Raw genomic sequence first — 72,089 nt, forward strand, 5'->3', positions numbered from 1 at the left:
TGGTGAGGAGTATTTCTCCTATATCAGAGTTTTTGGGAGTAAGGCTAGGCCGCATGTCCTCCCTTTATATATCCCAGACAAGCTGTTAGCCCGGGAAATCTGTTACCAGATTATGGCCGAGAGTGTCACACAAACTCTCAAAGAAGAGAAGAAGAAAGGTTGGCCCTCTTTTCCTTTAAGAATTGGGGTTTTTACTCTGCTTAATTACAAGCACGCAGAAAAAGAAGCGACAAAAATCCAAGCTTTATCCCTGGCCACTCTCCCAAGCAGACTCTATGATCCAAAGAAAACTGCCTACATTGCCCTAGAACAAGCAAAATTAACAAAAGTTGATCATCAAGAGGATATGTTTGATGACTTGTTCGTAGGTGCCGAGACAATAAGCCAAGCCAAACAGCTTGCCATAATGAAATACAATGATGAGGCGTTGACAGAGTTTAATAAACTTAGGGAGCAGAGGTTGCAAACTCTGCCCCTAGAGTTATTATCCACAACCCCAGCGTCTTCCTCAAGCGAGCCTGGTCAGCAACAGATACATTCACCTCCTGTTACAACTAAAGAACAGGATAAACAACAGGAGGAAAGACAGAAGAAGCTGCAGGCTGAGAGGCAGAAAAAGGAGCAGATAGAAAGACAGCAAAAGGCACAGAGGGAAGAAGAGCAGAGGAAGAAGAAGGAAGAAGAGAGATTAAAGAAAGAACTAGCAGATAGGCAGAAAAAGGAATTGGAGGAGCAGCAGCGAAAAACGCAGGAGGAGCAGCAGCGAAAAGCACTTGAAGAACAGCAGAAGTTAGAACAAGAGAAAGAACGGAGCAAAGCCCATACAGAGCAACATAAGCAAACTTCCATTGATCCTGAATTGATTAAACAATGGAATCAATTTGATTCCATTATCAGTGGTAAGGAAGGCTCCAAAGACACAGGCTCCTCTAAAACAAGTGATGCGCCCGATACCACTTCTTCTCAGGTTCTAGGAGGAACCAGCGGCCCACCCATTTCACAGGATGTTGAGATCATCAATAAGGACCCTTCCGATCAAATTGTTCTCCAGGTGGAAGAAATTCCTCCCCTGGATATTTTCTACAGCCCAAAGCATAGAGCCGTTATTAAGCGCTCTAAGAAAAGACGAAGGCTTGATCAACCTTCTATCTTGCCTGAGCAAACAGTCACGGGCAATATGGTCTGGAAGGAGGATTTAGATCCCTCCGATGATCTAACTAAACTGTCTCAATTCGCAGGAGCTTATTCTGCAGCAACCATCGACAAAGCATCAGAGGTAAGTCTTCTGTTGAAGACTAAAGATCATGAAATATATGCATTACAGGCAGAGGTGATTGAAGCGAAAAATAAAGCAGCACAGGTGGAAGAGCAGTTGCTGGCTCAACAGCAGGAAAACAATTTGTTAACCCAGCAACTGCAAATTGAGAGGCAAAGGATAAACCAAAGTGAAGCGCAGAAGGCAAAAGAATTGTCGGAGGCATTGTCACAGTTAAAAACATCAAATGAGCTGATGATGCAATCGAAAGATGAGCGAATAGCTCAACTATTAGCACAGCTCGAAGGCATCAAGAGCACACAGAACATAAAAAATTTCAGAGCAGAGGCAACTCAAATAAATAGCGCATTACTGTCTCAGATTAGACTTCTATGTCAACAACTTGCTAAGGCTGAGTCATTATGCGAAATATCGACAACAGTGTGTGAGCAAATAGAGGGGGCCAGAAATGAGCTAGATCAGGCCGAAGATGCCATATCTGAATATGTTGAGTGGCAAGACACTCCAGAAGGGAAAGCGGCGAATTTGTCCCGAATCCATGAAACGTATAAGGACATACTCTTCACGGAATGGAATACTCAGGTAATGAAAGCAGAAAGGGCGGCTTCCAGGTGTAAAATAATTGCCAGCAACATGACCGACCTAGTCAATGATACACTTTATCTGGCAAATATGATCTCTAAGTGCACACCTGGAAGTATAACAACAGCAGATATGCTTGAACAAGCAAGTTATCCTGGCTTAGAGGAACAGAGGAAGTTAATTACCGGAGTAAATACTTTAACCTCTGAAGCATATTGGCTCTTTCTAGTCAAGCCACATACTCAAAGGTCTGCTCTCAAGTGTTTAACGGATGCCCTCGGATGCCTGATCCCCGACATTCAGGATGCTACATATGATGCTCAGCTGACTTCGCGTCTCAACACTCCACCAGAAGTAGAGCCAATGCTGGCGATATGTCAGCTAAGGAGTAAAGGAAAAGAACCCACCGAATGAAGCATTGCCGCCAACTGCCAGATCACCAGGAAAGATGGAAAAAACATTTATTGATGCCAATTTAATAGCTTTTCAGTTGTTTAGATATTTAGATTAGTATAGTATTTATAGACCCTTTCATTGTTTTGGAAAGGGTCGTAAAATTTTGTAATAAGACTTAAAGGCTGAAGTTTGCACTATTGTGCTTCAGTCTATATTCTTTTTGTGAAACTCGACCAACGGTCCTTAATTTTGATTTGAAGGCTGTTTTATACAATTGCGCACGACTGTCTGTTGTTTGGAATGCTTTCCGATTTGAAGGAAGGACTGCGACATAGTGATTGATGTACTGGATTGATCGATCAGCTTACATGGTACTATTATCTGTATCTGTGTTCTTTCTTATTATATGAATTGCTGTGTTATTATCTTTGCTATTGTTGAATGCATGTATGCGATATAACAGCGAATCGTCATTTCGCTTCACTATTGAATGCTTGTGTTGATTTTTTATCCCTTTCACTCATGCGTGTATCAATGATATGAATGATTAAGCGTAGTAATTCGCTCTAATCGCTCTGCATAACTAATTATGCAGAGCAATGTTTAAATGGTTTAAACGTCTATGCTTAAAGTGTTAGAGTCATCTATATGCCTGCCTTAAAGCACAGATCATCAAACGCTACGCTTTGCGAAGTGATAAGTCCCGGGATCCGATTATAGTTATTACATTTTGTTTATGGTTTAGCTGTCCGCTCATTACCATCTTATCTCATAAGTCATTCATCCATCCCATTCACTTATACTTCTTGGGAAACTGGTCCCATTATCCCCAGTCGGAACCACTATTCCAAACGGAAAAGGAGCTGCATTAAGGTCCGGACCAGGTGGTATCCCCTTTGTTGTGGCAGCGATTTTCGAGGCCTCAACAAAATTGGCGCTAGAAGGAGGGCCTAACTGTGAATGGCAAGCCGACCCAAATCGGCAAGTCATTCTAAGAGTAATTCTCCCTCCAAATCTCCTCGTTCTTCTCAATTACATACTGGTTCGCCAGCCCATAACCAAGAAGAAGAGGAATCTATCACCACTGCTCAATCCCATCATATTCCAGAACAACTAAGTCTTGAATCTCCTGAAGTTCAGTCTCTAATCCACAAACTTCAGAGCTTCTCGATCTCACCACAGAAATCTGAGATATCAGAAAGCAGTGCGACTTCGCAGTTCAACCTCACTCATCCTCTTACCAGACTTCAGAGCGAAAAACTTGGTATTGAACCCACCGAGTTTCCTTTACCCAAAAGGAAAAAGCCAAAGAAAAACACTGAAGGATCTGACAGTGGGGATTTTTCTTCCACATCATCCATTTCATCTCCTCATCTGCAAAGTCAACCACCCACCCCTCCATTACAAGTTGTTGTTTATCAGGGAACAGGAGCCTCAATATCCCAACCTATCCACTCTTCAAAACCTCACCAAACATCTGGAACCCCGACAGTAGTGACAAACACTGTCGCTAGCATAATGGCAGATCCATGGACTAGACCAGGTGCTGTCAACATGCCTGGACCATTACATGATCTACCAGATGCTCCCGAAAAATGGCTGCCTAAATTTAATCCAGATAATGGAACCCAAGCCGAAGAACACATCAACAACTTCATGTTAGCAGTTAATCTAAAAGGAGTGACAGAGCAAGATGTCGTAGTAAGACTGTTCCCTTATACTTTACAAGGATCAGCAGGATCATGGTATTTTTCCTTACCCTCTGGTTCGATTACCAGTTGGAACACATGCCAAGAGCAGTTTCTCACCAAATATGGAGACGATAGGTCCCTAGCAACTTTAATAAATGACCTCTCCAATTTGAGAATAGAGCACAGGGAACCAATAAAAGAGTTTAATGCCAGATTTAATAAACTGCTGAATAAAATCCCTACCGCTTCTAAACCAGGTGAGCAAATCCGAAGCGAATGGTACATCACTGCCCTACCCGCCAACATAGCTATCTTTGTAGATAGGGCTGGCAAACCTACCTTAGCTGAAAATATGAGAGAAGCACTTGTCGTTGAAAAGCGCATCAATGCTCTTGAAAAGAAAGCTGCTCTAGAAGATAGAAAAGCTAAAAAAGTCTCGTTTAAAGAAGATTCCAAGAAGAAAACCCCCAAGGACCCATATGACATGGAAGGTTTACAAAAGGTCCTTAAAACATTGTCTAATGAAATGGTTGAGATTAAAAAGCAAGTGGCCGAAACTTCAAGCAAAAGACCATTTAGGACTTTTAAGAAATCCGAATCAAAGCCACCTAATGTTATATCTAGCGCCGATTCAGACCAAGAAGAAGAGGAAGAGGAAACACCTTCACAGACCGATGATGATGAAGAAGTGGCTGAATGTCACGGAATGTGGGATTTTATACTCCCAAACTCTGATACTGAGAATGAAGAAGAAGCCTTCCCGGTTACTACTAGAAGTAAAATTGCTTCTGAACTTCCCCAGGCAACTTCAAAGAAGAGGAGTGCAGGTGCTACTACAGCAAAGGAAAATGTTTCCCCAAAGAAGTCACCTGTGGTAGTTCCTTCAAACCAGCCTTCAACTTCTAGTTCTCCTTCAACATCCAAGACTCTAGTGGTATCCGATTCCATGGAATATAACATTGTTGATGATATGAAGAAAACCAAGGCAAATATAACCATGTTTGAACTCAGTAAACTGAAGCATCAGCAAAAGCTACTTCTTAAAGAGTTAAATGCTGTTCCCTCTATTCCCCTTCCCAGTGCAAGAGATGCCAACGATTCAGGCCAGCCTCCTGCAGGTATGGTTGAAATTACCGACTCAGTCTTAATCGGAGATAAATCAAATTCTCACACTCCACCCTTCCTGCTCACTTATGAGATTTATAATAGAAACCTACACAACTGTTTAATAGATTCAGGGGCCTCATCTAATATAATGCCAGCTTCAGTTTGCTCTAAGCTGAACATTGAACCCCAGAAATCTGCAATTCATATTGTACAGTTGGATAGAACTAAAGTGCAGGTTGTGGGAGAAATTAATTCTGTAACCATCAGGTTGTCAGCCGACCCCAGAATTGTCCAGAGAATTGACATCTTAATCGCTGACATACCCGAATTTTATGGTTTAATATTGAGCAGAGATTGCTCCGAAAAATTGCATGGGTATATTTCTACAGATTGGTCACACATGTGGCTTCCCTACAAGGGAAAGCCAAATCAGATAAGGATCGATCGTGAGAAACATATGACCCACACAGTTACTGAATTCGAGCAAGAAAACCAACCCGTGGCATTCAACAACAACATTTTGGGGAATTATTCGGCAGAATTATTCTTTGGCAACTTTGTTTCCCAACCATCTCCTTTTTCAGTCAATCATTTTACATCTCAAATAGAAAATTTTTCACAAACTGATAGGTCCAGATGTTTTAATGATGCTGAGGAAAATGTAGATACTTTTGTTAATATTCCTTTATTTTGGTCTCTGTATTTTGATGGCTCTAAGTCCCCTGAAGGTTCAGGAGCTGGATGTATATTGGTTAGTCCGCAAGGAGAAAAGACAATGTTGTCTTGTAGGTTAGAGTTTGAGTGCACTAATAATACACCCGAATATGAGGCTTTAATCCAAGGATTATATAAAGCAATCGGCCTGGAGGTACAATATCTAAAGGTATTCGGCGATTCGGAAATCATTGTCAAACAGGTTAGAAATGCAATTCATTGCCTTTCGACTCACCTTAAACATTACCAATCGCTCGTTCAGGAACTTACCTCACACTTTCTTGCATTCAACATTTCTTCTATACCTCGATCTCAAAATGCAGCCGCAAATTTACTAGCCAATGTAGCTTCAAAGCTTCTACCTTCTGAAGACTACAGCCTTGATAGATTTTCCGTAGAATTACTTTTCAGACCTTCAATTCCCGACAATGTCACTAATTGGAGAGTATTTAATCATAACGATGATATTTTGCAGTTTTTAACTTCTGAGAATTCTTATGATAAGCAAGTTATTGAGGAAGATGATCATGATTCCCAGATGAAAGGAGTGCCCAAAGAAAATTCGATCCCCAAACCAGTGGTAAAATTAGAAGATCTTTACGATATCAAAGACAGGTTTAAACCTGTAATCAACACAAAGCTTCAAAGTTCTACCCTTAGGTTTGAATTGATAAATCTAGGAACCAACGAGTCTCCTCAAAACATCAATTTAGGAACAGGACTATCTCAGAACGAAAAGGAAGCATTTATTAAATTGTTGAGAAAGAACAAACAGGTTTTTGCTTGGAAATATGATGACTTAAAGACATACGATACATCTATTATCCAGCATACCATTCCTATGCTTCCTGATAAAAAACCAATTCAGCAAAAATTAAGAAAAATACACCCAAATTTGGAGAGCCAGATTAAGTCGGAGCTTAATAAGCTTTTGAAAGCCAAAATTATTTTTCCAGTCCGACATTCAAACTGGGTCTCTAACATGGTGCCAGTCAGGAAGAAAAATGGCGACATTCGAATTTGTATTGATTTCAGGAATTTAAACAAAGCGAGCTTAAAAGACAACTTCCCATTGCCCACTATGGAGCAAATTCTCCAATCGGTGGCAGGTTCTGAATTGATGTCTTTTCTAGATGGTTTTTCAGGGTACAATCAAGTTCTGGTACATCCCGATGACCAGCTCAAAACTACATTCAGGACAAAATGGGGAACCTACGCGTATCAGAAAATGCCTTTTGGTCTTATAAATGCTGGAGCGACATTTCAGAGAGCTATGGATATGGCCTTCAGAGGGTTAATTAATCGATCAATAGTCGTCTATCTAGACGATATTACTGTATACTCTAAAAAGAGAGATAACCATTTGCACGACTTAAATCAGATCTTTCGGCGATGCAAAAGATATGGTATTTCTCTAAACCCAAAAAAGTCCTTCTTTGCTCTAGATCAAGGAAAACTCTTAGGGTTTATAGTATCCAAAGATGGTATTTATATTGATCCTAATCGGATTAATGAAATTTCTGAAATCCCTTTCCCACATAACAAAAAATCAATGCAGTCATTTTTAGGTCAGATTAATTTTGTCAAACGATTTGTTCCAGATTTTTCACAGATAGTATTACCACTTCAGACAATGATCAAGAAGAATTCAGTCTTCAAATGGGGATCAGAAGAAAAGCAAGCTTTTGATGTTATCAAGCAGTCAATAATCAATGCCCCAGCTTTGAATACTCCGAATTTTTCTAATCATTTTACACTATATACTATTGCATCCAACACTTCATATGCCGCAGTACTCACACAACTGAAGGATAACAATTTAGAAGCACCCATATCATTTTTCAGTTCAAATCTTCAAGGTGCCGAATTGAATTATTCGGATGTGGAAAAACAAGCCTTTGCTGTGTTCAAAGCAGTCAAACATGAAAGAAGTAGACATTCCAAAGACTTCTTTCTGAACTCATGAAGGCCATTATGAATTCCTCGTCATGCCATTTGGTCTTTGTAATGCCCCATCCACTTTTCATAGATTCATGAACCACCTGCTCAAACCATATCTCAAAAAATTTGTCCTTGTTTTCTTTGATGACATCCTCATCTACAGCCTCACCTGAGCAACACATCTCCAGCATGTAGATCTGCTCTTGCAACTGCTCTGGAAGCATAAATTATTTGTCAAGATGTCTAAGTGCTATTTTGGCATGGAAAAAGTTGAGTATTTGGGCCACATTGTGGTGCGTGAAGGTGTCAGGGTGGACCCCAAAAATATCCAGGCAATGCAGGAGTGGCCTCAACCAAAGGCCTTGAAGAGCTTGAGAGGATTTTTGGGTCTCACAGGCTACTATCACAAATTTGTCCACAATTATGGTCGCATTGCTAGACCCCTCACTCACCTTCTCAATAAAAATTCATTTCTCTGGAATGATGAAGTGTAACAGGCATTTATAGCTCCCAAACATGCCATGTGTTCCACTCCTGTATTAGCACTACCTGACTTCACCAAATCTTTTGTGATTGAATGTGATGCTTTAAGTACGGGTATTGGGGCGGTCTTAATGTAGGAAGGTCGACCCTTGGCCTTCACTAACCAACAACTAAGTGGGACAAATTTGGGACAATCTACCTATGAGAAGGAGATGATGGCCATCTTACATGCAGTGGATACTTGGCGACCATACTTATTGGAGCGACGTTTCCAAATCTGCACAGACCATCAAAGCCTTAAATATTTTTTGGAGCAACCTCGCCACAACAAAATAAATGGCTCGCCAAAATGTTGGGATATGATTATGAGATAATTTACAAGAAATTGCGTGAAAATGTTGTAGCAGATGCTTTATCACGCAAATTTGAGGAGGAAAGCACCCTGCTCGCAATCTCCCTTCCCATTCCAGAATGGATTGAAGAGGCTCGCAAGGAATGGTTTTCACATCCCTTGCTCTCCCAACTCATTAATAAATTGTAGGCGGATCCAAATTCCACAGCGGGCTACTCTTGGCAGGATGAGCTTCTTTGCTACAAGGACAAAGTAGTGATATCACCAACATCCACCCTCAAAAGTCGCATTTTGGCGGAGTTGCACTCATCTCCCACTACAGGCCATTCAGGCTTTCAGAAGATTTATGCTCGCACTCGACGTTCATTCTTTTGGATAGGCATGAAAAAGGAAATTCTTACTTTTGTAGTTGAGTGTGACGTGTGTCAGTGCCAAAAAGGAGAAACAGTCAAATCCCCAGGCACATTACAGCCATTGGCCATCCCGGCCTCAATCTGGACGGAGGTTTCTATGGACTTCGTTACGGGTCTTCCAAAGTCAGGAAACAAGTCAGTCATCATGGTGGTTGTGGACAGACTTTCTAAGTATGCTCATTTTTGCGCCCTACCCCACCCTTTTACACCAGCTTTGGTGGCTCAATCTTTCATGGACCAGATCTTCAAATTTCATGGCATGCCCACTTCCATTGTGTCTGATCGTGACCCGATCTTCACCAGTAACTTTTGGCAGGAACTCTTCAGGCTACAAGGTACCCAACTACAACTCAGTACTTCCTATCATCCCCAAACCGATGGTCAAACTGAAGCAGTCAAGAAATGTCTAGAGACCTACCTTAGGTGTTTCACTTCAGAAGAGAAACATCTATGGGTACAGTGGTTACCTCTAGCCGAATGGTGGTATAACACTAACTATCATGCCATCACCAAGATGACTCCATATGAAGTAGTATATGGTCAACTCCCTCCTTCACCTACTTCTTATATCCAGGGCTGCTCGAAGGTACAAGCAGTGGATCAAATCCTACAGAATCGCACAACCATGTTGGCCCACCTCAGAGAGAATCTCCATCAAGCTAAAAAACCGCATGAAGCAACAGGAAGATCAACATCGTTCAGAACGCAAATTTCAAGACGGGGATAAGGTATTCTTGAGGCTGCAACCATATAAGCAAACAACCCTCAAAGACAAGGGTTGTCAGAAATTATATCCAAAATTCTACGGACCATATCAAGTACTTCATCGCATCGGAGAAGTAGCCTACAAGCTAGCTTTGCCACCCACTGCAAAAATCCATCCAGTCTTCCGTGTCTCATGCCTCAAGAAAGCCGAATTCAAACCAGTCTACCGGAATTGGATGAAGAAGGTTCAATCTGGCTCCAACCTGAAGAGGTTCTTAACACGCGAGAATGGCACCTGTGCGATTGCATGATCAAGGAAGTCCTCGTCAAGTGGAAAGACACCTCTCCAGAAGATGCGACCTAGGAACCAGCCACTGCCCTTCATCAGTTTCCACAGCTTCAGCCTTGAGGACAAGGCTATTTTTATGGGGGATGGCATGTTAGGGTCCGACCCTAAACCCCTTATTTATGTAATAGGGTCGAGTCATAGTTATAGTTAAGTAAAGAGTCAATAAAGCCCATATTAATAATTGTAAGTGGTTGACCCGCATTTAAGAAGGGACCACAGTTAGTTGCAAATGGACCATGGTATTAGATAGATGGTATTAATAAGAGCCATGGTACTGACCCATGGTATTGCATGTATGAATCCTATATAAAGGATAAAAACTCCCCTCAAGGAGTGTCGTGTCTTATTTTGTAATTAAGCCCAGCTCTATTGGAGGTTGCCCGCTCGAAGAGGCAAGTGAACATTGCTTTCCTTTTTGAATAATAAAATACATGCTGTTATTTCTTATTGTTATGTGTTCTGGGTATATTTCTTCGCATATTTGGTATTCTGGTATCTTCTCGTAGGTCAAGAGCATAACATATCGCATGTCTTATCCTGTGTTACATTAATTCCTATAAACAACGAAAAATATTGAAATCTGTGTTAATTGAATTATATGTAAATGAAGAATGTCGAGAAGAACTGTTGACAGATTGAGAGGGGGTGGTGTGGAAAATGATTAGGAAGTTCCTTATGAATGAAACCCAACTTCTTTGGGCGCATGCTAAAATACCTCTCCCGTGAAAGTTTCAGAATGGATCTCAAAGGTGGTTTCATGTAGTGAAGATGAAATATGTAGGCGGTTTTAGGCAAGGGCATAGTTTGGTTGTGGACACACCACCCTCAATTAAAATGTGATAGGATAGAGTGCCCCCGTGGTGAACTAGGCTCGTGGATGGACGAGCCATTTGGATTGTGTTGCATCCTTGTCGTCCAATGTGAACGCACTTTAAAGCAAACCCCTTTGTTAATTCTTGTCAAGCTAGAGGGGTCCTGCAATGATGGTGGACTATTAGATTGGATCGCCTTGCATTCATGTCATTGGAAACAAATCTACAATTAACGTAGGCAAAGTTGCCCAAAGGGTCATGTCCTGTGGAATTTGTATAGGATTGTGGATCACCTAGTAAGTGCTAAGGCGCCACAAGGAGAGAAAAAGGTTTCGCTGCATCAGTTACTCAATTATGGGAGAGGAGATTATTTCCCAACTCATATTATAATATGCACCAAAATTTGTAGTTATCTTATGGAGTGACTTAATAAGTGGACAAAATCAATTTCAAGGTGAATATTTTTTTTAGTTGAGGAAAAAAAGTAATTAACAAGCTTCAATTTAATAAATATATTACTCATGGATGAGAGAGGAGATTATCACTTAATCCACATTCTAATATGCACCCAAATTTATAATTATCTTATGGAGTGACTTAAAAGGTGGACAAAATCAACCTTTAAGATACGTGTTTTTTTTAGTAGAGGTGAAGTTTTAATTAACAAAATTCAACTTAGAAATATATTACTCGTTAATGGGAGAGGAGACTATAACTCAATTCATATTCTAATATGCACCTAAATTTATAATTATCTTATGGAGTGACTTAATAAGTGGACAAACTCAACCTTTAAGGTGAACTATTTTTTTTAATGAGAGCAAAGTTTTAGTTAACATACTTCAACTTGGAAATATGTTTATGGGATAGGAGATTATCCCTCAATTCACATTCTAATATGTACCTAAATCTATAATTATCTTTTGGAGTGATTTAATAAGTGGACAAAGTCAACCTTTAAGGTGAAATGTTTTTTTAATAGAGGAAATGTTTTGATTAATGAACTTACTCCACTTTTAAGACGAAAGCCTTTTTTTAATGGAGAAAATGTTTTGATTAACAAACTTATCAATTTTTAACAAATTTAATTTAATTATCAAGTAGTTATTAGGTGGATGGTATAAATTAATATCCATGAAATATGTTAGAATATTTTTAGTAATAATCACTAATAAAAAGATAAGATTTCTCTCAAATTTAGTCATATGTATATATTGGGCATGTGGTATTGACAACCCATAGTATTAGCGCATGGTATTGTAGCAAAGACTATTTACAAGTTACGAATTTCTCTCATAAAGAGGAGGTGAATCTCCATGGTTAATAATATTGTTACATATTTTTTGAAATGTATATATTAATTATTTTATGATTTGATATCTCTCAGCATTTACTGACCATTTAATTTATATGATTGTATTGATTACCTTATGGAGTGACTTAACAAGTGAATAAAATCAGATTTTAAAATGAATGTTTCTTTTTTTTTTAACAGAGACAATTTTAATTAGCAAAATTCAACTTAAAAATGTATTACTCATTTATAAAAAGGATATTATCACTCAATCCACATTCTAATACACATCTAGATTTAAAATTATCCTATGTAGTGACTTACTAAGTAGACAAAGTCAATCCTTAATGAACCAAAACCCAAAGGAAAAGCTCCAAAGTCAAAAGTAATCATAAAAAATGAGAAACTATAACCGTAAGACCTATTTGAAAGAGAATCTTACGTAAAATGTAGTTGAATTTGTCCACTGATTAACCAACTTTTATATTTAAATTCATTTAGGGCAAAAATAGTTAAAGTGGACCACCTGAACCTACCTATAATTTTATTTTAGAAAATTTAAAAATTTTAAATTATTTAAAAATTTCAAGTCAATTTTTATATTTAAAATAAAAAATATATTTTAAAAAAATTAATGAAATATCTATATATATATATATATATATATTTAATTAATATTTAAAAAAAATAAAATTATCTATTTATTTAAAATAATTTTTAATATTTGATTTTTTTTAAATAATTTAAATAAAAACTATCAACCTTCCCAGATAATTTAGGCGGGGATACTAGACTCCAAGAAATACATATCCTTACTATTATAGGGCATAACACCCAATTAATTGAATGTCGGTGGGACTACTCAAATGTGGGCATTTCCTTATGAGAAGATTGTATATATATATATATATATCTAAAGGGTTTGTGGTTCTTGGAGTTCACTGGTTTATTGTGGTGGAAGAAAACTTCCTTTCTTGAGGTTCACTGGTTTGTTGCGGCGGAAGGAGAATTTTCTTTCTCAGAGTTCACTAGTTTGTTGCTGCCTCGGGACAATTTTCTTGAGGTTCAGTCGTTTGTTGCTGCCGAATTAGGAGAGCAGAAGCACTTGTTGCCGTTAACCCGAGGCTAGCTCTTTTCAAGGGGTAGAAGATGAATATGTGGAACTACGTTGTAAGTGTCCATAAGCCCACTGCTGTGACTCATTGTTGCGTGGGCAACTTTACTGGTCCTCGCGACATTAATCTCATCATTGCAAAAAGCACCTGGATTGAGATCCATTCTCTCTCCTCTCAGGGTTTACAAAAAGTTCTACAAGTACCAATCTATGGCCGAATCGCAGTGCTTGAACTGTTCCGACCTGCTGGGGAGCAGCAGGATTCTCTTGTTATTTCCACAGAAGAATACAAGTTGAGTGTTGTTCAGTGGAATAATAACGGGGGCCGTGAGCTTATTACCAGGGCTGTCGCAGATGTCTGGGATTTTGTCGCAAATGTCTGGGATTTTGTCGCGATCCCTGTCAAGAATGGATATGAGATTGGTATGGTTGATCCGGATTGTCGAGTCATTGGACTCCACCTCTATCATGGCGTATTTACAATTTTAGCATATGATGGTGTTGCAGGAGTTACACACGCTTTCGATATCACGCTGGACAGAACTGTTGAAGTTGTGGATATCAAGTTCTTGTATGGTTGTTCAAAGCCCACAATTGCTGTGCTATACCAACAACTTCAACAGTATGGAGATGAACTGCAAGTAAGAACATAGGAGGTAGATGTAAAAGGCAGGGATTTTAAGGAGATGCCCTGGTCTGTGCCCAATTTAGACCATGGTGCCCGTATGTTAATACCTGTTCCCATGCCTTTTGGAGGTGTTATTATTATTGGTGAGAAGACCATTGCTTATTTCAGTCCCTCTCCCTCTGTAGTATTCAAAGCTGTTCCCACACCCAACTCAATGACTATCATTCAGGCTTATGCCAAAGTCCATGATTCTCAATATCTGCTCGGTGACCACATGGGTCACCTTCACTTGCTTTCTCTCATTCATGAAAAGGGAACGGTTAGTGGTCTCAATATAGATCTGCTAGGTGACACATCTGTTGCTTCAACAATCTGTTATTTAGAGAATGGATTTGTGTACATTGGGTCTGATGAAGGAGATTCACAACTTGTCAAACTGCATCTTCCCCCGGATTCTATATATGGATCAGTGGGATTTTCAGTTGTGGAAACATATGTTAACCTTGGTCCAATCGTGGACTTTTGTGTTGTTGATCATGGTGGACAAGAACACGTCGTGACTTGTTCTGGAGGATTCAACCATGGCTGCCTTCGCATTCTCAGGAGTGGCATACGAATCAACGAGCATGCAGCTGCAGAGTTTGCAGATGTAAAGGGAATGTGGCCATTACGAGCTTCTTCGACTCGTGACGATTTCGACACTTATTTGGTGCTGAGCTTTCTTGGTGAGACTCGTGTACTTGCCATTAACTCAAATGATGAGCTAGAAGAAACACATGAAATACAAGGATTTGTCCTTCATGCTCCTTCCTTATTCTGTCAAGATGCTATTCATGACCAGCTTGTTCAGGTAACAGCAAGTTCTGTGAGATTAATGAGTGCGTCTTCTGGACAGCTATTGTCTGAATGGAGAGCCCCCACCGCCACAGGATTGTCTATAACAGTAGCCACAGGTAGTGCTACCCAGGTTTTGTTGGCCACTCGAGGGTGTAATATTGTCTACTTGGAAATTGGAGAGGGATCCCTAACACTGAAGGGACATAAAAAGATTGAGTATGATGTATCTTGCATGGACATAACTCCTATTGGTCAGGATAGTAAACGGAGTGAATTGGCAGCTGTTGGACTATGGAAAGACCAAAGTATCAGAATTTATTCTCTTCCTGATCTGAAACTCATTCAAAGTCTCCAATTTGCCGAGAATGTTGTTACCCGGTCTGTTTTATTTTGTAACTTTGAAGGGATTTCATACTTGCTGTGTGGGCTTGGGGATGGGCACTTATATAACCTAACATTGAATGTGAGCAGTGGGGAGCTTTCTGACGGGGAAACGAAAAAGATTTCCTTGGGTACCAAAGGAATAAATCTGAGGACTTTTCGTCATGAGAATGCAACGCATGTGTTAGCGTTAGGTGACAGGGCCACAGTTATTTGCAGTAGTAACCTGAGGTTGGCGTATAGTAATGTGAGTGTGGGAGAAGTTAATCATATGTGTTCTTTCCATTCAAAATCTTTCCCTAACAGCATTGTGGTTGTAAAGGAAGACATGCTTTCTTTTTGTTCAATCGATAATATTCAGAATATTTACATCTCATCAGTTCATCTCGAGGAACACCCATATCGTATTTGCTATCAAGACAAGTCTGGAACATTTGCCATCTGCAGCATGAAGTATGGTTATGATGAAATGCAAAAACACTTCATTCGTCTCTTAGATGAAAAGACATTTGAAAATATTTCATCATATCCACTGGATATGTATGAAGAAGGTTGTTCAATCCTCAGTTGCTCATTTACAGATGATCATAACACTGTCTATTGTTGTGTTGGGACAGCTTATCGGTATCCTGATCAGGAAACTATATTTATTAAGAAGGGCCGAATTTTGGTCTTTTCGGTTGGAAACAGACAACTGCGTCTGGTTACAGAGAAGGAGACAAAGGGAGCTGTATACAATCTCAATGCTTTTAATGGAAAATTAGTTGCAGGAATCAACGAAAAGATTGACTTGTACAAATGGATGATCCGTGATGATGTTTCCAGGGAGCTGGAGTTTGAATGTGGACATCCCGGGCATGTGCTTGCACTCTGTGTAAAAACTCGTGGGGATTTTATCTAACATCTAACCCTGATGATGTAATTATTTGTTTTGAGTTATCATTTGTTAATATAAGAATATGTTTTTCGGGTTACAGTTTAATTATCTTTATTTGTATTTTTAGATCATTTATGGACATGTTAAGTAATAGTTTATGGAAAATTTTCACAAAAATAATTGAAATATAGAATTGTGTTAGGAGAATTGGATTTGAGTTACCATTTATTGAATATGTTTTTTGGGTTACATTTCAATTATTTTTATTTGTTGCAGTTATTTGTTTTTGAATATGTTTTTTTGCGTTACATTTCAATTATTTTTATCTGTGTTGCTATTATTTGTTGTGTCATCATTTGTCAAAATAGGTTTACATTTCAATTATTTTTATTTTTATTTTGAAATCATCTATATTTATGGATGGGTTAAGTAATGGTTTATGGAATTTTTTCACAAAAATAATTGAAATATAGAATTATGTTAGGAGAACTGGATTTGAGTTACCATTTATTGAATATGTTTTTTGGGTTATATTTCGATTATTTTGATTTGTTGTTTGTTTGTTGTAGTTGTTTGTTTTGAGTTACCATTTGTCAATATAAGAATATGTTTTCTGGAGTTACATTTCAATTATTTTTATATGTAATTTTAGATCATCTATATTTATGGGCTGGTTAAGTAATGGTTTATGGAAAGCTTTCACAAAAATAATTGAAATATAGAATTATGTTAGGAGAAATCTTTTCGAGTTACCATTTATTGAATATGTTTTTTTGGTTACATTTCAATTATTTTTATCTTCGGTTGTTTGTTTCTTGTAGTTATTTTGTTTTTAGTTGCCATTTGTCGATATAGGAATATGTTTTTGAAGGGTTACATTTCAATTATTTTTATATGTATTTTTAGATCATCTATATTTATGGACAGGTTAAGTAATGGTTTATGGACAACTTTCACAAAAATATTTAGGAGAAATGATTTTGAGTTACCATATATTGAATATGTTTTTTGGGTTACCTTTCAATTATTTTATTTGTTGTTGTTTGTTTATCGTAGTTATTTGTTTTGAGTTACCAATTGTGAATATAGGAATCTATTTTTCTGGGGTTACATTTTAATTATTTTCCTGTATTTTCAGATAATCTATATTTATGGACTGGTTAAGTAATGGTTTATGGATATTTTATACAAAAATAATTGAAATATAAAATTGTTAGGAGAATTAGTTGTGAGTTACCATATATTGAATATGTTTTTCGGATACATTTTAATTATTTTTATATGCTATTGTTTATTTGTTGTAGTCAGTTGTTTTGAGTTACCATTTGTCAATATAGGAATATGTTTTTGTGGAGTTGCATTTCAATTATTTTCATCTATATTTTCAGATCATCTATATTTATAGACAGGTTAAGTAATGCTTTATGGAAAGCTTTACAAAAATAATTGAAACATAGAATGATGTTAGGAGAACGGGTTTTGAGTTACCATATATTGAATATGTATTTTGGGCTACATTTAATTATTTTTATTTGTTGTTGTAGTTATTTGTATGGAGTTAGCATTTATCAATATAGGAATATGTTTTCTTTGGGGTTACATTTCAATTATTTTTATCTATATTTTCACATCATCTATATATATATATATATATATATGAAACTTGTAGTATTTTCATTATATTGACTAGAAATGGGCTAGGTCCCTTACAAAATTCGGATTTGTACTTTTTGCAACTTCCATCAAATTATATTGGATAGGGACCTTCTTGCTACCACTATTATTTACATATGTTCTTATGACAAAATTATAACTATATATTCTCCAAAAAAACACCACTATATTCTATACATCAATATTGCATATATGTAAATTAAGACGAATTCAATCAGCTGCTACCAGGCTCAACTTCTTCACCTGTAAGAACGTCCACATAAGTGGTTAGTTCTTTCGCATCATTCTCTTCTTCTTCCAAAACCCGCGCAACAACAACAACCTCAACATTAGCAACAATGATGGCCGTTGAATCCCCAACTTCGAAGAATTTCTTTAAGACCCCCACCGTTGTTGTTTCCACCTTAATGTCGATGTTTTCAACCTTCTATTGAACACTCAATACATCTATGCACATGCATTTTGCATTAATTCCAAGTCATTGCCCAAACCAGATAATTGGGCGTAAATTACAACCATATTTTCATTCAACAATATCCTTTACTACTTGTTTATAGGAGCTATCCACCAAATTATTAACACTTCCATGTCCTGTGCCATGACCAAACCTCGAGTTGCCAAGCCCTGAACCTCCCCCACTGCCATTTCATGCATAGGACATCTTTGCATCCATTCAAAGGATGTGACATGAAGAATTATGTTGGTTTATGCAAATTCAACCTTGTTCTAATAACACCCCCACGTTGGCCTAACCATTTTCTAGATGGTTATTGGCACGCAACACGTGGAATAGATGAACTTTTTCAATTTTTATTATAAAAAATATGTAATCCTTACCACGATTGAGGAGGTTTCATCTTCTAGGAGAGTGACATTCTTGAGAAGATTAATACATTTTTGGATGATCATCATGGAATCGCCAACTATATACAAAGTTTTGATAGCAATATCCAAAATTATTTTGAATCATTTCCAGAGTGAAAGGGATTCTGCCTGATTATTGGTCGTAATGCTTGATTATGAAGGGTAATCTTTCCCCTGTCTCCTTATCTTCCAAAAGAGCCATTATCCAAGATTTTGTCTTAATTTCATAAACGAGAGTAAAATTCTTGTTCAACCAAATTATGCCTAGTCCTCCTAAGGCTCCTCTTAAGGAATGCTATCTCTCCAGAATTTCCTAGCTTCTTTCATAATTTCCACTTCTTCTAACTTTGTTTCTTGAAGAAATACTATTGATTGGCATTCTTGTTTTATTATGTCTCTGACTGCTAGGATTTTAGCAGGGTTTCCTAGCCCCCTTATGTTCCAAGATATTAGTTTCATAATTTGTGGGTGGAGGGGGAACGACCATTGTCCTTTCCTTCTTTATTCAATTTTTTTCCTTTCAAATTTCTGAAATGACTATTTGATTCCCCAACTTTTTGTTTAGTTCTTCTTCCCTTTCTCTCTATGTCCTTTTATTTGGTCTTCCAGCTTTCTTGTTGGAATTAGTTTCCTGGCTGCTGCACTCTTCAACCCAGGATAGAGTTTGGGATAAATTCCAAGTGAAAACACAATCCATACCTTTTTGCAGGCTACTTGGAGGTGCTTCAGTGACAAGTGCAAACTTTGGTGGGGTAACTTCATCCCCATCCCCCTTCAGACTATTTTCTGCTACTAGTTCTCCTTCTTCTCTTTCTTGTGTCTCCTCCATGATTGTCTGAGGTGGTGCCTCCATCTCCATATCTCCATCACTCAGCACTTTGAACGGGTTCGAAGAGGACGAAACCATATTGGTGACCGACATGCTACGAGGTTTTAACATCGAGCCTTTACCTTTCGGGGCTTTCTTAGGTTTTTGCCACTGCTCCTCCTGTGCAATTGGAACATCCAGACTTTTATCATTCCCAATTTTGGTGCAGTCTCTAGCAAAGTGGCCATAGTCATGACAATGTCTGCATTTGAATGGAATTTCTTCATAGTATAAGACTTTTTTGTGCTTCCATTCTCCCAAGTTTAGATTGATTTCAGATGGAAGTCCCTTTCCAAGTCAACTTCCACAAATTTTAGCACAGGAAAATTAGGATCCTTTTGGCTCATACTTATCCAAGTATTTCCCTACTCCATTACCAATAACCCGAAGGCAATCGTCGCTCCAATAGAATATAGGGAGATGAAGGAGCTTGACCCAGACTCGAATGGGAGTAGCGATGTCCTCATCAGGATTAAAATCCAGGGTCCAAATATTTAAATACATCCCTCTGGAGCCAAATAAATATGGTCCATTACGAAAAATGACCTCCTTATCTTCTTTGTTTTCAAATAAAAAGATGAAGAAGCCATTACCAACAACAAAAAGTGCAATTTCACCTTTCATCGTGGGAGTCAAAGTTTTCTTAATCCAGGCATCCATAGATCTAGGTGAGGGCCACATTCCTATAAATTTCCTAATTAATGCTATCTTCGAATATGCCAGGGAGATGCGACGGGCTCCGTCCAGCAGGGAGATGTCCTTAAACTCTATATTTCTCTTGATGAACTTGGAAGTTGCAGCCACAACTGGATGTAGACACTTCGGAAGGGAGGCCACCATTAAGTGGAAATAATATTCGACATCCAGAGGGGGAGGCGGAGACCCCCTCCATAGTAGCCATTTGGAGAGTTTACAGGGATTCGAACCAGGTTCCCTCCAGAAACACTAGAGTTCGTACTCTCCTAGATCCCTCCAATTTAACCATATTTTTTTCTAGATCATCTATATTTATAGACTGGTTAGGTAATGGTTTATGAAAAGCTTTCACAAAAATGATTGAAAGATAGAATTATGTTAGGTGAACCGATTTTGAGTTACCGTATATTGAATATGTTTTTTGGGCTACATTTCAGCTATTTTATGTTATTTGTTTGTTGTAGTTATTTGTGTTTTTTTTTGTAAGCTTGGTAGGACTACATCTTCATCATGTCCAACTTCTCACCCCAATCAGATGGGGGGATAGCACAATTTGAACCCAAGACTTTGGGTTCAACAAGAGTTCATTTTCACAACCATTACCAATTGAGCTACCCCAAGTGGACTTGTTTTGAGTTACCATTTGTCAACATAGGAATATGTTTTTCTCGGGTTGCATTTCAATTATTTTTATATGTATTTTCAGATCATCTATATTTGTGTATTGGTTAAGTAATGGTTTATGGCAATTTGTCCCAAAAATAATTGAAATATGAATTATGTTAGGAGAACTAGTTTTGAATTACCATATATTGAATATGTTTTTTGGGATACATTTCAATTATTTTCATCCATTTTTTTGTTTGTTGTAGTTATCTATTTTGAGTTTCCATTTACCAATATAGAAATATGTTTTTTCTAAAGTTACATTTTATTTATTTTTATCTGCATTTTCAGATTATCTATCTTTATGAACCGGTAAAATAATTATTTATAGAAAGCTTTCACAAAAATAATTAGAATATAGAATTATTATGATTTTATTATTAATTTTTTCATGTTAAGTGAAATATTTATTTTAATGATAAATTTTATTTATTACTTATTTATTTATTTTTCCCATGGAAAAATCATAATTTTCATTAAATTAGAAAACTACATGCTAAAGATGCTTGATAACATATGAAGTATCAGTGGTCTGGCCACTATCTGATTGTCTAAAAAAATGTGTCAATCCCATCGAAGGGAGACAACTATAAATATTTACATATGACAAGTTCAGTAATATATAGACATAAGTTCTTTTATTGGGTGTTGCCTTTGTACTCTGCCTCCAGATTCAGAAAAGTGTTGGACGATTTCTATGGGACTTCGGGTAGCAAACTAAATGAAGGAAAATGCCATTTTTATGGCTGGAATATCTGCAACAACGAGCTCTCCTCAATTTCCAGATATATGGGTTTCGCTGGCTTTTCTTCTTGGAACTCCTTCATCTATTTGGGCCTTCCTATCATCCAAAGGAGGCACTCTAGTAAAGATTGGCTCCCAATGGTCGAGAAATTTAAGAAAAAAATTCAGTCTTGGGGCTTCTCATGGTTTAACCTTGCAGGGAAAACAATGCTTATTAAGTCTGTCCTATCTAGCCTGCCCATCTTCCAATTCTCAGCCATGTTGGCTCCCTCCAACATCCTCAAGAAGATGGAGGAATGGATTCAAAGGTTCTTTTGGAAAGGAGGCAAAAAAATTACAGGAAGATCCCCCTTGTTAGTTGGGACAAAGTTTCCAAACCTTTTCTAGAAGGAGGTCTGAATTTCAATGATCCGAGGACTCAAAATATTGCTATGGGGGCTAAGATTTTGTGGAGACAAATAGCTCTGAAACTAGACTAGGCCCAAAAGGTGTTATGGAAGAAATATTTCAGGGGTCAGAGGCTACGAAGCTTGGATAACCTCACCCACACCAGCAAAGGCTCTCAAATCCACAGGCTTTGCATGCATGTCTTACGTCTGATACAAAAGCATTCCTATTGGATCATGGGTAATGGCAAGCTCATTAATATTTGGACTGATAAAATCATGAGCGAAAAACCATTGAGTGAACTCTAAGATCTCTCTGAGCTTCGAAGCTGGATGTTAAATAGTGGCGTCAAAACTTTGTGGGATATTTCTAGCTGGAAGGATAATTCGTGGGTAGGTTAGAAGAAGCCTCAAATGTCGGATGCTCTAGATCAGGCGTGGTCATTCCTGCTGACTAAGCTGAAGGGAATGAACCCGATGAGGATCAGGAAACAAGACAAGAGAGGTTGGGGCTCTCTATCTAGTTCTTACACTATTGCACAAGGCTATGCACAACTCAAAAAAATTTCCCACATCCCTTGCTGCCCAACGACTTGGCGAGGACTCTGGAGGCAGAAATGTGTGCCAAAAATTGATTTTTTTCAGTTGGATGTTGTGCCACAACAGCATTTTAACTGAGGATAGACTGAAAAAGAAAGGCTTCCTAGGCCCTTCCAGATGTAATCTTTGTCTGGAAAATGAGGAAAATGCCACTCATTTATTGATTGAATGCAGGTTCACCAAGAGCATTTGGGCTGATGTGTTTTTCTCATGGGGATCCTCTATTCATCTGCTAAACTTGATTGCTGGATACTTTGATGATTAGGCTGATCTCTATCTCGGAAAACTCCCCAATAACAACTGGTTCAAGGCAGCTTGGATGGTTTATCCAAAATTCATTTTCTGGAAGATATGGATTGAGCGCAACCATAGAAATTTTCAAGAAAAAGCATAGAAGGGAAACCTTGTTTTGTTAAAAGCCAACAACCTGCTAAAGGAATTTCTTGGTGAGAAATTTGAGAAGCTGGGAAAAAATAATTTAAATCCTCAAGAACTGGCATGGGGGGGAAAGCTTGGCCTTCAGTTTTATGAGGATGAGAGACAGTTCCAAACTATGAAAAATTGGCAGATTAGGCTTGCTGAGTGCGATTTCTGCATTTGGCTCAATAATTGTGACAACTCTTCCTTGTTTTTTGATGGGGTTGCCAAAGGCAATCCAGGAATTGCTAGGGCTGGGGGTGTCATCAGGAATGCGAATCGCTGCATAGAGAATAGGTATGCCTGGGGCCTGGGCCACAGTACAAAAATGCAAGCTGAGGCCATGGATTTATTGCAAGGCCTTAAGCATTTACAGGTTCTTGGTATTGAGAAAGCCAATATTCTTGGTGACTCCCAATCCTTGATTCAAATTCTTGTGGATAACACATCCCCGAGGGACTTTCGGCTAGCAAGAGTCGTTGCCCGAATAAGGAAGCTAGTTGGTTCCTTTCTTCAAGTGAATCTTTTCCACATTCTTCTATAGAATAATAAGGAAGCGGATGCGGAAGCCAACAAAGTAGTCCTCCTTCCTGCAGGCATCTAGATTAGAGACAAGGTCGAAGATTGGGATCCAATCCCTTAATTATAGATGTATATATATATATATATATATATCTATATATGCTTGTTGTACTACGAAACAACCCCCCGATTTATAACAAACAATAGCTAGGCTTAGAATTTTAAATAGGGACCCTTTTAAATTTTTAGGCTTAGGATAATAAAACCCTAACTTTAAGAAAATTCCTAGTGAAACCTGCAAAACTAAATAAGGATGAAATCCATATCATAGATCGCAAATCACACTTTTCCACATGACCATGTTAAAAAACCTTTATAAAAGTGCGGTATGTGATTAGGTCTCCCGTTGCGATAACATCACCTTGTCATTTCGTAATCGCATTTCACACTTCACATAGTTCGTGAGAAACTTGACCAAGCCGTTAGAAAAACCACAAACGATTTGTAAAATGCGATATTTTGATCTTCACAACCGCATTTCGCTTAATACATCCAATAACGCTATACTATATCCCTTTTAAGACTGTGATGTGCGATTAAGTCCGGTAAAATGTGTGAAAAAATTATACTTTAAATGCTAAAACAAATGAGTTGACAGGTTATTAAATATTTAGCGGCCCGAGGAAGGATAATCATTTTCTTGGTTATGGGTAGTTATAATCAAGTATCTCATTCAGACCTTTCTCACGATCCAAAGTCATTTCATAGAAGCTTTCAATCTTAATTACTAGATATCGTTTGCACTCATATATCTTGTCTATCTTAGGAAAGAGACAAAAGACATGTCCCTAAGAAAGGTGATGCAGAAACAGAGAAAACAGACCATTTTTGAAGCTGAGTTTACTGAGATGGCTCCTATCTTTGTCGATATAGTTTGTGATGTTGCCGGAGGTGCAACAAATTGGGAAGTAATTTGAAATAGGTTGGAGGATGAGCGTCCTAAAATCACTGTTACGAGAGCAACACTTGATTCAAAACGACCTTCAAAATTCAATGTAGAGATGCTTCCTGTCATTCCTTCATAGGATAAGAGCAAGGGCTAAAATCCTACCCCATATAGGCATGATCAGGTGGGTGATTGAAAACATTATCATTGAAGATAGGCAGTTCAAGAATTCAAAGATGGGTCTGTTGTGCCCTACAACAACCCCCCATTTCATATCATCTGTATTTACAAATAATCAACATATGAAATGGGTCCCTTTTAAAAAATTAATTGGTATTAATGAATTAGTTCGAAAAAGGTATGATAATCAAATGAGTATGTAAATTAAAGCCTTTTTCGAAAAACAATGTTTCCAAAATAAAACAATCTTTTGTTATTGCGATAAAGCGATCGCAAGATCGCATATCGCAATGACAAGAGAGATGCAATTAAATGGCACTTCGGTCTTTGCCGATGCGATATCGCTATCGGCGATCGGCGTATTCAATGTATACACGAAAAGAGCACATATCTTATACTCCGACGCGACGCTATATCGGCGATCGGCTATCGGCACTGTCTCATGTGGGAAAATGCTTTAAGTTATAAACCCCGACCCGATGCGATATCGCTATCGGCCGTCGGCGGTATCCCATGCATTTTTATAAGGCGCCCAGCTCTTTCCCCGATGCGATGCGAATTCGCTATCGGAGTTCGGCAAATCACTTAAATTGCATCTGGTAATGGGTTCATATGCTAGTCCGATGCAATATCGCAATCGGCGTTCGCCAGGGCTACTTTCAAACGATAATGTAACACTCTCCCCCCATGCGATGCGACATTGTTCATCGGTAATCGGCATTTTCAAAAAACGATTGCTTTAAGCTTAAAAGTTATATTTAAATCCGGTTGATAAGGCGCAGATTTCAAAAAAGCGTTAAATGCAGGGATAAGGTAATCCATGCGTATTTAATAACTTTGCCCCTTCGATTAACGAATACTTGCATCTAAGGCATAGCATATCTGTTGCACGCGTTGGGAGGTCATTCAACTGAATAACAGCGTAAAGGTCATTTAATGGGTAGCAGGCCTTAAAATCACCATTAATGCATATGCGATCTCTTACCAGTGATTGGATCCGCAGCCACTTTTTGAAAATTAATAGCGCCACGCTTCAAGTGATATATACCTTTCCAATTATGCTTTGTCTTCATTATTCCTCGTGTTACAATTTCTCTTGCACTTGTGTAGAGTTCGTTTGTTGAAGAAAGCCTGAACATGATGGGGAAGAAAAATAAGAGGAGTTCTAGTTCTACTACAACATCTGTTGCAGGTCAAGCTGCTCCAATTTCGAAGAAAGGCTTAATCTCGGACACTACGTGCACTGGTCTTGCTAGGACCACATGGCAAGGCACATATAATTTGTTGGAGGCCGAGCAACCAAAAGTGACAGTGAGAACGGCTAGTGTAGATGTATTAAGGAAGTCTGATGCAACGCTCAAAGACTTGGCCGACTCCTTTTTACACAGAATAGCAGCCAGAGAGCAGGTTCTCCCTTACACAGACGTGGTGCGCTGGGCAATCGAAGAAATCCCCATCACTGATAGAACTTTCCATACAAGGGATGGAAGGATTTTCGGGTCATTCAAGCCTGATGACCTGAGGCGAATGTATCATCTGCCTGAACCGGAGCTAGTCTACAACAGAACTTTCGTGTAGAAATTCGCAAAAGAAAATGAATCACCATCCGAACCCCTCCGAGATTGGAGGCAGAACCCAGCCAAGCACAAGCATGAAAGTTCGGGTAAGTACTCCAACATTTCTTTGGCTTCTCCCTATTGCTATGCGGGGATTATGATGTGTAGATTGTGGGGATTACATGACTCTGTTAGTATCAATATTGACATGGTTCCCCTAATGGAAGCGGCTATGAATTCTATAATCATGGACTGGGCCACTATTCTTTCTGATAAGTTGGTCGTAGCTGTTCGTGAATTCAGAAACAAAACTATAGTCTCCGAAAGGAAAATCCCTCCATTTTGTTATTCTGCTTACATTATGGATACCCTGTGTCTTAATTCTGAGTTTCCTGTCCTCGGTTGGAGATGGACTACCCAAGATCCAACACCCATTCATTTATACCATCAGAAATTGTGGAAGTCCTCTTACAAGGACCACTTGTACCAAATTTGCAATGGTTTCATGGCGCCCATTTACTATTCTATTTATGACAGACCCATTTCTAGAATTTCCTATGAAGCTTCTTTTGACTTACCAGCCGTAGCGAGTTGGTTTGGTGAGGAGTATTTCTCCTATATCAGAGTTTTTGGGAGTAAGGCTAGGCCGCATGTCCTCCCTTTATATATCCCAGACAAGCTGTTAGCCCGGGAAATCTGTTACCAGATTATGGCCGAGAGTGTCACACAAACTCTCAAAGAAGAGAAGAAGAAAGGTTGGCCCTCTTTTCCTTTAAGAATTGGGGTTTTTACTCTGCTTAATTACAAGCACGCAGAAAAAGAAGCGACAAAAATCCAAGCTTTATCCCTGGCCACTCTCCCAAGCAGACTCTATGATCCAAAGAAAACTGCCTACATTGCCCTAGAACAAGCAAAATTAACAAAAGTTGATCATCAAGAGGATATGTTTGATGACTTGTTCGTAGGTGCCGAGACAATAAGCCAAGCCAAACAGCTTGCCATAATGAAATACAATGATGAGGCGTTGACAGAGTTTAATAAACTTAGGGAGCAGAGGTTGCAAACTCTGCCCCTAGAGTTATTATCCACAACCCCAGCGTCTTCCTCAAGCGAGCCTGGTCGGCAACAGATACATTCACCTCCTGTTACAACTAAAGAACAGGATAAACAACAGGAGGAAAGACAGAAGAAGCTGCAGGCTGAGAGGCAGAAAAAGGAGCAGATAGAAAGGCAGCAAAAGGCACAGAGGGAAGAAGAGCAGAGGAAGAAGAAGGAAGAAGAGAGATTAAAGAAAGAACTAGCAGATAGGCAGAAAAAGGAATTGGAGGAGCAGCAGCGAAAAACGCAGGAGGAGCAGCAGCGAAAAGCACTTGAAGAACAGCAGAAGTTAGAACAAGAGAAAGAACGGAGCAAAGCCCATACAGAGCAACATAAGCAAACTTCCATTGATCCTGAATTGATTAAACAATGGAATCAATTTGATTCCATTATCAGTGGTAAGGAAGGCTCCAAAGACACAGGCTCCTCTAAAACAAGTGATGCGCCCGATACCACTTCTTCTCAGGTTCTAGGAGGAACCAGCGGCCCACCCATTTCACAGGATGTTGAGATCATCAATAAGGACCCTTCCGATCAAATTGTTCTCCAGGTGGAAGAAATTCCTCCCCTGGATATTTTCTACAGCCCAAAGCATAGAGCCGTTATTAAGCGCTCTAAGAAAAGACGAAGGCTTGATCAACCTTCTATCTTGCCTGAGCAAACAGTCACGGGCAATATGGTCTGGAAGGAGGATTTAGATCCCTCCGATGATCTAACTAAACTGTCTCAATTCGCAGGAGCTTATTCTGCAGCAACCATCGACAAAGCATCAGAGGTAAGTCTTCTGTTGAAGACTAAAGATCATGAAATATATGCATTACAGGCAGAGGTGATTGAAGCGAAAAATAAAGCAGCACAGGTGGAAGAGCAGTTGCTGGCTCAACAGCAGGAAAACAATTTGTTAACCCAGCAACTGCAAATTGAGAGGCAAAGGATAAACCAAAGTGAAGCGCAGAAGGCAAAAGAATTGTCGGAGGCATTGTCACAGTTAAAAACATCAAATGAGCTGATGATGCAATCGAAAGATGAGCGAATAGCTCAACTATTAGCACAGCTCGAAGGCATCAAGAGCACACAGAACATAAAAAATTTCAGAGCAGAGGCAACTCAAATAAATAGCGCATTACTGTCTCAGATTAGACTTCTATGTCAACAACTTGCTAAGGCTAAGTCATTATGCGAAATATCGACAACAGTGTGTGAGCAAATAGAGGGGGCCAGAAATGAGCTAGATCAGGCCGAAGATGCCATATCTGAATATGTTGAGTGGCAAGACACTCCAGAAGGGAAAGCGGCGAATTTGTCCCGAATCCATGAAACGTATAAGGACATACTCTTCACGGAATGGAATACTTAGGTAATGAAAGCAGAAAGGGCGGCTTCCAGGTGTAAAATAATTGCTAGCAACATGACCGTCCTAGTCAATGATACACTTTATCTGGCAAATATGATCTCTAAGTGCACACCTGGAAGTATAACAACAGCAGATATGCTTGAACAAGCAAGTTATCCTGGCTTAGAGGAACAGAGGAAGTTAATTACCGGAGTAAATACTTTAACCTCTGAAGCATATTGGCTCTTTCTAGTCAAGCCACATACTCAAAGGTCTGCTCTCAAGTGTTTAACGGATGCCCTCGGATGCCTGATCCCCGACATTCAGGATGCTACATATGATGCTCAGCTGACTTCGCGTCTCAACACTCCACCAGAAGTAGAGCCAATGCTGGCGATATGTCAGCTAAGGAGTAAAGGAAAAGAACCCACCGAATGAAGCATTGCCGCCAACTGCCAGATCACCAGGAAAGATGGAAAAAACATTTATTGATGCCAATTTAATAGCTTTTCAGTTGTTTAGATATTTAGATTAGTATAGTATTTATAGACCCTTTCATTGTTTTGGAAAGGGTCGTAAAATTTTGTAATAAGACTTAAAGGCTGAAGTTTGCACTATTGTGCTTCAGTCTATATTCTTTTTGTGAAACTCGACCAACGGTCCTTAATTTTGATTTGAAGGCTGTTTTATACAATTGCGCACGACTGTCTGTTGTTTGGAATGCTTTCCGATTTGAAGGAAGGACTGCGACATAGTGATTGATGTACTGGATTGATCGATCAGCTTACATGGTACTATTATCTGTATCTGTGTTCTTTCTTATTATATGAATTGCTGTGTTATTATCTTTGCTATTGTTGAATGCATGTATGCGATATAACAGCGAATCGTCATTTCGCTTCACTATTGAATGCTTGTGTTGATTTTTTATCCCTTTCACTCATGCGTGTATCAATGATATGAATGATTAAGCGTAGTAATTCGCTCTAATCGCTCTGCATAACTAATTATGCAGAGCAATGTTTAAATGGTTTAAACGTCTATGCTTAAAGTGTTAGAGTCATCTATATGCCTGCCTTAAAGCACAGATCATCAAACGCTACGCTTTGCGAAGTGATAAGTCCCGGGATCCGATTATAGTTATTACATTTTGTTTATGGTTTAGCTGTCCGCTCATTACCATCTTATCTCATAAGTCATTCATCCATCCCATTCACTTATACTTCTTGGGAAACTGGTCCCATTATCCCCAGTCGGAACCACTATTCCAAACGGAAAAGGAGCTGCATTAAGGTCCGGACCAGGTGGTATCCCCTTTGTTGTGGCAGCGATTTTCGAGGCCTCAACAAAATTGGCGCTAGAAGGAGGGCCTAACTGTGAATGGCAAGCCGACCCAAATCGGCAAGTCATTCTAAGAGTAATTCTCCCTCCAAATCTCCTCGTTCTTCTCAATTACATACTGGTTCGCCAGCCCATAACCAAGAAGAAGAGGAATCTATCACCACTGCTCAATCCCATCATATTCCAGAACAACTAAGTCTTGAATCTCCTGAAGTTCAGTCTCTAATCCACAAACTTCAGAGCTTCTCGATCTCACCACAGAAATCTGAGATATCAGAAAGCAGTGCGACTTCGCAGTTCAACCTCACTCATCCTCTTACCAGACTTCAGAGCGAAAAACTTGGTATTGAACCCACCGAGTTTCCTTTACCCAAAAGGAAAAAGCCAAAGAAAAACACTGAAGGATCTGACAGTGGGGATTTTTCTTCCACATCATCCATTTCATCTCCTCATCTGCAAAGTCAACCACCCACCCCTCCATTACAAGTTGTTGTTTATCAGGGAACAGGAGCCTCAATATCCCAACCTATCCACTCTTCAAAACCTCACCAAACATCTGGAACCCCGACAGTAGTGACAAACACTGTCGCTAGCATAATGGCAGATCCATGGACTAGACCAGGTGCTGTCAACATGCCTGGACCATTACATGATCTACCAGATGCTCCCGAAAAATGGCTGCCTAAATTTAATCCAGATAATGGAACCCAAGCCGAAGAACACATCAACAACTTCATGTTAGCAGTTAATCTAAAAGGAGTGACAGAGCAAGATGTCGTAGTAAGACTGTTCCCTTATACTTTACAAGGATCAGCAGGATCATGGTATTTTTCCTTACCCTCTGGTTCGATTACCAGTTGGAACACATGCCAAGAGCAGTTTCTCACCAAATATGGAGACGATAGGTCCCTAGCAACTTTAATAAATGACCTCTCCAATTTGAGAATAGAGCACAGGGAACCAATAAAAGAGTTTAATGCCAGATTTAATAAACTGCTGAATAAAATCCCTACCGCTTCTAAACCAGGTGAGCAAATCCGAAGCGAATGGTACATCACTGCCCTACCCGCCAACATAGCTATCTTTGTAGATAGGGCTGGCAAACCTACCTTAGCTGAAAATATGAGAGAAGCACTTGTCGTTGAAAAGCGCATCAATGCTCTTGAAAAGAAAGCTGCTCTAGAAGATAGAAAAGCTAAAAAAGTCTCGTTTAAAGAAGATTCCAAGAAGAAAACCCCCAAGGACCCATATGACATGGAAGGTTTACAAAAGGTCCTTAAAACATTGTCTAATGAAATGGTTGAGATTAAAAAGCAAGTGGCCGAAACTTCAAGCAAAAGACCATTTAGGACTTTTAAGAAATCCGAATCAAAGCCACCTAATGTTATATCTAGCGCCGATTCAGACCAAGAAGAAGAGGAAGAGGAAACACCTTCACAGACCGATGATGATGAAGAAGTGGCTGAATGTCACGGAATGTGGGATTTTATACTCCCAAACTCTGATACTGAGAATGAAGAAGAAGCCTTCCCGGTTACTACTAGAAGTAAAATTGCTTCTGAACTTCCCCAGGCAACTTCAAAGAAGAGGAGTGCAGGTGCTACTACAGCAAAGGAAAATGTTTCCCCAAAGAAGTCACCTGTGGTAGTTCCTTCAAACCAGCCTTCAACTTCTAGTTCTCCTTCAACATCCAAGACTCTAGTGGTATCCGATTCCATGGAATATAACATTGTTGATGATATGAAGAAAACCAAGGCAAATATAACCATGTTTGAACTCAGTAAACTGAAGCATCAGCAAAAGCTACTTCTTAAAGAGTTAAATGCTGTTCCCTCTATTCCCCTTCCCAGTGCAAGAGATGCCAACGATTCAGGCCAGCCTCCTGCAGGTATGGTTGAAATTACCGACTCAGTCTTAATCGGAGATAAATCAAATTCTCACACTCCACCCTTCCTGCTCACTTATGAGATTTATAATAGAAACCTACACAACTGTTTAATAGATTCAGGGGCCTCATCTAATATAATGCCAGCTTCAGTTTGCTCTAAGCTGAACATTGAACCCCAGAAATCTGCAATTCATATTGTACAGTTGGATAGAACTAAAGTGCAGGTTGTGGGAGAAATTAATTCTGTAACCATCAGGTTGTCAGCCGACCCCAGAATTGTCCAGAGAATTGACATCTTAATCGCTGACATACCCGAATTTTATGGTTTAATATTGAGCAGAGATTGCTCCGAAAAATTGCATGGGTATATTTCTACAGATTGGTCACACATGTGGCTTCCCTACAAGGGAAAGCCAAATCAGATAAGGATCGATCGTGAGAAACATATGACCCACACAGTTACTGAATTCGAGCAAGAAAACCAACCCGTGGCATTCAACAACAACATTTTGGGGAATTATTCGGCAGAATTATTCTTTGGCAACTTTGTTTCCCAACCATCTCCTTTTTCAGTCAATCATTTTACATCTCAAATAGAAAATTTTTCACAAACTGATAGGTCCAGATGTTTTAATGATGCTGAGGAAAATGTAGATACTTTTGTTAATATTCCTTTATTTTGGTCTCTGTATTTTGATGGCTCTAAGTCCCCTGAAGGTTCAGGAGCTGGATGTATATTGGTTAGTCCGCAAGGAGAAAAGACAATGTTGTCTTGTAGGTTAGAGTTTGAGTGCACTAATAATACACCCGAATATGAGGCTTTAATCCAAGGATTATATAAAGCAATCGGCCTGGAGGTACAATATCTAAAGGTATTCGGCGATTCGGAAATCATTGTCAAACAGGTTAGAAATGCAATTCATTGCCTTTCGACTCACCTTAAACATTACCAATCGCTCGTTCAGGAACTTACCTCACACTTTCTTGCATTCAACATTTCTTCTATACCTCGATCTCAAAATGCAGCCGCAAATTTACTAGCCAATGTAGCTTCAAAGCTTCTACCTTCTGAAGACTACAGCCTTGATAGATTTTCCGTAGAATTACTTTTCAGACCTTCAATTCCCGACAATGTCACTAATTGGAGAGTATTTAATCATAACGATGATATTTTGCAGTTTTTAACTTCTGAGAATTCTTATGATAAGCAAGTTATTGAGGAAGATGATCATGATTCCCAGATGAAAGGAGTGCCCAAAGAAAATTCGATCCCCAAACCAGTGGTAAAATTAGAAGATCTTTACGATATCAAAGACAGGTTTAAACCTGTAATCAACACAAAGCTTCAAAGTTCTACCCTTAGGTTTGAATTGATAAATCTAGGAACCAACGAGTCTCCTCAAAACATCAATTTAGGAACAGGACTATCTCAGAACGAAAAGGAAGCATTTATTAAATTGTTGAGAAAGAACAAACAGGTTTTTGCTTGGAAATATGATGACTTAAAGACATACGATACATCTATTATCCAGCATACCATTCCTATGCTTCCTGATAAAAAACCAATTCAGCAAAAATTAAGAAAAATACACCCAAATTTGGAGAGCCAGATTAAGTCGGAGCTTAATAAGCTTTTGAAAGCCAAAATTATTTTTCCAGTCCGACATTCAAACTGGGTCTCTAACATGGTGCCAGTCAGGAAGAAAAATGGCGACATTCGAATTTGTATTGATTTCAGGAATTTAAACAAAGCGAGCTTAAAAGACAACTTCCCATTGCCCACTATGGAGCAAATTCTCCAATCGGTGGCAGGTTCTGAATTGATGTCTTTTCTAGATGGTTTTTCAGGGTACAATCAAGTTCTGGTACATCCCGATGACCAGCTCAAAACTACATTCAGGACAAAATGGGGAACCTACGCGTATCAGAAAATGCCTTTTGGTCTTATAAATGCTGGAGCGACATTTCAGAGAGCTATGGATATGGCCTTCAGAGGGTTAATTAATCGATCAATAGTCGTCTATCTAGACGATATTACTGTATACTCTAAAAAGAGAGATAACCATTTGCACGACTTAAATCAGATCTTTCGGCGATGCAAAAGATATGGTATTTCTCTAAACCCAAAAAAGTCCTTCTTTGCTCTAGATCAAGGAAAACTCTTAGGGTTTATAGTATCCAAAGATGGTATTTATATTGATCCTAATCGGATTAATGAAATTTCTGAAATCCCTTTCCCACATAACAAAAAATCAATGCAGTCATTTTTAGGTCAGATTAATTTTGTCAAACGATTTGTTCCAGATTTTTCACAGATAGTATTACCACTTCAGACAATGATCAAGAAGAATTCAGTCTTCAAATGGGGATCAGAAGAAAAGCAAGCTTTTGATGTTATCAAGCAGTCAATAATCAATGCCCCAGCTTTGAATACTCCGAATTTTTCTAATCATTTTACACTATATACTATTGCATCCAACACTTCATATGCCGCAGTACTCACACAACTGAAGGATAACAATTTAGAAGCACCCATATCATTTTTCAGTTCAAATCTTCAAGGTGCCGAATTGAATTATTCGGATGTGGAAAAACAAGCCTTTGCTGTGTTCAAAGCAGTCAAACATGAAAGAAGTAGACATTCCAAAGACTTCTTTCTGAACTCATGAAGGCCATTATGAATTCCTCGTCATGCCATTTGGTCTTTGTAATGCCCCATCCACTTTTCATAGATTCATGAACCACCTGCTCAAACCATATCTCAAAAAATTTGTCCTTGTTTTCTTTGATGACATCCTCATCTACAGCCTCACCTGAGCAACACATCTCCAGCATGTAGATCTGCTCTTGCAACTGCTCTGGAAGCATAAATTATTTGTCAAGATGTCTAAGTGCTATTTTGGCATGGAAAAAGTTGAGTATTTGGGCCACATTGTGGTGCGTGAAGGTGTCAGGGTGGACCCCAAAAATATCCAGGCAATGCAGGAGTGGCCTCAACCAAAGGCCTTGAAGAGCTTGAGAGGATTTTTGGGTCTCACAGGCTACTATCACAAATTTGTCCACAATTATGGTCGCATTGCTAGACCCCTCACTCACCTTCTCAATAAAAATTCATTTCTCTGGAATGATGAAGTGTAACAGGCATTTATAGCTCCCAAACATGCCATGTGTTCCACTCCTGTATTAGCACTACCTGACTTCACCAAATCTTTTGTGATTGAATGTGATGCTTTAAGTACGGGTATTGGGGCGGTCTTAATGTAGGAAGGTCGACCCTTGGCCTTCACTAACCAACAACTAAGTGGGACAAATCTGGGACAATCTACCTATGAGAAGGAGATGATGGCCATCTTACATGCAGTGGATACTTGGCGACCATACTTATTGGAGCGACGTTTCCAAATCTGCACAGACCATCAAAGCCTTAAATATTTTTTGGAGCAACCTCGCCACAACAAAATAAATGGCTCGCCAAAATGTTGGGATATGATTATGAGATAATTTACAAGAAATTGCGTGAAAATGTTGTAGCAGATGCTTTATCACGCCAATTTGAGGAGGAAAGCACCCTGCTCGCAATCTCCCTTCCCATTCCAGAATGGATTGAAGAGGCTCGCAAGGAATGGTTTTCACATCCCTTGCTCTCCCAACTCATTAATAAATTGTAGGCGGATCCAAATTCCACAGCGGGCTACTCTTGGCAGGATGAGCTTCTTTGCTACAAGGACAAAGTAGTGATATCACCAACATCCACCCTCAAAAGTCGCATTTTGGCGGAGTTGCACTCATCTCCCACTACAGGCCATTCAGGCTTTCAGAAGATTTATGCTCGCACTCGACGTTCATTCTTTTGGATAGGCATGAAAAAGGAAATTCTTACTTTTGTAGTTGAGTGTGACGTGTGTCAGTGCCAAAAAGGAGAAACAGTCAAATCCCCAGGCACATTACAGCCATTGGCCATCCCGGCCTCAATCTGGACGGAGGTTTCTATGGACTTCGTTACGGGTCTTCCAAAGTCAGGAAACAAGTCAGTCATCATGGTGGTTGTGGACAGACTTTCTAAGTATGCTCATTTTTGCGCCCTACCCCACCCTTTTACACCAGCTTTGGTGGCTCAATCTTTCATGGACCAGATCTTCAAATTTCATGGCATGCCCACTTCCATTGTGTCTGATCGTGACCCGATCTTCACCAGTAACTTTTGGCAGGAACTCTTCAGGCTACAAGGTACCCAACTACAACTCAGTACTTCCTATCATCCCCAAACCGATGGTCAAACTGAAGCAGTCAAGAAATGTCTAGAGACCTACCTTAGGTGTTTCACTTTAGAAGAGAAACATCTATGGGTACAGTGGTTACCTCTAGCCGAATGGTGGTATAACACTAACTATCATGCCATCACCAAGATGACTCCATATGAAGTAGTATATGGTCAACTCCCTCCTTCACCTACTTCTTATATCCAGGGATGCTCGAAGGTACAAGCAGTGGATCAAATCCTACAGAATCGCACAACCATGTTGGCCCACCTCAGAGAGAATCTCCATCAAGCTAAAAAACCGCATGAAGCAACAGGAAGATCAACATCGTTCAGAACGCAAATTTCAAGACGGGGATAAGGTATTCTTGAGGCTGCAACCATATAAGCAAACAACCCTCAAAGACAAGGGTTGTCAGAAATTATATCCAAAATTCTACGGACCATATCAAGTACTTCATCGCATCGGAGAAGTAGCCTACAAGCTAGCTTTGCCACCCACTGCAAAAATCCATCCAGTCTTCCGTGTCTCATGCCTCAAGAAAGCCGAATTCAAACCAGTCTACCGGAATTGGATGAAGAAGGTTCAATCTGGCTCCAACCTGAAGAGGTTCTTAACACGCGAGAATGGCACCTGTGCGATTGCATGATCAAGGAAGTCCTCGTCAAGTGGAAAGACACCTCTCCAGAAGATGCGACCTAGGAACCAGCCACTGCCCTTCATCAGTTTCCACAGCTTCAGCCTTGAGGACAAGGCTATTTTTATGGGGGATGGCATGTTAGGGTCCGACCCTAAACCCCTTATTTATGTAATAGGGTCGAGTCATAGTTATAGTTAAGTAAAGAGTCAATAAAGCCCATATTAATAATTGTAAGTGGTTGACCCGCATTTAAGAAGGGACCACAGTTAGTTGCAAATGGACCATGGTATTAGATAGATGGTATTAATAAGAGCCATGGTACTGACCCATGGTATTGCATGTATGAATCCTATATAAAGGATAAAAACTCCCCTCAAGGAGTGTCGTGTCTTATTTTGTAATTAAGCCCAGCTCTATTGGAGGTTGCCCGCTCGAAGAGGCAAGTGAACATTGCTTTCCTTTTTGAATAATAAAATACATGCTGTTATTTCTTATTGTTATGTGTTCTGGGTATATTTCTTCGCATATTTGGTATTCTGGTATCTTCTCGTAGGTCAAGAGCATAACATATCGCATGTCTTATCCTGTGTTACATTAATTCCTATAAACAACGAAAAATATTGAAATCTGTGTTAATTGAATTATATGTAAATGAAGAATGTCGAGAAGAACTGTTGACAGATTGAGAGGGGGTGGTGTCGAAAATGATTAGGAAGTTCCTTATGAATGAAACCCAACTTCTTTGGGCGCATGCTAAAATACCTCTCCCGTGAAAGTTTCAGAATGGATCTCAAAGGTGGTTTCATGTAGTGAAGATGAAATATGTAGGCGGTTTTAGGCAAGGGCATAGTTTGGTTGTGGACACACCACCCTCAATTAAAATGTGATAGGATAGAGTGCCCCCGTGGTGAACTAGGCTCGTGGATGGACGAGCCATTTGGATTGTGTTGCATCCTTGTCGTCCAATGTGAACGCACTTTAAAGCAAACCCCTTTGTTAATTCTTGTCAAGCTAGAGGGGTCCTGCAATGATGGTGGACTATTAGATTGGATCGCCTTGCATTCATGTCATTGGAAACAAATCTACAATTAACGTAGGCAAAGTTGCCCAAAGGGTCATGTCCTGTGGAATTTGTATAGGATTGTGGATCACCTAGTAAGTGCTAAGGCGCCACAAGGAGAGAAAAAGGTTTCGCTGCATCAGTTACTCAATTATGGGAGAGGAGATTATTTCCCAACTCATATTATAATATGCACCAAAATTTGTAGTTATCTTATGGAGTGACTTAATAAGTGGACAAAATCAATTTCAAGGTGAATATTTTTTTTAGTTGAGGAAAAAAAGTAATTAACAAGCTTCAATTTAATAAATATATTACTCATGGATGAGAGAGGAGATTATCACTTAATCCACATTCTAATATGCACCCAAATTTATAATTATCTTATGGAGTGACTTAAAAGGTGGACAAAATCAACCTTTAAGATACGTGTTTTTTTTAGTAGAGGTGAAGTTTTAATTAACAAAATTCAACTTAGAAATATATTACTCGTTAATGGGAGAGGAGACTATAACTCAATTCATATTCTAATATGCACCTAAATTTATAATTATCTTATGGAGTGACTTAATAAGTGGACAAACTCAACCTTTAAGGTGAACTATTTTTTTTAATGAGAGCAAAGTTTTAGTTAACATACTTCAACTTGGAAATATGTTTATGGGATAGGAGATTATCCCTCAATTCACATTCTAATATGTACCTAAATCTATAATTATCTTTTGGAGTGATTTAATAAGTGGACAAAGTCAACCTTTAAGGTGAAATGTTTTTTTAATAGAGGAAATGTTTTGATTAATGAACTTACTCCACTTTTAAGACGAAAGCCTTTTTTTAATGGAGAAAATGTTTTGATTAACAAACTTATCAATTTTTAACAAATTTAATTTAATTATCAAGTAGTTATTAGGTGGATGGTATAAATTAATATCCATGAAATATGTTAGAATATTTTTAGTAATAATCACTAATAAAAAGATAAGATTTCTCTCAAATTTAGTCATATGTATATATTGGGCATGTGGTATTGACAACCCATAGTATTAGCGCATGGTATTGTAGCAAAGACTATTTACAAGTTACGAATTTCTCTCATAAAGAGGAGGTGAATCTCCATGGTTAATAATATTGTTACATATTTTTTGAAATGTATATATTAATTATTTTATGATTTGATATCTCTCAGCATTTACTGACCATTTAATTTATATGATTGTATTGATTACCTTATGGAGTGACTTAACAAGTGAATAAAATCAGATTTTAAAATGAATGTTTCTTTTTTTTTTAACAGAGACAATTTTAATTAGCAAAATTCAACTTAAAAATGTATTACTCATTTATAAAAAGGATATTATCACTCAATCCACATTCTAATACACATCTAGATTTAAAATTATCCTATGTAGTGACTTACTAAGTAGACAAAGTCAATCCTTAATGAACCAAAACCCAAAGGAAAAGCTCCAAAGTCAAAAGTAATCATAAAAAATGAGAAACTATAACCGTAAGACCTATTTGAAAGAGAATCTTACGTAAAATGTAGTTGAATTTGTCCACTGATTAACCAACTTTTATATTTAAATTCATTTAGGGCAAAAATAGTTAAAGTGGACCACCTGAACCTACCTATAATTTTATTTTAGAAAATTTAAAAATTTTAAATTATTTAAAAATTTCAAGTCAATTTTTATATTTAAAATAAAAAATATATTTTAAAAAAATTAATGAAATATCTATATATATATATATATATTTAATTAATATTTAAAAAAAATAAAATTATCTATTTATTTAAAATAATTTTTAATATTTGATTTTTTTTAAATAATTTAAATAAAAACTATCAACCTTCCCAGATAATTTAGGCGGGGATACTAGACTCCAAGAAATACATATCCTTACTATTATAGGGCATAACACCCAATTAATTGAATGTCGGTGGGACTACTCAAATGTGGGCATTTCCTTATGAGAAGATTGTATATATATATATATATATATCTAAAGGGTTTGTGGTTCTTGGAGTTCACTGGTTTATTGTGGTGGAAGAAAACTTCCTTTCTTGAGGTTCACTGGTTTGTTGCGGCGGAAGGAGAATTTTCTTTCTCAGAGTTCACTAGTTTGTTGCTGCCTCAGGAAAATTTTCTTGAGGTTCAGTCGTTTGTTGCTGCCGAATTAGGAGAGCAGAAGCACTTGTTGCCGTTAACCCGAGGCTAGCTCTTTTCAAGGGGTAGAAGATGAATATGTGGAACTACGTTGTAAGTGTCCATAAGCCCACTGCTGTGACTCATTGTTGCGTGGGCAACTTTACTGGTCCTCGCGACATTAATCTCATCATTGCAAAAAGCACCTGGATTGAGATCCATTCTCTCTCCTCTCAGGGTTTACAAAAAGTTCTACAAGTACCAATCTATGGCCGAATCGCAGTGCTTGAACTGTTCCGACCTGCTGGGGAGCAGCAGGATTCTCTTGTTATTTCCACAGAAGAATACAAGTTGAGTGTTGTTCAGTGGAATAATAACGGGGGCCGTGAGCTTATTACCAGGGCTGTCGCAGATGTCTGGGATTTTGTCGCAAATGTCTGGGATTTTGTCGCGATCCCTGTCAAGAATGGATATGAGATTGGTATGGTTGATCCGGATTGTCGAGTCATTGGACTCCACCTCTATCATGGCGTATTTACAATTTTAGCATATGATGGTGTTGCAGGAGTTACACACGCTTTCGATATCATGCTGGACAGAACTGTTGAAGTTGTGGATATCAAGTTCTTGTATGGTTGTTCAAAGCCCACAATTGCTGTGCTATACCAACAACTTCAACAGTATGGAGATGAACTGCAAGTAAGAACATACGAGGTAGATGTAAAAGGCAGGGATTTTAAGGAGATGCCCTGGTCTGTGCCCAATTTAGACCATGGTGCCCGTATGTTAATACCTGTTCCCATGCCTTTTGGAGGTGTTATTATTATTGGTGAGAAGACCATTGCTTATTTCAGTCCCTCTCCCTCTGTAGTATTCAAAGCTGTTCCCACACCCAACTCAATGACTATCATTCAGGCTTATGCCAAAGTCCATGATTCTCAATATCTGCTCGGTGACCACATGGGTCACCTTCACTTGCTTTCTCTCATTCATGAAAAGGGAACGGTTAGTGGTCTCAATATAGATCTGCTAGGTGACACATCTGTTGCTTCAACAATCTGTTATTTAGAGAATGGATTTGTGTACATTGGGTCTGATGAAGGAGATTCACAACTTGTCAAACTGCATCTTCCCGCGGATTCTATATATGGATCAGTGGGATTTTCAGTTGTGGAAACATATGTTAACCTTGGTCCAATCGTGGACTTTTGTGTTGTTGATCATGGTGGACAAGAACACGTCGTGACTTGTTCTGGAGGATTCAACCATGGCTGCCTTCGCATTCTCAGGAGTGGCATACGAATCAACGAGCATGCAGCTGCAGAGTTTGCAGATGTAAAGGGAATGTGGCCATTACGAGCTTCTTCGACTCGTGACGATTTCGACACTTATTTGGTGCTGAGCTTTCTTGGTGAGACTCGTGTACTTGCCATTAACTCAAATGATGAGCTAGAAGAAACACATGAAATACAAGGATTTGTCCTTCATGCTCCTTCCTTATTCTGTCAAGATGCTATTCATGACCAGCTTGTTCAGGTAACAGCAAGTTCTGTGAGATTAATGAGTGCGTCTTCTGGACAGCTATTGTCTGAATGGAGAGCCCCCACCGCCACAGGATTGTCTATAACAGTAGCCACAGGTAGTGCTACCCAGGTTTTGTTGGCCACTCGAGGGTGTAATATTGTCTACTTGGAAATTGGAGAGGGATCCCTAACACTGAAGGGACATAAAAAGATTGAGTATGATGTATCTTGCATGGACATAACTCCTATTGGTCAGGATAGTAAACGGAGTGAATTGGCAGCTGTTGGACTATGGAAAGACCAAAGTATCAGAATTTATTCTCTTCCTGATCTGAAACTCATTCAAAGTCTCCAATTTGCCGAGAATGTTGTTACCCGGTCTGTTTTATTTTGTAAATTTGAAGGGATTTCATACTTGCTGTGTGGGCTTGGGGATGGGCACTTATATAACCTAACATTGAATGTGAGCAGTGGGGAGCTTTCTGACGGGGAAACGAAAAAGATTTCCTTGGGTACCAAAGGAATAAATCTGAGGACTTTTCGTCATGAGAATGCAACGCATGTGTTAGCGTTAGGTGACAGGGCCACAGTTATTTGCAGTAGTAACCTGAGGTTGGCGTATAGTAATGTGAGTGTGGGAGAAGTTAATCATATGTGTTCTTTCCATTCAAAATCTTTCCCTAACAGCATTGTGGTTGTAAAGGAAGACATGCTTTCTTTTGGTTCAATCGATAATATTCAGAATATTTACATCTCATCAGTTCATCTCGAGGAACACCCATATCGTATTTGCTATCAAGACAAGTCTGGAACATTTGCCATCTGCAGCATGAAGTATGGTTATGATGAAATGCAAAAACACTTCATTCGTCTCTTAGATGAAAAGACATTTGAAAATATTTCATCATATCCACTGGATATGTATGAAGAAGGTTGTTCAATCCTCAGTTGCTCATTTACAGATGATCATAACACTGTCTATTGTTGTGTTGGGACAGCTTATCGGTATCCTGATCAGGAAACTATATTTATTAAGAAGGGCCGAATTTTGGTCTTTTCGGTTGGAAACAGACAACTGCGTCTGGTTACAGAGAAGGAGACAAAGGGAGCTGTATACAATCTCAATGCTTTTAATGGAAAATTAGTTGCAGGAATCAACGAAAAGATTGACTTGTACAAATGGATGATCCGTGATGATGTTTCCAGGGAGCTGGAGTTTGAATGTGGACATCCCGGGCATGTGCTTGCACTCTGTGTAAAAACTCGTGGGGATTTTATCTTAGTTGGTGATTGTGTACAATCTATGTATTTGTTGGTATACAAGAATATTGATGAGAGGGGAGGCATATTAGAAGAGAAGGCTCACGATTATAGTGCAAACTACATGACTGTTGTAGAATTTCTGGATGATGATACGTACGTTGGTACAGATCAGAAAGATTTCGACATTTTTGTGGTGAAGAAAAAGAACGATGCTGCAATTGATTCGGAAGAGGAAAGAAAATTGAAACTTGAAGGTGAATACCATCTTGGAGCTCTTGTTAACCAGTTCAGGCGTGCATCTTTAGCTCAGCCCTTGCCCTTGTATGGGAATACCATTCCTACAGTAATATTTGGAACAACTAATGGTATGATTGGTCTTATTGCATCACTTCCAGAGGAGCAATATCAAATTCTTCAAAAGCTGCAAATGCATCTTGTGAACGTAATAAGAGGAGTAGGAGGCTTAAACCATGAGCAGTGGAGGTCATTCAACACTGGTGACACAAGAAATGTGAAACAGTTGCTGGATGGCGATTTGATTGAGTCTTTTCTGGATCTCAACAGCCAAAGGATGAGCGAAATTGCAACTGCCATGACCATTCCTATTGATGAGTTATGCAAAATGGTGGAATACCTTGCCAGCTTACATTGATATCTTTTATTTTATTTTTTTATCCAATGTACTTTTGAAATAGGAAAAATTATTTTGCTTGCGGTTTGTTTGGTGCCGTAATTGGTTAGGAGAACTGGTTTTGAGTTACATATATTGAATATGCTTTTTGGGTTACATTTCAATTATTTTTTATCTAACATCTAAACCTGATGATGTAATTATTTGTTTTGAGTTATCATTTGTTAATATAAGAATATGTTTTTCGGGTTACAGTTTAATTATCTTTATTTGTATTTTTAGATCATTTATGGACATGTTAAGTAATAGTTTATGGAAAATTTTCACAAAAATAATTGAAATATAGAATTATGTTAGGAGAACTGGATTTGAGTTACTATTTATTGAATATGTTTTTTGGGTTACATTTCAATTATTTTTATTTGTTGCAGTTATTTGTTTTTGAATATGTTTTTTTGCGTTACATTTCAATTATTTTTATCTGTGTTGCTATTATTTGTTGTGTCATCATTTGTCAAAATAGGTTTACATTTCAATTATTTTTATTTGTATTTTGAAATCATCTATATTTATGGATGGGTTAAGTAATGGTTTATGGAAATTTTTCACAAAAATAATTGAAATATAGAATTATGTTAGGAGAACTGGATTTGAGTTACCATTTATTGAATATGTTTTTTGGGTTATATTTCGATTATTTTGATTTGTTGTTTGTTTGTTGTAGTTGTTTGTTTTGAGTTACCATTTGTCAATATAAGAATATGTTTTCTGGAGTTACATTTCAATTATTTTTATATGTAATTTTAGATCATCTATATTTATGGGCTGGTTAAGTAATGGTTTATGGAAAGCTTTCACAAAAATAATTGAAATATAGAATTATGTTAGGAGAAATCTTTTCGAGTTACCATTTATTGAATATGTTTTTTTGGTTACATTTCAATTATTTTTATCTTCGGTTGTTTGTTTCTTGTAGTTATTTTGTTTTGAGTTGCCATTTGTCGATATAGGAATATGTTTTTGAAGGGTTACATTTCAATTATTTTTATATGTATTTTTAGATCATCTATATTTATGGACAGGTTAAGTAATGGTTTATGGACAACTTTCACAAAAATATTTAGGAGAAATGATTTTGAGTTACCATATATTGAATATGTTTTTTGGGTTACCTTTCAATTATTTTATTTGTTGTTGTTTGTTTATCGTAGTTATTTGTTTTGAGTTACCAATTGTGAATATAGGAATCTATTTTTCTGGGGTTACATTTTAATTATTTTACCTGTATTTTCAGATAATCTATATTTATGGACTGGTTAAGTAATGGTTTATGGATATTTTATACAAAAATAATTGAAATATAGAATTGTTAGGAGAATTAGTTGTGAGTTACCATATATTGAATATGTTTTTCGGCTACATTTAATTATTTTTATATGCTATTGTTTATTTGTTGTAGTCAGTTGTTTTGAGTTACCATTTGTCAATATAGGAATATGTTTTTGTGGAGTTGCATTTCAATTATTTTTATCTATATTTTCAGATCATCTATATTTATAGACAGGTTAAGTAATGCTTTATGGAAAGCTTTACAAAAATAATTGAAACATAGAATGATGTTAGGAGAACGGGTTTTGAGTTACCATATATTGAATATGTATTTTGGGCTACATTTAATTATTTTTATTTGTTGTTGTAGTTATTTGTATGGAGTTACCATTTATCAATATAGGAATATGTTTTCTTTGGGGTTACATTTCAATTATTTTTATCTATATTTTCACATCATCTCTCTCTCTCTCTCTCTCTCTCTCTCTCTATATATATATATATATATATATATATATATATATGAAACTTGTAGTATTTTCATTATATTGACTAGAAATGGGCCAGGTCCCTTACAAAATTCGGATTTGTTCTTTTTGCAACTTCCATCAAATTATATTGGATAGGGACCTTCTTGCTACCACTATTATTTACATATGTTCTTATGACAAAATTATAACTATATATTCTCCAAAAAAACACCACTATATTATATACATCAATATTGCATATATGTAAATTAAGACGAATTCAATCAACTGCTACCAGGCTCAGCTTCTTCACCTGTAAGAACGTCCACATAAGTGGTTAGTTCTTTCGCATCATTCTCTTCTTCTTCCAAAACCCGCGCAACAACAACAACCTCAACATTAGCAACAATGATGGTCGTTGAATCCCCAACTTCGAAGAATTTCTTTAAGACCCCCACCGTTGTTGTTTCCACCTTAATGTCGATGTTGTCAACCTTCTATTGAACACTCAATACATCTATGCACATGCATTTTGCATTAATTCCAAGTCATTGCCCAAACCAGATAATTGGGCGTAAATTACAACCATATTTTCATTCAACAATATCCTTTACTACTTGTTTATAGGAGCTATCCACCAAATTATTAACACTTCCATGCCCTGTGCCATGACCAAACCTCGAGTTGCCAAGCCTTGAACCCCTCACTGCCATTTCGTGCATAGGACATCTTTGCAGCTATACGCCTTTGAACAATGAAAATATTTTGATTAATTGACATCACCAAGATGACTCCAGGTTAAGTAATGGTTTATGGACAACTTTCACAAAAATATTTAGGAGAAATGATTTTGAGTTACCATATATTGAATATGTTTTTTGGGTTACCTTTCAATTATTTTATTTGTTGTTGTTTGTTTATTGTAGTTATTTTTTTTGAGTTACCAATTGTGAATATAGGAATCTATTTTTCTGGGGTTACATTTTAATTATTTTACCTGTATTTAGATAATCTATATTTATGGACTGGTTAAGTAATGGTTTATGGATATTTTATACAAAAATAATTGAAATATAGAATTGTTAGGAGAATTAGTTGTGAGTTACCATATATTGAATATGTTTTTCGGCTACATTTTAATTATTTTTATATGCTATTGTTTATTTGTTGTAGTGAGTTGTTTTGAGTTACCATTTGTCAATATAGGAATATGTTTTTGTGGAGTTGCATTTCAATTATTTTTATCTATATTTTCAGATCATCTATATTTATAGACAGGTTAAGTAATGCTTTATGGAAAGCTTTACAAAAATAATTGAAACATAGAATGATGTTAGGAGAACGGGTTTTGAGTTACCATATATTTAATATGTATTTTGGGTTACATTTCAATTATTTTTATCTATATTTTCACATCATCTATATATATATATATATATATATATATATATATATATATATGAAACTTGTAGTATTTTCATTATATTGACTAGAAATGGGCCAGGTCCCTTACAAAATTCGGATTTGTTCTTTTTGCAACTTCCATCAAATTATATTGGATAGGGACCTTCTTGCTACCACTATTATTTACATATGTTCTTATGACAAAATTATAACTATATATTTTCCAAAAAAACACCACTATATTCTATAAATCAATATTGCATATATGTAAATTAAGACGAATTCAATCAGCTGCTACCAGGCTCAGCTTCTTCACCTGTAAGAACGTCCACATAAGTGGTTAGTTCTTTCGCATCATTCTCTTCTTCTTCCAAAACCCGCGCAACAACAACAACCTCAACATTAGCAACAATGATGGCTGTTGAATCCCCAACTTCGAAGAATTTCTTTAAGACCCCCACCGTTGTTGTTTCCACCTTAATGTCGATGTTGTCAACCTTCTATTGAACACTCAATACATCTATGCACATGCATTAATTCCAAGTCATTGCCCAAACCAGATAATTGGGCGTAAATTACAACCATATTTTCATTCAACAATATCCTTTACTACTTGTTTATAGGAGCTATCCACCAAATTATTAACACTTCCATGCCCTGTGCCATGACCAAACCTCGAGTTGCCAAGCCCTGAACCTCCCCCACTGCCATTTCGTGCATAGGACATCTTTGCAGCTATACGCCTTTGAACAATGAAAATATTTTGATTAATTGACTGAAGCCAACTGAAATATATAACAACCTGATCAATCCCAACATTCCTCTCGATCTTGTCCTTGATAAATGCGTGACAATGCAGAGTCTTGCCAATGCCTTTTCCTTCCATATTTTCCACCACCAGAACCCAGGAGCGTAATACGATGGTTCCTTCATCACTAAGAGAAGTAGTTATATTAAAAATTCCGATGAGTAACCGATGCTTCAACACCCACCTGTCAGCGTACATTATTTGCCTTCCGACGGCACCGCACTCGTGCATTAACTCACCACCTACTGACCTTGCAACCAAGACACTGCGAAGGTACCTCAGAGAGTTGGCCTTCTTAACTACCATCTTGCATAGGCACCTCGAGGAGATGGCCTTCTTAACTACTGTCTTAACACTCTGACGACCCCTACCACCACAATACAATGTTGTCTTGATGCATCCATTCAAAGGATGTGACATGAAGAATTATGTTGGTTTATGCAAATTCAACCTTGTTCTAATAACACCCCCACGTTGGCCTAACCATTTTCTAGATGGTTATTGGCACGCAACACATGGAATAGATGAACTTTTTCAATTTTTATTATAACAAATATGTAATCCTTACCATGATTGAGGGGTTTCATCTTCTAGGAGAGTGACATTCTTGAGAAGATTAATACATTTTTGGATGATCATCATGGAATCGCCAACTATATACAAAGTTTTGATAGCAATATCCAAAATTATTTTGAATCATTTCCAGAGTGAAAGGGATTCTGCCTGATTATTGGTCGTAATGCCTGATTATGAAGGGTAATCTTTCCCCTGTCTCCTTATCTTCCAAAAGAGCCATTATCCAAGATTTTGTCTTAATTTCATAAACGAGAGTAAAATTCTTGTTCAACCAAATTATGCCTAGTCCTCCTAAGGCTCCTCTTAAGGAATGCTATCTCTCCAGAATTTCCTAGCTTCTTTCATAATTTCCACTTCTTCTAACTTTGTTTCTTGAAGAAATACTATTGATTGGCATTCTTGTTTTATTATGTCTCTGACTGCTAGGATTTTAGCAGGGTTTCCTAGCCCCCTTATGTTCCAAGATATTAGTTTCATAATTTGTGGGTGGAGGGGGAACGACCATTGTCCTTTCCTTCTTTATTCAATTTTTTTCCTTTCAAAATTTCTGAAATGATTATTTGATTCCCCAACTTTTTGTTTAGTTCTGCTTCCCTTTCTCTCTATGTCCTTTTATTTGGTCTTCCAGCTTTCTTGTTGGAATTAGTTTCCTGGCTGCTGCACTCTTCAACCCAGGATAGAGTTTGGGATAAATTCCAAGTGAAAACACAATCGATACCTTTTTGGAGGCTACTTGGAGGTGCTTCAGTGACAGGTGCAAACTTTGGTGGGGTAACTTCATCCCCATCCCCCTTCAGACTATTTTCTGCTACTAGTTCTCCTTCTTCTCTTTCTTGTGTCTCCTCCATGATTGTCTGAGGTGGTGCCTCCATCTCCATATCTCCATCACTCAACACTTTGAACGGGTTCGAAGAGGACGAAACCATATTGGTGACCGACATGCTACGAGGTTTTAACATCGAGCCTTTACCTTTCGGGGCTTTCTTAGGTTTTTGCCACTGCTCCTCTTGTGTAATTGGAACATCCAGACTTTTATCATTCCCAATTTTGGTGCAGTCTCTAGCAAAGTGGCCATAGTCATGACAATGTCTGCATTTGAATGGAATTTCTTCATAGTATAAGACTTTTTTGTGCTTCCATTCTCCCAAGTTTAGATTGATTTCAGATGGAAGTCCCTTTCCAAGTCAACTTCCACAAATTTTAGCACAGGAAAATTAGGATCCTTTTGGCTCATACTTATCCAAGTATTTCCCTACTCCATTACCAATAACCCGAAGGCAATCGTCGCTCCAATAGAATATAGGGAGATGAAGGAGCTTGACCCAGACTCGAATGGGAGTAGGGATGTCCTCATCAGGATTAAAATCTAGGGTCCAAATATTTAAATACATCCCTCTGGAGCCAAATAAATATGGTCCATTACGAAAAATGACCTCCTTATCTTCTTTGTTTTCAAATAAAAAGATGAAGAAGCCATTACCAACAACAAAAAGTGCAATTTCACCTTTCATCGTGGGAGTCAAAGTTTTCTTAATCCAGGCATCCATAGATCTAGGTGAGGGCCACATTCCTATAAATTTCCTAATTAATGCTATCTTCGAATACGCGAGGGAGATGCGACGGGCTCCGTCCAGCAGGGAGATGTCCTTAAACTCTATATTTCTCTTGATGAACTTGGAAGTTGCAGCCACAACTGGATGTAGACACTTCGGAAGGGAGGCCACCAATAAGTGGAAATAATATTCGACATCCAGAGGGGGAGGCGGAGACCCCCTCCATAGTAGCCATTTGGAGAGTTTACAGGGATTCGAACCAGGTTCCCTCCAGAAACACTAGAGTTCGTACTCTCCTAGATCCCTCCAATTTAACCATATTTTTTTCTAGATCATCTATATTTATAGACTGGTTAGGTAATGGTTTATGAAAAGCTTTCACAAAAATGATTGAAAGATAGAATTATGTTAGGTGAACCGATTTTGAGTTACCGTATATTGAATATGTTTTTTGGGCTACATTTCAGCTATTTTATGTTGTTTGTTTGTTGTAGTTATTTGTGTTTTTTTTTGTAAGCTTGGTAGGACTACATATTCATCATGTCCAACTTCTCACCCCAATCAGATGGGGGGATAGCACAATTTGAACCCAAGACTTTGGGTTCAACAAGAGTTCATTTTCACAACCATTACCAATTGAGCTACCCCAAGTGGACTTGTTTTGAGTTACCATTTGTCAACATAGGAATATGTTTTTCTCGGGTTGCATTTCAATTATTTTTATATGTATTTTCAGATCATCTATATTTGTGTATTGGTTAAGTAATGGTTTATGGCAATTTGTCCCAAAAATAATTGAAATATGAATTATGTTAGGAGAACTAGTTTTGAATTACCATATATTGAATATGTTTTTTGGGATACATTTCAATTATTTTCATCCATTTTTTTGTTTGTTGTAGTTATCTATTTTGAGTTTCCATTTATCAATATAGAAATATGTTTTTTCTAAAGTTACATTTTAATTATTTTTATCTGCATTTTCAGATTATCTATATTTATGAACCGGTAAAATAATTATTTATAGAAAGCTTTCACAAAAATAATTAGAATATAGAATTATTATGATTTTATTATTAATTTTTTCATGTTAAGTGAAATATTTATTTTAATGATAAATTTTATTTATTACTTATTTATTTATTTTTCCCATGGAAAAATCATAATTTTCATTAAATTAGAAAACTACATGCTAAAGATGCTTGATAACATATGAAGTATCAGTGGTCTGGCCACTATCTGATTGTCTAAAAAAATGTGTCAATCCCATCGAAGGGAGACAACTATAAATATTTACATATGACAAGTTCAGTAATATATAGACATAAGTTCTTTTATTGGGTGTTGCCTTTGTACTCTGCCTCCAGATTCAGAAAAGTGTTGGACGATTTCTATGGGACTTCGGGTAGCAAACTAAATGAAGGAAAATGCCATTTTTATGGCTGGAATATCTGCAACAACGAGCTCTCCTCAATTTCCAGATATATGGGTTTCGCTGGCTTTGCTTCTTGGAACTCCTTCATCTATTTGGGCCTTCCTATCATCCAAAGGAGGCACTCTAGTAAAGATTGGCTCCCAATGGTCGAGAAATTTAAGAAAAAAATTCAGTCTTGGGGCTTCTCATGGTTTAACCTTGCAGGGAAAACAATGCTTATTAAGTCTGTCCTATCTAGCCTGCCCATCTTCCAATTCTCGGCCATGTTGGCTCCCTCCAACATCCTCAAGAAGATGGAGGAATGGATTCAAAGGTTCTTTTGGAAAGGAGGCAAAAAAAATTACAGGAAGATCCCCCTTGTTAGTTGGGACAAAGTTTCCAAACCTTTGCTAGAAGGAGGTCTGAATTTCAATGATCCGAGGACTCAAAATATTGCTATGGGGGCTAAGATTTTGTGGAGACAAATAGCTCTGAAACTAGACTAGGCCCAAAAGGTGTTATGGAAGAAATATTTCAGGGGTCAGAGGCTACGAAGCTTGGATAACCTCACCCACACCAGCAAAGGCTCTCAAATCCACAGGCTTTGCATGCATGTCTTACCTCTGATACGAAAGCATTCCTATTGGATCATGGGTAATGGCAAGCTCATTAATATTTGGACTGATAAAATCATGAGCGAAGAACCATTGGGTGAACTCTAAGATCTCTCTGAGCTTCGAAGCTAGATGTTAAATAGTGGCGTCAAAACTTTGTGGGATATTTCTAGCTGGAAGGATAATTCGTGGGTAGGTTAGAAGAAGCCTCAAATGTCGGATGCTCTAGATCAGGCGTGGTCATTCCTGCTGACTAAGCTGAAGGGAATGAACCCGATGAGCATCAGGAAACAAGACAAGAGAGGTTGGGGCTCTCTATCTAGTTCTTACACTGTTGCACAAGGCTATGCACAACTCAAAAAAATTTCCCACGTCCCTTGCTGCCCAACGACTTGGCGAGGACTCTGGAGGCAGAAATGTGTGCCAAAAATTGATTTTTTTTCAGTTGGATGTTGTGCCACAACAACATTTTAACTTAGGATAGACTGAAAAAGAAAGGCTTCCTAGGCCCTTCCATATGTAATCTTTGTCTGGAAAATGAGGAAAATGCCACTCATTTATTGATTGAATGCAGGTTCACCAAGAGCATTTGGGCTGATGTGTTTTCCTCATGGGGATCCTCTATTCATCTGCTAAACTTGATTGCTGGATACTTTGATGATTAGGCTGATCTCTATCTCGGAAAACTCCCCAATAACAACTGGTTCAAGGCAGCTTGGATGGTTTATCCAAAATTCATTTTCTGGCAGATATGGATTGAGCGCAACCATAGAATTTTTCAAGAAAAAGCATAGAAGGGAAACCTTGTTTTGTTAAAAGCCAACAACCTGCTAAAGGAATTTCTTGGTGAGAAATTTGAGAAGCTGGGAAAAAATAATTTAAATCCTCAAGAACTGGCATGGGGGGGAAAGCTTGGCCTTCAGTTTTATGAGGATGAGAGACAGTTCCAAACTACGAAAAATTGGCAGATTAGGCTTGCTGAGTGCGATTTCTGCATTTGGCTCAATAATTGTGACAACTCTTCCTTGTTTTTTGATGGGGCTGCCAAAGGCAATCCAGGAATTGCTAGGGCTGGGGGTGTCATCAGGAATGCGAATCGCTGCATAGAGAACAGGTATGCCTGGGGCCTGGGCCACAGTACAAAAATGCAAGCTGAGGTCATGGATTTATTGCAAGGCCTTAAGCATTTACAGGTTCTTGGTATTGAGAAAGCCAATATTCTTGGTGAGTCCCAATCCTTGATTCAAATTCTTGTGGATAACACATCCCCGAGGGACTTTCGGCTAGCAAGAGTCGTTGCTAGAATAAGGAAGCTACTTGGTTCCTTTCTTCAAGTGAATCTTTTCCACATTCTTCTATAGAATAATAAGGAAGCGGATGCGGAAGCCAACAAAGTAGTCCTCCTTCCTGCAGGCACCTGGATTAGAGACAAGGTCGAAGATTGGGATCCAATCCCTTAATTATAGATGTATATATATATATATATATATATATATATATATATATATAGACATAAGAATATGCTTGTTGTTCTACGAAACAACCCCCCGATTTATAACAAACAATAGCTAGGCTTAGAATTTTAAATGGGGACCCTTTTAAATTTTTAGGCTTAGGATAATAAAACCCTAACTTTAAGAAAATTCCTAGTGAAACGTGCAAAACTAAATAAGGATGAAATCCATATCATAGATCGCAAATCACACTTTTCCACATGACCATGTTAAAAAACCTTTATAAAAGTGCGGTATGTGATTAGGTCTCCCGTTGCGATAACATCACCTTGTCATTTCGTAATCGCATTTCACACTTCACATAGTTCGTGAGAAACTTGACCAAGCCGTTAGAAAAACCACAAACGATTTGCAAAATGCGATATTGTGATCTTCACAACCGCATTTCGCTTAATACATCCAATAACGCTATACTATATCCCTTTTAAGACTGTGATGTGCGATTAAGTCCGGTAAAATGTGTGAAAAAATTATACTTTAAATGCTAAAACAAATGAGTTGACAGGTTATTAAATATTTAGCGGCCCGAGGAAGGATAATCATTTTCTTGGTTATGGGTAGTTATAATCAAGTATCTCATTCAGACCTTTCTCACGATCCAAAGTCATTTCATAGAAGCTTTCAATCTTAATTACTAGATATTGTTTGCACTGATATATCTTGTCTATCTTAGGAAAGAGACAAAAGACATGTCCCTAAGAAAGGTGATGCAGAAACAGAGAAAACAGACCATTTTTGAAGCTGAGTTTACTGAGATGGCTCCTATCTTTGTCGATATAGTTTGTGATGTTGCCGGAGGTGCAAAAATTGGGAAGTAATTTGAAATAGGTTGGAGGATGAGCGTCCTAAAATCACTGTTACGAGAGCAACAATTGATTCAAAACGACCTTCAAAATTCAATGTAGAGATGCTTCCTGTCATTCCTTCATAGGATAAGAGCAAGGGCTAAAATCCTACCCCATATAGGCATGATCAGGTGGGTGATTGAAAACATTATCATTGAAGATAGGCAGTTCAAGAATTAAAAGATGGGTCTTATAAGGTTGTTCAGAGTAGAGGATCTGAAGAAGATGTACCACATACCTGATCCCCAAGATATCTACGACAACACATTTATGGCTAACTTCGCAAAGAAGAATCCAGACCCCTTCAAGCTAATTCAGGGTTGGAGGGTGTTAGAAAACAAATTCAAGTATGAAAAATTAGGTATGTATGTTATAGCCTCTTTGCAAAACCCCCACGACTATGCAACAACCATGTTATGTAGATTGTATGGGCTACCCAATAATACTAAGTTTTCAATAGAATGGATTCCTCTGATTGATGCTTGTGTTAATTCCCATATCATGAATTGGAATTCCATCATATCTGACAACTTAGCCACCACCATTACTGAATATGGACAAAAGAAAGCCTCCTTTTCAGATAACCTCCCTCCCTTCTATTTTAGTGCCTACATTATGGATGCTATCTGTTTTTGCACAACATTTCCAACCATGGGTTGGAAATGGACCTTACAAGATCCTTACCCAATCCCTCTCAGTCATAAACAAATATGGGTGTCACATTACATACCTCACTTCTATAAGATATTCCATGCTGTTGTGTTGCCCCTACATCAAATTATTTTCAATAAGAAAGCCCCTAGGCTCTTCCAAGAAGCTGCAGCAGACCTGCTTACTGTTGGCAAGTATTTTATTGAAGAGTGGTTCACCTATATTAGGGTTTGTGGTACCACAACTGATCCACACATCCTTCCTTTATATGTTTCCGATAAGTTATCAGCAAGAGAAATTGCCTACCAGAGTGTGGGAAAGGGCCTGACTAAAGTTCTCAAAGACGACAAGAAGTCATTATGGCCCATTTTCCTTGTCAAACGTGGTTCTTTTGCTTTAGCCAATTTTGTTTATGCCACTAAGGAATCAACACATATGGAAGCCCTCAGGCTTCATACACTGCCTAAGAGGCAATTTGATTCAAACAAAGTGGCATACAATGTCACTACTGGAGTTAAACTCAAGCCATACAATCATGATGATAATCATTTTGAGGATTTGTTACAGTCAACCATATCCTTCGAATAAGCGTTCGAATGGGCAAAAGCAAATCTAAAACCTAAATATTTTCAAATATTTCAGGAATTCAGAGATGATAGGCTCCAAGTGATCCCAATACATCTATTAAAACCTGAGGATAAGTCTACTCCAAGCATCACTGTTGATAGTGGATGCCCTAGCTCTCAAATATACTCTCAGGTAAACACTGAGAAGACACCAGACACAGGGAAGCCCCAAGATGCTGACAACATAGCTGAGTCCTGTAGGAAGTTCCTAGCTGATATAGTTTGTGATGCTGCTCGAGGCGCAACATCTTTGGAAGTAATTTACAATAGGCTGGAGGACGAGCGTCCTAAAATCACAGTTACGAGAGCAACAACTGACTAAAAAAGGCCTTCAGAACTTCAATGTAGAGATGCTTCCTGTTCATTCCTTCATAGGATAGGAGAAAGGGATAAAATCCTCCCCTATACATACATGATCATGTCTCAAATATGCCATACAAGCCCACGTCCGACTGCAACACCTAATCTCATGGCTGGATGCTTGCAAGATAGCTCGTGAAGTAGAACGCGCGTTAGCGGCCCAGTCGACTCATCCGAATTTCATAGCCAAGGGTCGCCCCACCCAGGCTCCAAGCACTACCCAAACACTTAAGGTTCAAAAGGTGTCACTAGCGGAAATGGCGGAAAGAAGAAAGCAAGGATTGTGTTACTACTGTGATGAGAAATACTCCCCGGGGCATAAATGCAAGGAACCCAAATTCTTTCAAATTGATGCTACTGATCACAGTTCATCGGAGGAAGCCCCCACCATTTGAGGAACCAGAGGAGGAAGATGAGGACAACCGGCCGGAAAATGCGCTCCCAGCTACACCTAAAGAACCAATTATCTCGCTTCAGGCTTTGGCAGGGATTTCTTCTCCCCAAACTCTCAAAATCAAAGGTTTCATTAAGTATTTCCTTGTAGTAGTCTTGATTGATAGTGGCAGCACACATAACTTTATCCATCAAAGAGTCACTGAAGCGGTGCATTTTTTTGTCAGAGCAGTCTCTAATTTCCAGGTCCAAATTGCTGATGGGGGGACAATGAAATGTGAAGGCTACTATAAAAATGTCAAACTTCAAATGGTGGATTATCAACTAAAGACCCACATGTTTGCCATACACATGGGTGGGTGTGACATTGTCTTGGGTGCTGAATGGCTCCGCACACTCGCCCAATCACAATGGATTTCCAGCAGTTATATATGAGCTTTAAGCAGAATAACCACACACATACCCTCCGCGGACTCCAGGCGGGTGCTCCCTCTATCATCAACTCGCATAGGATGGAAAAATTGTTAAAAAAGGGCCACCATGGAGTTATAGCCCAGTTTAATGTCATCCAGGCCTTCGAACCCACTTCTATTCATATTCATCTTGAGATGAAACAAATCTTAAACAACCATCTGCCGATCTTTGACAAGCCTCATGACCTTCCACCCTCAAGAGGGGAACATGATCATAACATTACTTTGGTCCTAGAGGCACAACCACCAAATGTGTGCCCATATAGATATCCGTTTGCCCAAAAGAATGAAATTGAAAAAATCATCAAGGAACTCCTCGAAACAGGCGTCATTCGTCCTAGCATTAGTCCTTACTCATCGCCTGTGGTCATGGTGCTCAAGAAAGATGGGGAATGGCGTATGTGTCCAGACTTCAGGGCCCTCAAAAAGCTGACGGTCAAAGATAAATTTCCCATCCCGGTTGTTGATGATTTGCTGGATGAACTAAATGGGGCTCAATTCTTTACTAAGCTCGACCTTCGCTTGGGCTATCACCAAATTTGCATGAAAGAAGTAGACATTCCAAAGACTTCTTTCTGAACTCATGAAGGCCATTATGAATTCCTCGTCATGCCATTTGGTCTTTGTAATGCCCCATCCACTTTTCATAGATTCATGAACCACCTGCTCAAACCATATCTCAAAAAATTTGTCCTTGTTTTCTTTGATGACATCCTCATCTACAGCCTCACCTGAGCAACACATCTCCAGCATGTAGATCTGCTCTTGCAACTGCTCTGGAAGCATAAATTATTTGTCAAGATGTCTAAGTGCTATTTTGGCATGGAAAAAGTTGAGTATTTGGGCCACATTGTGGTGCGTGAAGGTGTCAGGGTGGACCCCAAAAATATCCAGGCAATGCAGGAGTGGCCTCAACCAAAGGCCTTGAAGAGCTTGAGAGGATTTTTGGGTCTCACAGGCTACTATCACAAATTTGTCCACAATTATGGTCGCATTGCTAGACCCCTCACTCACCTTCTCAATAAAAATTCATTTCTCTGGAATGATGAAGTGTAACAGGCATTTATAGCTCTCAAACATGCCATGTGTTCCACTCCTGTATTAGCACTACCTGACTTCACCAAATCTTTTGTGATTGAATGTGATGCTTTAAGTACGGTTATTGGGGCGGTCTTAATGTAGGAAGGTCGACCCTTGGCCTTCACTAACCAACAACTAAGTGGGACAAATTTGGGACAATCTACCTATGAGAAGGAGATGATGGCCATCTTACATGCAGTGGATACTTGGCGACCATACTTATTGGAGCGACGTTTCCAAATCTGCACAGACCATCAAAGCCTTAAATATTTTTTGGAGCAACCTCGCCACAACAAAATAAATGGCTCGCCAAAATGTTGGGATATGATTATGAGATAATTTACAAGAAATTGCGTGAAAATGTTGTAGCAGATGCTTTATCACGCCAATTTGAGGAGGAAAGCACCCTGCTCGCAATCTCCCTTCCCATTCCAGAATGGATTGAAGAGGCTCGCAAGGAATGGTTTTCACATCCCTTGCTCTCCCAACTCATTAATAAATTGTAGGCGGATCCAAATTCCACAGCGGGCTACTCTTGGCAGGATGAGCTTCTTTGCTACAAGGACAAAGTAGTGATATCACCAACATCCACCCTCAAAAGTCGCATTTTGGCGGAGTTGCACTCATCTCCCACTACAGGCCATTCAGGCTTTCAGAAGATTTATGCTCGCACTCGACGTTCATTCTTTTGGATAGGCATGAAAAAGGAAATTCTTACTTTTGTAGTTGAGTGTGACGTGTGTCAGTGCCAAAAAGGAGAAACAGTCAAATCCCCAGGCACATTACAGCCATTGGCCATCCCGGCCTCAATCTGGACGGAGGTTTCTATGGACTTCGTTACGGGTCTTCCAAAGTCAGGAAACAAGTCAGTCATCATGGTGGTTGTGGACAGACTTTCTAAGTATGCTCATTTTTGCGCCCTACCCCACCCTTTTACACCAGCTTTGGTGGCTCAATCTTTCATGGACCAGATCTTCAAATTTCATGGCATGCCCACTTCCATTGTGTCTGATCGTGACCCGATCTTCACCAGTAACTTTTGGCAGGAACTCTTCAGGCTACAAGGTACCCAACTACAACTCAGTACTTCCTATCATCCCCAAACCGATGGTCAAACTGAAGCAGTCAAGAAATGTCTAGAGACCTACCTTAGGTGTTTCACTTTAGAAGAGAAACATCTATGGGTACAGTGGTTACCTCTAGCCGAATGGTGGTATAACACTAACTATCATGCCATCACCAAGATGACTCCATATGAAGTAGTATATGGTCAACTCCCTCCTTCACCTACTTCTTATATCCAGGGATGCTCGAAGGTACAAGCAGTGGATCAAATCCTACAGAATCGCACAACCATGTTGGCCCACCTCAGAGAGAATCTCCATCAAGCTAAAAAACCGCATGAAGCAACAGGAAGATCAACATCGTTCAGAACGCAAATTTCAAGACGGGGATAAGGTATTCTTGAGGCTGCAACCATATAAGCAAACAACCCTCAAAGACAAGGGTTGTCAGAAATTATATCCAAAATTCTACGGACCATATCAAGTACTTCATCGCATCGGAGAAGTAGCCTACAAGCTAGCTTTGCCACCCACTGCAAAAATCCATCCAGTCTTCCGTGTCTCATGCCTCAAGAAAGCCGAATTCAAACCAGTCTACCGGAATTGGATGAAGAAGGTTCAATCTGGCTCCAACCTGAAGAGGTTCTTAACACGCGAGAATGGCACCTGTGCGATTGCATGATCAAGGAAGTCCTCGTCAAGTGGAAAGACACCTCTCCAGAAGATGCGACCTAGGAACCAGCCACTGCCCTTCATCAGTTTCCACAGCTTCAGCCTTGAGGACAAGGCTATTTTTATGGGGGATGGCATGTTAGGGTCCGACCCTAAACCCCTTATTTATGTAATAGGGTCGAGTCATAGTTATAGTTAAGTAAAGAGTCAATAAAGCCCATATTAATAATTGTAAGTGGTTGACCCGCATTTAAGAAGGGACCACAGTTAGTTGCAAATGGACCATGGTATTAGATAGATGGTATTAATAAGAGCCATGGTACTGACCCATGGTATTGCATGTATGAATCCTATATAAAGGATAAAAACTCCCCTCAAGGAGTGTCGTGTCTTATTTTGTAATTAAGCCCAGCTCTATTGGAGGTTGCCCGCTTGAAGAGGCAAGTGAACATTGCTTTCCTTTTTGAATAATAAAATACATGCTGTTATTTCTTATTGTTATGTGTTCTGGGTATATTTCTTCGCATATTTGGTATTCTGGTATCTTCTCGTAGGTCAAGAGCATAACATATCGCATGTCTTATCCTGTGTTACATTAATTCCTATAAACAACGAAAAATATTGAAATATGTGTTAATTGAATTATATGTAAATGAAGAATGTCGAGAAGAACTGTTGACAGATTGAGAGGGGGTGGTGTCGAAAATGATTAGGAAGTTCCTTATGAATGAAACCCAACTTCTTTGGGCGCATGCTAAAATACCTCTCCCGTGAAAGTTTCAGAATGGATCTCAAAGGTGGTTTCATGTAGTGAAGATGAAATATGTAGGCGGTTTTAGGCAAGGGCATAGTTTGGTTGTGGACACACCACCCTCAATTAAAATGTGATAGGATAGAGTGCCCCCGTGGTGAACTAGGCTCGTGGATGGACGAGCCATTTGGATTGTGTTGCATCCTTGTCGTCCAATGTGAACGCACTTTAAAGCAAACCCCTTTGTTAATTCTTGTCAAGCTAGAGGGGTCCTGCAATGATGGTGGACTATTAGATTGGATCGCCTTGCATTCATGTCATTGGAAACAAATCTACAATTAACGTAGGCAAAGTTGCCCAAAGGGTCATGTCCTGTGGAATTTGTATAGGATTGTGGATCACCTAGTAAGTGCTAAGGCGCCACAAGGAGAGAAAAAGGTTTCGCTGCATCAGTTACTCAATTATGGGAGAGGAGATTATTTCCCAACTCATATTATAATATGCACCAAAATTTGTAGTTATCTTATGGAGTGACTTAATAAGTGGACAAAATCAATTTCAAGGTGAATATTTTTTTTAGTTGAGGAAAAAAAGTAATTAACAAGCTTCAATTTAATAAATATATTACTCATGGATGAGAGAGGAGATTATCACTTAATCCACATTCTAATATGCACCCAAATTTATAATTATCTTATGGAGTGACTTAAAAGGTGGACAAAATCAACCTTTAAGATACGTGTTTTTTTTAGTAGAGGTGAAGTTTTAATTAACAAAATTCAACTTAGAAATATATTACTCGTTAATGGGAGAGGAGACTATAACTCAATTCATATTCTAATATGCACCTAAATTTATAATTATCTTATGGAGTGACTTAATAAGTGGACAAACTCAACCTTTAAGGTGAACTATTTTTTTTAATGAGAGCAAAGTTTTAGTTAACATACTTCAACTTGGAAATATGTTTATGGGATAGGAGATTATCCCTCAATTCACATTCTAATATGTACCTAAATCTATAATTATCTTTTGGAGTGATTTAATAAGTGGACAAAGTCAACCTTTAAGGTGAAATGTTTTTTTAATAGAGGAAATGTTTTGATTAATGAACTTACTCCACTTTTAAGACGAAAGCCTTTTTTTAATGGAGAAAATGTTTTGATTAACAAACTTATCAATTTTTAACAAATTTAATTTAATTATCAAGTAGTTATTAGGTGGATGGTATAAATTAATATCCATGAAATATGTTAGAATATTTTTAGTAATAATCACTAATAAAAAGATAAGATTTCTCTCAAATTTAGTCATATGTATATATTGGGCATGTGGTATTGACAACCCATAGTATTAGCGCATGGTATTGTAGCAAAGACTATTTACAAGTTACGAATTTCTCTCATAAAGAGGAGGTGAATCTCCATGGTTAATAATATTGTTACATATTTTTTGAAATGTATATATTAATTATTTTATGATTTGATATCTCTCAGCATTTACTGACCATTTAATTTATATGATTGTATTGATTACCTTATGGAGTGACTTAACAAGTGAATAAAATCAGATTTTAAAATGAATGTTTCTTTTTTTTTTAACAGAGACAATTTTAATTAGCAAAATTCAACTTAAAAATGTATTACTCATTTATAAAAAGGATATTATCACTCAATCCACATTCTAATACACATCTAGATTTAAAATTATCCTATGTAGTGACTTACTAAGTAGACAAAGTCAATCCTTAATGAACCAAAACCCAAAGGAAAAGCTCCAAAGTCAAAAGTAATCATAAAAAATGAGAAACTATAACCGTAAGACCTATTTGAAAGAGAATCTTACGTAAAATGTAGTTGAATTTGTCCACTGATTAACCAACTTTTATATTTAAATTCATTTAGGGCAAAAATAGTTAAAGTGGACCACCTGAACCTACCTATAATTTTATTTTAGAAAATTTAAAAATTTTAAATTATTTAAAAATTTCAAGTCAATTTTTATATTTAAAATAAAAAATATATTTTAAAAAAATTAATGAAATATCTATATATATATATATATATTTAATTAATATTTAAAAAAAATAAAATTATCTATTTATTTAAAATAATTTTTAATATTTGATTTTTTTTAAATAATTTAAATAAAAACTATCAACCTTCCCAGATAATTTAGGCGGGGATACTAGACTCCAAGAAATACATATCCTTACTATTATAGGGCATAACACCCAATTAATTGAATGTCGGTGGGACTACTCAAATGTGGGCATTTCCTTATGAGAAGATTGTATATATATATATATATATGTAAAGGGTTTGTGGTTCTTGGAGTTCACTGGTTTATTGTGGTGGAAGAAAACTTCCTTTCTTGAGGTTCACTGGTTTGTTGCGGCGGAAGGAGAATTTTCTTTCTCAGAGTTCACTAGTTTGTTGCTGCCTCAGGAAAATTTTCTTGAGGTTCAGTCGTTTGTTGCTGCCGAATTAGGAGAGCAGAAGCACTTGTTGCCGTTAACCCGAGGCTAGCTCTTTTCAAGGGGTAGAAGATGAATATGTGGAACTACGTTGTAAGTGTCCATAAGCCCACTGCTGTGACTCATTGTTGCGTGGGCAACTTTACTGGTCCTCGCGACATTAATCTCATCATTGCAAAAAGCACCTGGATTGAGATCCATTCTCTCTCCTCTCAGGGTTTACAAAAAGTTCTACAAGTACCAATCTATGGCCGAATCGCAGTGCTTGAACTGTTCCGACCTGCTGGGGAGCAGCAGGATTCTCTTGTTATTTCCACAGAAGAATACAAGTTGAGTGTTGTTCAGTGGAATAATAACGGGGGCCGTGAGCTTATTACCAGGGCTGTCGCAGATGTCTGGGATTTTGTCGCAAATGTCTGGGATTTTGTCGCGATCCCTGTCAAGAATGGATATGAGATTGGTATGGTTGATCCGGATTGTCGAGTCATTGGACTCCACCTCTATCATGGCGTATTTACAATTTTAGCATATGATGGTGTTGCAGGAGTTACACACGCTTTCGATATCATGCTGGACAGAACTGTTGAAGTTGTGGATATCAAGTTCTTGTATGGTTGTTCAAAGCCCACAATTGCTGTGCTATACCAACAACTTCAACAGTATGGAGATGAACTGCAAGTAAGAACATACGAGGTAGATGTAAAAGGCAGGGATTTTAAGGAGATGCCCTGGTCTGTGCCCAATTTAGACCATGGTGCCCGTATGTTAATACCTGTTCCCATGCCTTTTGGAGGTGTTATTATTATTGGTGAGAAGACCATTGCTTATTTCAGTCCCTCTCCCTCTGTAGTATTCAAAGCTGTTCCCACACCCAACTCAATGACTATCATTCAGGCTTATGCCAAAGTCCATGATTCTCAATATCTGCTCGGTGACCACATGGGTCACCTTCACTTGCTTTCTCTCATTCATGAAAAGGGAACGGTTAGTGGTCTCAATATAGATCTGCTAGGTGACACATCTGTTGCTTCAACAATCTGTTATTTAGAGAATGGATTTGTGTACATTGGGTCTGATGAAGGAGATTCACAACTTGTCAAACTGCATCTTCCCCCGGATTCTATATATGGATCAGTGGGATTTTCAGTTGTGGAAACATATGTTAACCTTGGTCCAATCGTGGACTTTTGTGTTGTTGATCATGGTGGACAAGAACACGTCGTGACTTGTTCTGGAGGATTCAACCATGGCTGCCTTCGCATTCTCAGGAGTGGCATACGAATCAACGAGCATGCAGCTGCAGAGTTTGCAGATGTAAAGGGAATGTGGCCATTACGAGCTTCTTCGACTCGTGACGATTTCGACACTTATTTGGTGCTGAGCTTTCTTGGTGAGACTCGTGTACTTGCCATTAACTCAAATGATGAGCTAGAAGAAACACATGAAATACAAGGATTTGTCCTTCATGCTCCTTCCTTATTCTGTCAAGATGCTATTCATGACCAGCTTGTTCAGGTAACAGCAAGTTCTGTGAGATTAATGAGTGCGTCTTCTGGACAGCTATTGTCTGAATGGAGAGCCCCCACCGCCACAGGATTGTCTATAACAGTAGCCACAGGTAGTGCTACCCAGGTTTTGTTGGCCACTCGAGGGTGTAATATTGTCTACTTGGAAATTGGAGAGGGATCCCTAACACTGAAGGGACATAAAAAGATTGAGTATGATGTATCTTGCATGGACATAACTCCTATTGGTCAGGATAGTAAACGGAGTGAATTGGCAGCTGTTGGACTATGGAAAGACCAAAGTATCAGAATTTATTCTCTTCCTGATCTGAAACTCATTCAAAGTCTCCAATTTGCCGAGAATGTTGTTACCCGGTCTGTTTTATTTTGTAAATTTGAAGGGATTTCATACTTGCTGTGTGGGCTTGGGGATGGGCACTTATATAACCTAACATTGAATGTGAGCAGTGGGGAGCTTTCTGACGGGGAAACGAAAAAGATTTCCTTGGGTACCAAAGGAATAAATCTGAGGACTTTTCGTCATGAGAATGCAACGCATGTGTTAGCGTTAGGTGACAGGGCCACAGTTATTTGCAGTAGTAACCTGAGGTTGGCGTATAGTAATGTGAGTGTGGGAGAAGTTAATCATATGTGTTCTTTCCATTCAAAATCTTTCCCTAACAGCATTGTGGTTGTAAAGGAAGACATGCTTTCTTTTGGTTCAATCGATAATATTCAGAATATTTACATCTCATCAGTTCATCTCGAGGAACACCCATATCGTATTTGCTATCAAGACAAGTCTGGAACATTTGCCATCTGCAGCATGAAGTATGGTTATGATGAAATGCAAAAACACTTCATTCGTCTCTTAGATGAAAAGACATTTGAAAATATTTCATCATATCCACTGGATATGTATGAAGAAGGTTGTTCAATCCTCAGTTGCTCATTTACAGATGATCATAACACTGTCTATTGTTGTGTTGGGACAGCTTATCGGTATCCTGATCAGGAAACTATATTTATTAAGAAGGGCCGAATTTTGGTCTTTTCGGTTGGAAACAGACAACTGCGTCTGGTTACAGAGAAGGAGACAAAGGGAGCTGTATACAATCTCAATGCTTTTAATGGAAAATTAGTTGCAGGAATCAACGAAAAGATTGACTTGTACAAATGGATGATCCGTGATGATGTTTCCAGGGAGCTGGAGTTTGAATGTGGACATCCCGGGCATGTGCTTGCACTCTGTGTAAAAACTCGTGGGGATTTTATCTTAGTTGGTGATTGTGTACAATCTATGTATTTGTTGGTATACAAGAATATTGATGAGAGGGGAGGCATATTAGAAGAGAAGGCTCACGATTATAGTGCAAACTACATGACTGTTGTAGAATTTCTGGATGATGATACGTACGTTGGTACAGATCAGAAAGATTTCGACATTTTTGTGGTGAAGAAAAAGAACGATGCTGCAATTGATTCGGAAGAGGAAAGAAAATTGAAACTTGAAGGTGAATACCATCTTGGAGCTCTTGTTAACCAGTTCAGGCGTGCATCTTTAGCTCAGCCCTTGCCCTTGTATGGGAATACCATTCCTACAGTAATATTTGGAACAACTAATGGTATGATTGGTCTTATTGCATCACTTCCAGAGGAGCAATATCAAATTCTTCAAAAGCTGCAAATGCATCTTGTGAACGTAATAAGAGGAGTAGGAGGCTTAAACCATGAGCAGTGGAGGTCATTCAACACTGGTGACACAAGAAATGTGAAACAGTTGCTGGATGGCGATTTGATTGAGTCTTTTCTGGATCTCAACAGCCAAAGGATGAGCGAAATTGCAACTGCCATGACCATTCCTATTGATGAGTTATGCAAAATGGTGGAATACCTTGCCAGCTTACATTGATATCTTTTATTTTATTTTTTTATCCAATGTACTTTTGAAATAGGAAAAATTATTTTGCTTGCGGTTTGTTTGGTGCCGTAATTGGTTAGGAGAACTGGTTTTGAGTTACATATATTGAATATGCTTTTTGGGTTACATTTCAATTATTTTTTATCTAACATCTAAACCTGATGATGTAATTATTTGTTTTGAGTTATCATTTGTTAATATAAGAATATGTTTTTCGGGTTACAGTTTAATTATCTTTATTTGTATTTTTAGATCATTTATGGACATGTTAAGTAATAGTTTATGGAAAATTTTCACAAAAATAATTGAAATATAGAATTATGTTAGGAGAACTGGATTTGAGTTACTATTTATTGAATATGTTTTTTGGGTTACATTTCAATTATTTTTATTTGTTGCAGTTATTTGTTTTTGAATATGTTTTTTTGCGTTACATTTCAATTATTTTTATCTGTGTTGCTATTATTTGTTGTGTCATCATTTGTCAAAATAGGTTTACATTTCAATTATTTTTATTTGTATTTTGAAATCATCTATATTTATGGATGGGTTAAGTAATGGTTTATGGAAATTTTTCACAAAAATAATTGAAATATAGAATTATGTTAGGAGAACTGGATTTGAGTTACCATTTATTGAATATGTTTTTTGGGTTATATTTCGATTATTTTGATTTGTTGTTTGTTTGTTGTAGTTGTTTGTTTTGAGTTACCATTTGTCAATATAAGAATATGTTTTCTGGAGTTACATTTCAATTATTTTTATATGTAATTTTAGATCATCTATATTTATGGGCTGGTTAAGTAATGGTTTATGGAAAGCTTTCACAAAAATAATTGAAATATAGAATTATGTTAGGAGAAATCTTTTCGAGTTACCATTTATTGAATATGTTTTTTTGGTTACATTTCAATTATTTTTATCTTCGGTTGTTTGTTTCTTGTAGTTATTTTGTTTTGAGTTGCCATTTGTCGATATAGGAATATGTTTTTGAAGGGTTACATTTCAATTATTTTTATATGTATTTTTAGATCATCTATATTTATGGACAGGTTAAGTAATGGTTTATGGACAACTTTCACAAAAATATTTAGGAGAAATGATTTTGAGTTACCATATATTGAATATGTTTTTTGGGTTACCTTTCAATTATTTTATTTGTTGTTGTTTGTTTATCGTAGTTATTTGTTTTGAGTTACCAATTGTGAATATAGGAATCTATTTTTCTGGGGTTACATTTTAATTATTTTACCTGTATTTTCAGATAATCTATATTTATGGACTGGTTAAGTAATGGTTTATGGATATTTTATACAAAAATAATTGAAATATAGAATTGTTAGGAGAATTAGTTGTGAGTTACCATATATTGAATATGTTTTTCGGCTACATTTAATTATTTTTATATGCTATTGTTTATTTGTTGTAGTCAGTTGTTTTGAGTTACCATTTGTCAATATAGGAATATGTTTTTGTGGAGTTGCATTTCAATTATTTTTATCTATATTTTCAGATCATCTATATTTATAGACAGGTTAAGTAATGCTTTATGGAAAGCTTTACAAAAATAATTGAAACATAGAATGATGTTAGGAGAACGGGTTTTGAGTTACCATATATTGAATATGTATTTTGGGCTACATTTAATTATTTTTATTTGTTGTTGTAGTTATTTGTATGGAGTTACCATTTATCAATATAGGAATATGTTTTCTTTGGGGTTACATTTCAATTATTTTTATCTATATTTTCACATCATCTCTCTCTCTCTCTCTCTCTCTCTCTCTCTCTCTCTCTATATATATATATATATATATATATGAAACTTGTAGTATTTTCATTATATTGACTAGAAATGGGCCAGGTCCCTTACAAAATTCGGATTTGTTCTTTTTGCAACTTCCATCAAATTATATTGGATAGGGACCTTCTTGCTACCACTATTATTTACATATGTTCTTATGACAAAATTATAACTATATATTCTCCAAAAAAACACCACTATATTATATACATCAATATTGCATATATGTAAATTAAGACGAATTCAATCAACTGCTACCAGGCTCAGCTTCTTCACCTGTAAGAACGTCCACATAAGTGGTTAGTTCTTTCGCATCATTCTCTTCTTCTTCCAAAACCCGCGCAACAACAACAACCTCAACATTAGCAACAATGATGGTCGTTGAATCCCCAACTTCGAAGAATTTCTTTAAGACCCCCACCGTTGTTGTTTCCACCTTAATGTCGATGTTGTCAACCTTCTATTGAACACTCAATACATCTATGCACATGCATTTTGCATTAATTCCAAGTCATTGCCCAAACCAGATAATTGGGCGTAAATTACAACCATATTTTCATTCAACAATATCCTTTACTACTTGTTTATAGGAGCTATCCACCAAATTATTAACACTTCCATGCCCTGTGCCATGACCAAACCTCGAGTTGCCAAGCCTTGAACCCCTCACTGCCATTTCGTGCATAGGACATCTTTGCAGCTATACGCCTTTGAACAATGAAAATATTTTGATTAATTGACATCACCAAGATGACTCCAGGTTAAGTAATGGTTTATGGACAACTTTCACAAAAATATTTAGGAGAAATGATTTTGAGTTACCATATATTGAATATGTTTTTTGGGTTACCTTTCAATTATTTTATTTGTTGTTGTTTGTTTATTGTAGTTATTTTTTTTGAGTTACCAATTGTGAATATAGGAATCTATTTTTCTGGGGTTACATTTTAATTATTTTACCTGTATTTAGATAATCTATATTTATGGACTGGTTAAGTAATGGTTTATGGATATTTTATACAAAAATAATTGAAATATAGAATTGTTAGGAGAATTAGTTGTGAGTTACCATATATTGAATATGTTTTTCGGCTACATTTTAATTATTTTTATATGCTATTGTTTATTTGTTGTAGTGAGTTGTTTTGAGTTACCATTTGTCAATATAGGAATATGTTTTTGTGGAGTTGCATTTCAATTATTTTTATCTATATTTTCAGATCATCTATATTTATAGACAGGTTAAGTAATGCTTTATGGAAAGCTTTACAAAAATAATTGAAACATAGAATGATGTTAGGAGAACGGGTTTTGAGTTACCATATATTGAATATGTATTTTGGGTTACATTTCAATTATTTTTATCTATATTTTCACATCATCTATATATATATATATATATATATATATGAAACTTGTAGTATTTTCATTATATTGACTAGAAATGGGCCAGGTCCCTTACAAAATTCGGATTTGTTCTTTTTGCAACTTCCATCAAATTATATTGGATAGGGACCTTCTTGCTACCACTATTATTTACATATGTTCTTATGACAAAATTATAACTATATATTTTCCAAAAAAACACCACTATATTCTATAAATCAATATTGCATATATGTAAATTAAGACGAATTCAATCAGCTGCTACCAGGCTCAGCTTCTTCACCTGTAAGAACGTCCACATAAGTGGTTAGTTCTTTCGCATCATTCTCTTCTTCTTCCAAAACCCGCGCAACAACAACAACCTCAACATTAGCAACAATGATGGCTGTTGAATCCCCAACTTCGAAGAATTTCTTTAAGACCCCCACCGTTGTTGTTTCCACCTTAATGTCGATGTTGTCAACCTTCTATTGAACACTCAATACATCTATGCACATGCATTAATTCCAAGTCATTGCCCAAACCAGATAATTGGGCGTAAATTACAACCATATTTTCATTCAACAATATCCTTTACTACTTGTTTATAGGAGCTATCCACCAAATTATTAACACTTCCATGCCCTGTGCCATGACCAAACCTCGAGTTGCCAAGCCCTGAACCTCCCCCACTGCCATTTCGTGCATAGGACATCTTTGCAGCTATACGCCTTTGAACAATGAAAATATTTTGATTAATTGACTGAAGCCAACTGAAATATATAACAACCTGATCAATCCCAACATTCCTCTCGATCTTGTCCTTGATAAATGCGTGACAATGCAGAGTCTTGCCAATGCCTTTTCCTTCCATATTTTCCACCACCAGAACCCAGGAGCGTAATACGATGGTTCCTTCATCACTAAGAGAAGTAGTTATATTAAAAATTCCGATGAGTAACCGATGCTTCAACACCCACCTGTCAGCGTACATTATTTGCCTTCCGACGGCACCGCACTCGTGCATTAACTCACCACCTACTGACCTTGCAACCAAGACACTGCGAAGGTACCTCAGAGAGTTGGCCTTCTTAACTACCATCTTGCATAGGCACCTCGAGGAGATGGCCTTCTTAACTACTGTCTTAACACTCTGACGACCCCTACCACCACAATACAATGTTGTCTTGATGCATCCATTCAAAGGATGTGACATGAAGAATTATGTTGGTTTATGCAAATTCAACCTTGTTCTAATAACACCCCCACGTTGGCCTAACCATTTTCTAGATGGTTATTGGCACGCAACACATGGAATAGATGAACTTTTTCAATTTTTATTATAACAAATATGTAATCCTTACCATGATTGAGGGGTTTCATCTTCTAGGAGAGTGACATTCTTGAGAAGATTAATACATTTTTGGATGATCATCATGGAATCGCCAACTATATACAAAGTTTTGATAGCAATATCCAAAATTATTTTGAATCATTTCCAGAGTGAAAGGGATTCTGCCTGATTATTGGTCGTAATGCCTGATTATGAAGGGTAATCTTTCCCCTGTCTCCTTATCTTCCAAAAGAGCCATTATCCAAGATTTTGTCTTAATTTCATAAACGAGAGTAAAATTCTTGTTCAACCAAATTATGCCTAGTCCTCCTAAGGCTCCTCTTAAGGAATGCTATCTCTCCAGAATTTCCTAGCTTCTTTCATAATTTCCACTTCTTCTAACTTTGTTTCTTGAAGAAATACTATTGATTGGCATTCTTGTTTTATTATGTCTCTGACTGCTAGGATTTTAGCAGGGTTTCCTAGCCCCCTTATGTTCCAAGATATTAGTTTCATAATTTGTGGGTGGAGGGGGAACGACCATTGTCCTTTCCTTCTTTATTCAATTTTTTTCCTTTCAAAATTTCTGAAATGATTATTTGATTCCCCAACTTTTTGTTTAGTTCTGCTTCCCTTTCTCTCTATGTCCTTTTATTTGGTCTTCCAGCTTTCTTGTTGGAATTAGTTTCCTGGCTGCTGCACTCTTCAACCCAGGATAGAGTTTGGGATAAATTCCAAGTGAAAACACAATCGATACCTTTTTGGAGGCTACTTGGAGGTGCTTCAGTGACAGGTGCAAACTTTGGTGGGGTAACTTCATCCCCATCCCCCTTCAGACTATTTTCTGCTACTAGTTCTCCTTCTTCTCTTTCTTGTGTCTCCTCCATGATTGTCTGAGGTGGTGCCTCCATCTCCATATCTCCATCACTCAACACTTTGAACGGGTTCGAAGAGGACGAAACCATATTGGTGACCGACATGCTACGAGGTTTTAACATCGAGCCTTTACCTTTCGGGGCTTTCTTAGGTTTTTGCCACTGCTCCTCTTGTGTAATTGGAACATCCAGACTTTTATCATTCCCAATTTTGGTGCAGTCTCTAGCAAAGTGGCCATAGTCATGACAATGTCTGCATTTGAATGGAATTTCTTCATAGTATAAGACTTTTTTGTGCTTCCATTCTCCCAAGTTTAGATTGATTTCAGATGGAAGTCCCTTTCCAAGTCAACTTCCACAAATTTTAGCACAGGAAAATTAGGATCCTTTTGGCTCATACTTATCCAAGTATTTCCCTACTCCATTACCAATAACCCGAAGGCAATCGTCGCTCCAATAGAATATAGGGAGATGAAGGAGCTTGACCCAGACTCGAATGGGAGTAGGGATGTCCTCATCAGGATTAAAATCTAGGGTCCAAATATTTAAATACATCCCTCTGGAGCCAAATAAATATGGTCCATTACGAAAAATGACCTCCTTATCTTCTTTGTTTTCAAATAAAAAGATGAAGAAGCCATTACCAACAACAAAAAGTGCAATTTCACCTTTCATCGTGGGAGTCAAAGTTTTCTTAATCCAGGCATCCATAGATCTAGGTGAGGGCCACATTCCTATAAATTTCCTAATTAATGCTATCTTCGAATACGCGAGGGAGATGCGACGGGCTCCGTCCAGCAGGGAGATGTCCTTAAACTCTATATTTCTCTTGATGAACTTGGAAGTTGCAGCCACAACTGGATGTAGACACTTCGGAAGGGAGGCCACCAATAAGTGGAAATAATATTCGACATCCAGAGGGGGAGGCGGAGACCCCCTCCATAGTAGCCATTTGGAGA

At 37.9% G+C, this 72,089-nt stretch overlaps 3 pseudogenes; all 3 read left to right on the forward strand.

Annotated features, from left to right (window-relative positions):
• Nucleotides 1–13,915: 13,915 nt before the first annotated feature.
• On the forward strand, nucleotides 13,916–15,976 carry LOC149146983 (DNA damage-binding protein 1 pseudogene; annotated as a pseudogene).
• A 23,954-nt stretch (nucleotides 15,977–39,930) lies between these two features.
• LOC149146984 (DNA damage-binding protein 1 pseudogene) lies at nucleotides 39,931–43,275 on the forward strand (annotated as a pseudogene).
• Nucleotides 43,276–62,399: 19,124 nt separating this feature from the next.
• LOC149146985 (DNA damage-binding protein 1 pseudogene) lies at nucleotides 62,400–65,744 on the forward strand (annotated as a pseudogene).
• The last annotated feature ends 6,345 nt before the right edge of the window (nucleotides 65,745–72,089 follow it).

The sequence above is a fragment of the Pinus tabuliformis genome, chromosome 9 (genome assembly GCF_031772625.1).
Source record: "Pinus tabuliformis cultivar Carrire ecotype Pingquan chromosome 9, CPIR1, whole genome shotgun sequence".
In the NCBI taxonomy this organism is placed as follows: domain Eukaryota; kingdom Viridiplantae; phylum Streptophyta; class Pinopsida; order Pinales; family Pinaceae; genus Pinus; species Pinus tabuliformis.